General features: G+C 40.8%; 4 protein-coding genes across 8 annotated transcripts in view; 3 read left to right on the top strand and 1 right to left on the bottom strand.

Moving 5' to 3' along the window:
* LOC102787910 (serine/threonine-protein phosphatase 2A 55 kDa regulatory subunit B gamma isoform) overlaps nucleotides 1-12687 on the top strand; it is a 23896-nt gene extending 11209 nt beyond the window's left edge. For both annotated transcript variants that reach the window (XM_087850156.1, XM_087850145.1), the window contains 6 exons: nucleotides 566-678; nucleotides 1432-1609; nucleotides 2343-2507; nucleotides 5357-5526; nucleotides 10324-10415; nucleotides 10560-12687. In XM_087850156.1, coding sequence (XP_087706282.1) covers nucleotides 566-678; nucleotides 1432-1609; nucleotides 2343-2507; nucleotides 5357-5526; nucleotides 10324-10415; nucleotides 10560-10854 — 1013 coding nt within the window. In that variant the 3' untranslated portion in view covers nucleotides 10855-12687. The remainder of the gene's footprint in view (nucleotides 1-565; nucleotides 679-1431; nucleotides 1610-2342; nucleotides 2508-5356; nucleotides 5527-10323; nucleotides 10416-10559) is intronic.
* A 1264-nt stretch (nucleotides 12688-13951) lies between these two features.
* On the bottom strand, nucleotides 13952-23145 carry wfs1b (Wolfram syndrome 1b (wolframin)). The gene is made up of 10 exons (XM_087850139.1): nucleotides 22980-23145; nucleotides 21275-21670; nucleotides 18919-18995; nucleotides 18592-18736; nucleotides 18308-18481; nucleotides 18139-18219; nucleotides 17847-18004; nucleotides 16696-16932; nucleotides 16488-16606; nucleotides 13952-16342 (listed from the first exon to the last, which is right to left on the bottom strand). The coding sequence occupies exons 2-10, from the start codon at nucleotides 21666-21668 to the stop codon at nucleotides 14794-14796; spliced, it is 2934 nt and encodes a 977-aa protein (XP_087706265.1). The 5' UTR covers nucleotides 21669-21670; nucleotides 22980-23145; the 3' UTR covers nucleotides 13952-14793.
* Nucleotides 23146-30195: 7050 nt separating this feature from the next.
* On the top strand, nucleotides 30196-53816 carry jakmip1 (janus kinase and microtubule interacting protein 1). 4 transcript variants are annotated; one of them, XM_006781399.3, is made up of 23 exons: nucleotides 30196-30552; nucleotides 38211-38532; nucleotides 39048-39380; nucleotides 39816-39977; nucleotides 41668-41880; nucleotides 42569-42682; nucleotides 42918-43064; nucleotides 43309-43479; nucleotides 44654-44713; nucleotides 45985-46113; nucleotides 46322-46450; nucleotides 46615-46698; nucleotides 47604-47666; nucleotides 48538-48636; nucleotides 49465-49566; nucleotides 49681-49734; nucleotides 49846-49911; nucleotides 50709-50777; nucleotides 50975-51052; nucleotides 51988-52197; nucleotides 53277-53342; nucleotides 53519-53564; nucleotides 53660-53816. In XM_006781399.3, exons 2-23 carry the CDS (start codon nucleotides 38377-38379, stop codon nucleotides 53806-53808), a joined length of 2700 nt encoding a protein of 899 aa, XP_006781462.2. In that variant the 5' UTR covers nucleotides 30196-30552; nucleotides 38211-38376; the 3' UTR covers nucleotides 53809-53816. The 4 variants fall into 4 exon arrangements, with proteins under 4 accessions (XP_006781462.2, XP_006781463.2, XP_087706252.1 ...); XM_006781400.3 differs by having other exon boundaries at nucleotides 53488-53564; nucleotides 53660-53702; XM_087850126.1 differs by lacking the exon at nucleotides 51988-52197.
* A 287-nt stretch (nucleotides 53817-54103) lies between these two features.
* Nucleotides 54104-66510, top strand: LOC102776725 (uncharacterized). The gene is made up of 18 exons (XM_006781398.3): nucleotides 54104-54236; nucleotides 55360-55565; nucleotides 55848-55989; nucleotides 57102-57986; nucleotides 58387-58863; nucleotides 58956-60296; nucleotides 60420-60509; nucleotides 60654-60809; nucleotides 61771-61887; nucleotides 62121-62243; nucleotides 62330-62386; nucleotides 62478-63026; nucleotides 63393-63641; nucleotides 63879-64572; nucleotides 64736-64866; nucleotides 64943-64996; nucleotides 65100-65254; nucleotides 66171-66510. Exons 2-17 carry the CDS (start codon nucleotides 55393-55395, stop codon nucleotides 65226-65228), a joined length of 5367 nt encoding a protein of 1788 aa, XP_006781461.2. The 5' UTR covers nucleotides 54104-54236; nucleotides 55360-55392; the 3' UTR covers nucleotides 65229-65254; nucleotides 66171-66510.
* The last annotated feature ends 4264 nt before the right edge of the window (nucleotides 66511-70774 follow it).

Below are 70774 nucleotides of genomic sequence, written 5' to 3'. Positions count from 1 at the left end.
AGATGCTATGCTCTCTCAAGTTCAAAATTTTGACCACTTGAAGATAAATTTGAATTTGCCCCAATGTTCCTTACTCAATGAGGTTTTTGGGATTGTGGCGCTGTTACTGATTGAACTGAAAAAAAAGCCTTTGGCTTAAGGAGTTAACATGTTTGTGTGGGTGAGGAACGTCTCGTAATTAAGATCTTAAGTCAGAAGCAGATTTTCCCTTGCCTAATCGCAGACGAGTTTCTGTTTGTGTTGCAACTCTTCTCTGTAGTACATTAGGATGTGAGGTTACACTCTCATTTTATGGCTGGAATACTTATTTTAGTTTATATTTACCCTGAGAACCTGAGTATTGATTTTTTTAAAGTACTTTATTATTTATAATTGAAGGCATGAAATATGTAGGACCTGCCTCAGCAGCTGAGTAGCAAACATGCTGACATGTTTGCAGTTGCTATTTTCTCAGTATAATACAAAGAGTCCACGCTTCCTTACCTTCCTTCCTTGACTTAACATCAAAACATTTCAACAAGCACCTTCATCTGATTATTTAATGGCCCTGTTATCTGTTTTCCAGATAAGACCATTAAATTGTGGAAGGTGAGTGAAAGAGACAAACGGCCAGAAGGATACAACCTGAAGGATGAAGAGGGTCGAATCAAGGATATCTCCACCGTCACCTCTCTACAGGTATCTATCTATCTATCTATCTATCTATCTATCTATCTATCTATCTATCTATCTATCTATCTATCTATCTATCTATCTATCTATCTATCTATCTATCTATCTATCTATCTATCTAAGGTTAGGAAATAAAACTGGGTCAGTGAGTACAGATGTGTTTGCATGTGTAAAAATGGGTCACTGGCACAAGGAACATCCGAGTATGTGTGAGCCTGTGGGGGTGGTGAAATCCTCTTTTTGTATCCTTCACTACAGCGCCGGGAGAAAACGTCTACACTGGATCTTAATTAGTTAAAAGCTTCAGTGTTTCTATCAGCAGTAAACTCTTAATAAGAGTAACTCACCGTGCCTCCATATGTCTGGTTATAATGCACCTCTGTCCTTTTGGAGGAGAACCAACGTTAGTGATTCTAACACTGTGCAGTATGCAGAAAAAGAAGACATAAATTTAAAACTAATCATGCAATATTGTGCAGTCCCCCTTTGTGTGGGTGAATTTGTTAAATGTAAGCGTGTGTCGACAAACAGTTTTTTAAAATTAAGCCAAATGAGTGAAGGACCGAATGAGCACTTGGACTTGCTAAAGTTTCACTCCTGAGAGTTGCTCCTTTATTATTGATGTCAAAGGAAGTAATGTATTAAATATTAACTATGATACAATTAAATTATTTCACTTTATTCCACTCTGTATATCTTCTACTTCTTTCATTTCATTCAGAATAAATGTTAAACTGTTCTTTCTTTGGGGCTTTCCAGGTGCCGGTGTTGAAGCCCATGGACCTGATGGTGGAGGTAACTCCTCGGCGAGTCTTTGCCAATGCCCACACCTACCACATCAACTCCATCTCTGTCAACTCTGACTACGAGACCTACATGTCAGCGGATGACCTTAGAATCAACCTTTGGCATCTGGACATCACTGACCGTAGCTTCAGTATCCTTCATGGTTCGAAGCACTCGTGCACAAAGACTGGAGGAGATGAAGACAAACACTTATGTGTGTACGCACATAAAGCAGGCATATATTTGTCAAAGCCCAGGGACTGCGATAATGAATGCATACATTAATGCATGCATACTCAACAACCAATTCCTGCCCACACAAAGCAACAAGCTCTGCAAATCCCACTTTGTTGTATGAAGATATGCACAAAGACACACACAGTGCTGGGGGAGGGGAGTATTATTCTTGAGGAGTGAAAATGTATCTTAATGAATAATTCAGTGGCTGCATAAATATTTCAGCCCTTTTCTGAGTTCTAATCCAGCTCAATAGGACACAGTACAGTCGCATCCCTGACCCAGACAGGATTTATAATATTACAATTTATGTGAATATGGAATTAGTTTTCTCCCAACGATCGCCTCTAGATATATTTATATTGGTTTGCTTTATTCCTGCTGTGAATTATTGATATAGTGTTGGCTATGTATACATTTATATAAACTTTTGTTTATATTTTGTTTGTAGATTATTGGCCTGTGTGTGTTTCCATATTATTTTAATCAGTTGAATTATTTTCTCATTGAGTCAGTTAGGAAGTTAAATTAATAAAAGGATGAATGGATGCATAAATAAACAAATTAATTATGTGCAGTCTATAAAGCGCAGGCCTGAAGAAGCTGTCTCTTTGAGAGTTTTCCTCAGCTGTGGCGCTCTCTATCAGACATTGTGGACATCAAGCCAGCCAACATGGAGGATCTGACAGAGGTGATCACAGCGGCTGAGTTTCATCCCCACCACTGTAACTTGTTTGTCTATAGCAGCAGCAAAGGCACGCTGCGCCTCTGTGACATGAGAGAAGCAGCACTGTGTGACAAGCACTCTAAATGTGAGTAAAACGTGCTGAGAGAAATGATGGACACGCGCATGTTGCATGTTTATAGTTTTTACAGCAAGGATTAGAAAAGATCTAAGGTTTTAGACAAGTATGCTAACCCTTCAAGACAGCCTAAAATTCAACAACATCTGTATTTGTTTCTTAAATGGAATGAACTGGTACTCAGAGTTTGTCTACTCTATTTGAGCGCTTTCTTACAAGCCTCATTTATGGATTCACACACATTCAAGCACAAACACTTCTTTTTCTGTGCACTGATGGATCAGAGGCACCTTGGGATTCAGTATATTGCCCAAGGATGCTTCGACAAGCAGACTAGAGTAAACCACCATTTCGCTGCTCTAACTCCTGAGCAGCAGGTGCTCCAAACTGGCAGCAAGGAATGGCAGTGCTTTTTTCTGTAAGCTGGGTTTATCTCTATCCTCTGATTTTTCTTCTAAAGGGCGATCGTGGCTCAAGAGTTGGGTGTTTGTCTTGTAATCGGAAGGTTGCCGGTTCGAGCCCCGGCTCGGACAGTCTTGGTCGTTGTGTCCTTGGGCAAGACGCTTCACCTACTGGTGATGGCCAGAGGGGCCGATGGCGCGATATGGCAGCCTCGCTTCTGTCAGTTTGCTCCAGGGCAGCTGTGGCTACAACTGTAGCTTGCCTTCACCAGTGTGTGAGAGTGAATGAATAGTGGTATTGTAAAGCGCTTTGAGGGGTCCCGAAAAGCACTATTTAATATGCAATCCGTTATTATTATTATTACATTTTTAAAATTCAGGTTTGTATTTGTGGTATTGAGTGGAATTCCTTGATAAATCTTGTGTTCCCCTCTCAGGGCAATTTTTATTGCTTTGGTATTCCCAGACTTTTACTTTACCACAAATTGTTAAAGTTTTTAGGCATTTTGAGCATGTTAGTTCAAAGTGCTGCTGTGCCCAATTTTAAGCTTTACTCATCTACAGCCGGCAAAACTTAAGGTACAATAATACTAAACGAATGGCCTAAAAGATAAATTGTAAGAATTATGATTTCCCCACAGTGTAGAAGTATGATTTATCACTTCTGGACCTTTTCTACTCTGTGTAATAATTTTTAGTTCTACCTCAGAACAGGGCTAGTTGCTCCATAAATCTGTCATCCTTAAGGGGCAACAATTCAAGTCATGGCACTATATTTCTTGTGTTTACGTTTTTTCTCAATCTCTTTGGTTCATTTCTCAGAACATTGAGTCATTTGTGCATTATAAAAGCAATATCATTCTTTTAAATAATTCTTTGACGCGTCTTGATGCATTCTCAATCATCCAGGAAAATAAATCTCCAAAAGTTGATTCTGTTCATCTGGACGTAGCGTTTTCTGGGAGAAACGTTTCGTCACTCATCCAAGTGACTTCTTCAGTCTCAGCTAACTGCAGGTTTCCCCAATCTTATAAACAGTACATTTGCATAATGACTGAAACCAGCCCACTGAAGGAACAATGGGCTGTGAGGTCAGTTCCTTAATCATAATTATGCAAATTCTCATGACCATTGATCAACAACCACTGATCAAAGACCACTGATCAATGGCCATGAGTACCATTCACAGAGAGTTGGGGAATGGCTGCAATCACAGCATTGTATGATGGTGAAAGATGTACCCTTAGGCCCCCTCCTCGATTCAGAGATGGTCTTTCCCTTTTCACGTAAATGGCCTCCTTGACTCCACGCTCAAACCAGCGTTCTTCCCTGTCCAGGATGTGTACATCCTCATCCTTGAAAGAGTGTCCACTAGCCTGTAGGTGTAAATAGACCGCAGAGTCCTGGCCTGATGAGGTAGCTCTTCTGTGTTGTGCCATCCGCTTCGCCAGAGGTTGTTTGGTTTCCCCGATGACGCATTAATTGTGTAAAAGGTTACGTACTATTTCTTTCTGTCTCACTTCCCAAAACATCCCGGCGGTAGTTCACTGTGCAAGTCACCACATGGAAGACGGTTGCAGCATCTGTCACAATATGTGATGTGGATGAGAATTTTTCAGGCCACAAATTCTTCACATCACAGCAGATGTCATGCAAACGACTGTACACAGCCTCTGCAGGCGTCTGCTCTGATGTTTTATTGTATTTTTGGCTTTGAGCTATAAAACAATCTCATCTTTTTCTTTTCTGTTGGTAACGTCGACAAAACCATTTTAGTTCATACACCAAAAATGTAAATGTTAATCCCGACTAGTCTCATACATGCAGTATTGTGTCAGCTTGTTGTTTGGAAACTGATGTATGCCTTACAAAAATCCCTGTCACTGAATCTTAGCCACGCTTTCCTCGACTGCTTGCGGTACTTTAGTGGACTCATATATTGATGGCTGCAAAATTTGACTAAAAGAGTGAAATGTTCATTGACATTTTGGTCAGAAATAATACTTATGGGACTGTGAGCCAAGCTTTCCTGCCTGTCTTTTCTTTGTTTCCCACTTTTTGTTCCCGTTGTAATGCTTCATCCATTCAGTTTACAGCTTTGATCATGAGTCACTGCTGCAGTGTTCCTGCACAAGCTGTGCTCAGCAAGCAGCTAGATCTTTCATTTTATTTTTCATATTCAGTCTTTAGAGGAACTTTAATAGAGCTCTTTGACATTTGCTAATGTTTATACACTGATGTATTCAGACAGCAACACCTCTACAGAAAGATACAGAAGCCGTGTCTGTGGTCTCTGTCTCATAAATGACACTTAACATAATGAGTCATCTGAGAGATTTATCTCTGTACACGAGATAAAAGCACACATATCCAACTGTGTTTCTGCCTTTCATCTTGCTTAACGGCACTCGCTGACCTCTCCTTCTCTCGCCTTTTTGTCTCCCTCCCACTCGCCAGTGTTTGAGGAGCCCGAGGACCCCAGCGCCCGCTCTTTCTTCTCCGAGATTATCTCCTCTGTGTCGGACGTCAAGTTCAGCCACAGCGGTCGATACCTGCTCACCAGAGACTACCTGACCGCCAAAGTCTGGGATCTCAACATGGAGAGCAAGCCCCTAGAGACATACCAGGTGTGTGACTGGCGATGTGTGGAAAAACATGAGGCAGTGTCACAATAAATGACAAGAAACACCAGGATGAATATAATATACTGTATTCTGTCTTACTCAGCTACCATGATGAGAAATGGATAGATCAAGGTTAAGGAGCTCCCAGGGGTCAGGGATCCTTGCAGGTCACAAATAATACAATTGACAATTGGTGTTCTATAGCTTTAAGCTCTTTTATTTTATTTGTAGGAGATTTAAAGAACACACTGAACAAAGGAGAAACATTACATATGCACAGCGGGTTCCTTGATTAGCTTTAAGGCTATGAAAACGATCTGCTATGGACTTTGCACAGTTGCAAGAGAGAGGAGGGGGAAGACATGCAGCAAATGCTCTGGGATGAATTCAGCCTGGTGAGCTTTACTTAGTGTTGGGGAGTAATGGAATACATGTACCGCCGTTACGTATTTAAAATACAAAATATGAGTAACTGTATTCCGTTACAGTTACCGTTTAAAAAGGTGGTATTTAGAATACAGTTACTTTGTTGAAATAAATGGATTACACGGCGGTACTTCCCTGTTTCATATTGTGGCGGGTCAGGACTGTTTGAGTTTTGTTTGACAGCTACGTTCTGTTGTTCCAGGTGGCAGCGTTGCGGTTGCCATGGTTACAGGGTGACGCTCTCTCTCTCTGCGTGTTTCCTGGGTGAGAGAGCGCCTGTTGTTGTTGTGCTAAGCTAATAGGCAGAATGCTACAGGTATAGCTCTAAAGAATGTAGCATCATAGGCAGTGTAGTCCGTGCTGCAGGGAGAATGGACTGCCATACACGTTATGTGTCTGTGAGCGAGGGAGGGAGAAAAAGGAAAAGTACGAGGAAAAGGAAAAAGTAGGAGCTGTCATCGAGCAAAAACGGGAGCTGGAAGCATGTAAATATAATAATAACCACTGCAGCCAAGAAGAGTGCCTGACGAGCCCAGTTGTAAGTAAGCTATTAAGACTCGACTGTACACCGTGTTCCTGTTTTCCTCCAAAAACAATAAGTTCCGTTGGAGCAGCCTTTCAACGCCTCTCTCTGTCTCTCGCTAGCAAAGTTGACCCAGACAACAAAGTAAAGCTAGTTTTCGGCTACGAGCCCGACACAGAACCCACCGTATTAGCCAGAGGTCACTTTACTACGGTTCGGAGCCGCGAACCTTCAGTAACAGTAATAAATCACATTCACGTAGTTGTAAACAGCATGATAATATATTAAGTAATCCAAAGTATTCAGAATACGTTACTCTCATTGAGTAACGTAACGGAATACGTTACAGAATACATTTTGGGGCATGTATTCTGTAATCTGTAATGGAATACATTTTAAAAGTAACCTTCCCAACACTGGCTTTACTGGCATCCCATTTTTTTTGCACATCTTTACCTTACTCTGTACTGATATGTGCAAAACTCTCTAAACTCTCATCGAGGCATCAAATGGGGAAAATTCCTTTCTTTTTCTTCATTACTTAGGTAATATTTTAAAAAAAAGAAGGAAAAAAAAGGCCTGAACCTGTTACTGTAGTGCAGGGGTGTCAAACTCAAATACACAGTGGGCCAAAATTCAAAACTGGAACAAAGTCGCGGGCTAACATTAATATTTATTGAAAAAAAAACTTCCTCCAGATATAAGAATGAATCTTTTCTTATGGACTCAAATAAGTTTTGCTGGAAAACCGAATATGGAACAAGCAAAGCTTAATACTAAACAATATATATATTAGCTGTATAATACCAGTAGGCCAGCTCTAATAATAATCTGGTATGGCTTCGCGGGCCAAATGTAATGAGGCTGCGGGCCAAATTTGGCCCACGGGCCAGAGTTTGACACCTATGCTGTAGTGGGTGGTGTTACTAAGAAACCCAGCACCAAACTATCAACTGTCATCATTACCACTGACCAAAATCCCAGTTGTGTTGTCCAAATGGTGAGGTGACTAACGGTTTACTGAAAGAGGGCATTGTCGTTATGGAAGAAATACAAGATCGGAGAACAAAATGAGTCATGAGCGTAAGATTGTCTCTTACAATCACAGTACTTACAGATGATTCGATTTTTTCCCAAACCTTTTAAGGATAATTGAGTTGATTTTCAAGCCAGAAAATGCACTTCCCCTCACTGATGCAGAATCCTCACGACGTTTTTTAATGTAAGATCCTAATCTCTTCGTATGTCAAAGAAATGAATAAACCCAAATTAAAACCGTAAATTATCAGTATGTTGTGTATGTGGGAGTTAATTTACAGGGGCTTAAAAATGCTGTGTTGATATACACGTGAAATAATAAGCTTTTTAATATTTACGCGTGCTATTATTTACACATACATGCTCAATTTTTCTCCTGTGTCACTTCTAAGTGGCCACGCTAGCTTCTGGTTATGCATTTATAGGCACTAAAACTATTTATCAGCTCCTGTTTTTTTCCAGTATGTGTTTAGTATTCCTGCCTCAGGCCTGTGGGTGAACATGCGTGTTTGTGTATGTGTTCCTGCCTGACGTGTGAGGGCCTGTGAGGCGGCCAGGAGTGGGAGGCTGAGACGCACTGGAGCTATTTATAGGATCCCGAGCCTCCACTCATAAAGTAAAGCGCGAAGGAGGGATACCTTCCACAGTGGCTGACACCTAGATCTGCAATGCAGCAGAGAAAGGGGGGAAGGAGGGACAAAAGGGGTGAGGAATTGGGAGGGAGTATGAAGATGGTGTGATGTGAGGAGGAGAGATGAATAAAAGAGAGTAAATGGTAGGATTAGAGAGGAGGATTGCAGAAGATGCAGCGTACGGTGGCCTCTGAAAATATCTGCATTCAGGTATAAATATGTATAAAAACATGGTCAGGTCTTCATCTAAGTCACAGATATGGACTCTATTTTAACTAGAATAATAATCCTGCTCTTGTTTTTGTTCAATACTTTATTTAAACACTCGGTGTTGTTTGGAAAAAGTATTCCAGCTGCTATGCTAACAGCAGAGTTGATTGGAGTCAGGAGTTAACAGCAGCATCAGCTGATGGAAATCATGCCTTTCAGAAAAGACATGTTCGAATTTATTGAGGTTAATTTAGACCCATAGTAAGCTGGGCAGACCCAGACAGCTCAAGGCTGAAAGGAATCGGTGAAGCTGGTCTGTTTTATGATGCTATGGAGAACTGAGCCCACAGAAGGAAATCAAAGGAAAACCTCCAGAAAGACACCTCTTTCTTTGTATTTGAAATTTATTAAAGGGCAACTTGAAACTGTATGGCACTGCTGGGAAAGTGGCGTTTGGATTGATCACACCATTTGGGAAGAACACACAGCACAAAGGGGCATTGTATAACGATCACAAAAACATGAGCCCAAAGTGTGTAGAGCAGAAAAAGCATTGTGATTTGAACCTGCTTCGACATCTTCCAGTCGAAATCTGTCAGGGAAGACTATTGGCAGAGCGTGGTGTCTGTGCTTTGAGCCTATCACTCCACACAAATAATGATACACATGAAAAGTGAGTACATATTCCTCTGGAGCCTAAAGGTGGATGCAGGGATTGTGGAGTGGTTGAAATGGCAAGCACTGATGCAGGCCAATAGTGGGATGGGCCTGTCAAGGGAGAAATTTATAACTTAAATAGACCATCAAACCAGGAGGGTATCTTTGCTTTGTTATGTGAGGAGAGTGATGCATGTTAGGTGTGCGTGACGAGGCACGCCTGGAATTGTCTGCCTGAGCTTGCAGGCTTCACCTCATTTTATCTTTCAGTTTTCCTTTTGTTTGAGGTTCTATTATTTTATTGCTCCAGCACTAGCATTAGCAATTTTACGTTTGTGTATATTTTGTTATATAGAAAAAGATCAGATTGTATTTCATGACAAATTAATGCAAGAAACGGAGTAATTACAAATCCATTGTATGTGGGCAGAAAGTGGGTGCTGGGGTGGGTGGTGGTGGTGGTGGTGGTGGGGGGGGGGGGGTTTAAAGGCTAAGCTACCTTATTATTTATTTATCTATGGATCTATTTTGTAAATTTACACCGGTACCCCCCTGGATCATGAAAAATGTGCACAAATTCATGAGGAATGAGGCGCCATGCTCTAAATCAGAAATCCTGTGGACTTGGGGGGGTGGAAAGAGGACTGTATATTCAGCTCAAGCTGACACGGTATCATTTTCCCCGGTGCAGAAAGAGCCAAAGGGAAAAACAAAATTGTCACTGGTTTTGATGTACAACCGTGAGACAACTTCACTTTGGTTTGACTGTTTATTGATTGCAAGGTGGCTGCTGGCTGCTGACTTTATGCAAAAGGTTGGGGGGGTGGGGGCTCAATGGAGAGAACAGGACCTGGAGGAAGAGGAGGTGTAGATTTCATCTCCTTGCATCACTGGGCAGACACGGTGCTGACACAGGCAGGTCGAGTAAAAGCACAAGGAAAAGCAGTTATAAGTCAGTGTATGTGTGCGTGTAAGAATATATGTGTGTCTCTATTATCGCACCCATGGTAGGTGCGATCGTAGAGAGCTGGATATTAATGGATTTAGTGATATGGAAAGGAGGGTAGATTAAAATGTACTCCTGGCCCTTGTATTGCTGAAGGTTGGTGTTGTGTCTTATTAGCGTTTCCTTCAGGGAGGATTGTGTTACAGCGTGCCCATATTTAATGTGTTTTGATTGTGCTGAGCTTGGTATGTGTGTTCATGTGTCTTCTGCTTCTATTTATAGTTTACGCTGAGAGTCGATACCTGGGAGTAATGCAGCTGTGAGATGGGCTCGATTGTAATCATATCTGTTTGTGTGTGTTCCTACAGGTTCATGATTATCTCCGCAGCAAGTTGTGCTCTCTCTACGAGAACGACTGCATCTTTGACAAGTTTGAGTGTGCCTGGAACGGCTCCGACAGGTACCTGATGTTTGATGACGGATGTGCGTTTCCAGCTTACAGCCATCCGTTAGCCATATCTGCTTACCTTAGAAATGATGTGATGAAAGCATAAAAACTGCCTTTAGAGTAACTGGATCTCTCCTATCCTCGTGCTCTGTACAGCGTTATCATGACCGGAGCCTACAACAACTTCTTCCGCATGTTCGACCGCAACACCAAGCGCGACGTCACCCTGGAGGCGTCACGGGAGAGCAGCAAACCCAGGGCGGTGCTGAAGCCGCGGAGGGTCTGCGCCGCGGGAGGAAAACGCCGGAAGGATGATATCAGTGTGGACAGCCTGGACTTCACCAAGAAGATCCTCCATACGGCTTGGCACCCGAACGAGAACATCATTGCCATCGCTGCCACTAACAATCTCTACATCTTCCAGGACAAACTCAACTCCGAGATGCATTAGTGAATGGATGTCAGCGGCAAAAACAAATGAGTTTACACCCAATAACACACAACTATGCCAGAATGTACACACTATCAGACATGCACACACACTGTCACACAACCAAGAGATGCCTAAAACGCATACCTACACACACAATCAGAACTCATACACAGCGTTTCACGCCCCTCCTTCACCTCCTCCTCAGCCTTCCAGAACTGCAAGGCCCTCGGCAGGGCTAGGAAGGGAACAGGCTGGATTACACAACGGATTATGGATTGCAAAATTGTCCGAACAGTGGATTTCCTGATTGTTAGCCTCTGGATTGATGGTTTGTTCGTTGCTGCAGCTCGGCTTCCTGAGGGGAGGGATCACACCCTCGGCCCCAGAGTGGAGAGACGTTTACATGTTCGTCTTCTTCTTTTTTTTTTTAATTCTTCATGCTCTTTTACTTTTTTTCCACCTCCTCCTCCACCTCCTCTGCTCTCTGTATTTGTGTGCTCAAGCAAATCCTATTCTTATCCCTTGCCCACTGTTTTGTGTAACAAAAACCCTTTGTGGTTGTCTACCAGCGGCACTGATGAGAAATGGGGCATTTATATAACTGGCTGTTTGTTTTAAGATCAGATCATCATTTCAGATCAGCTTTCCCTCTTCTGTTTTATGTAACTTCTTTTTAAATGATGGTGATGGTAATTAAAGAGGATGAGGTAAAGTGATTTGCGTGATGTACGAGGATGAACTTGGGACCCCACCCCCCCTTCTCCCTAAGCCCACCAGACGCCTCTGAGCTCTCCCTGAATCAGGAGAGACGACCAAAACCTGGGCTGCGTTCAGCGACGTGAAACATTTACAGTCCTGCAGATAGAAGCAGAAGTTAACAGATGATACTATACCACCATGGCCTAACATGAGGACACGCGCTCATATATGGTCCACAGTGCGTTTCAGTAATTCTTGTTTTCCCTGCTCAAACGGACCCGAACGTCTCTGATTTCTGCTTCGGGTCTGAGGCTGCTTTGTGTGCTACTCTGACATTAAACATGTTAATCTCAGATCAAGCAAAAATATTACTAAAAAGAAAAAAAATCTATAAAAGAAATGATTTCAGCAATCAAATGATAAATGCTGCATGTCAAACAGATTAGCCTAGGTGTTTATAAATTGACTCACTGACTGGCTTGGCTGCCTTCGTAACCATTTTAGATCCAGCTTGTACAAAGGCTTCAGGGGCCCCCCCGGGGGGCCCCTTGCAGCACGAGTAACCATAGATGACCGAGCTCCCTTACATTTATTTGTGTCTTCGGACGCTGAAGCATGTTTACCGGTGTTCGGTTCATACACTTAACACGTACTTTTCGAATGAAGCCGTCCACAAAATCAGTTTCTGCTCAGTGAAACTGCAAACTGAGAAGAATGGGGAATGTTTGTGATTAACATTAAAAGAAAAAAGACAAAAAAATTCTAAGGGCCTAAATGGTGTCTGTATATATCAGCTCGGTTTTTGACATGTATGAGGTTTCGTTGTTTTTAAACAACCATAAACGGATTGCAGACTTGATCATCGGTACTGATGACTGCCTCCAAAGCTACAGCAAAGAGATGGTACTTTAATCTCTTCGGCCTTCCTCACTGATAACTTTGCTGATGTGTTTATTTTTTAGAAAACAGCAAATTCTTTTATCTGTCCTTTTTTGTTCCTTTTGCTTTTTTCTGTCAGTTGTAGCCTACTCCACGTCCTTACCACACTAAGCCACATATTTTTGTGTTAATGTATGTTGATGACAAAATTGTCAAACAAACAGTTATAAATAATGTTAATATGTTTTTTTCTGAATAAAGATTTCAACGAAATTGCATCCAATGGGCGTATCATTGTGATTTTCATTACCGTTTAGTTAGGAAGCTCTTAACATTGCTTAACTGTTAATATGCACCCTTTATATGGCTTTTCAAGTTATGTAGTGTAAGGCGCCACCTTGTGTTATTATGCACTTATTACATTAAAATTGCAAAAGGATTTAACAATGAATTAATTTAATTGAAATAATTACCAAGTTTCATGATTCTGCACAATTTTTCTGTCTGGTTATCTTTGTTCTTCTCTCTGCCTAAACTTGAGTTTAAAACCCCCACAATCATCTATTTTATGCTTTAATGACAGTTAATCTAAGCAAAATACATTTCTTCATAATTTAAAAATAACTCATGTTAACGCTTCATAAATATCAGAAGTTTTTCTTTCAGTCTCTGCTGAAAATCTAATCATTTTGCGTGTTGTTCACAGTCTTCATTGTTCCAGTGTGAATCAAACTCTTCTTAAATTGGACACATTAACTTGTAGCAGGAAAGGCGCTTGCGCTAAATAATTTTAAATGGTTCTGCTCCTATCACAACATTGTTTTACATAGAAAGCATAGGCTCACCAAAACTGGACACCAGCACTGGAAATCCTTAACTGACTTGTAGAGTCTTGATTTCATTCAGATGGTCGTGTCAGAATTTGGCGTAATTAAGATGAAAACATGGATCATGAATACTTTTGCCCCGCCATGGGAGTGTAATGATGTGGGGGATATTTTCTTGGAGTACTTTGGTCCCTTTACTACAAAATTAATAGCATTTTATTTACAGAGTATCGTTGCTGACCACGTCCATCCCTTTATGCTCACCGTGTACCCGTCTTCTGTTGGCTTCTTCCAGCAGGATATCACACCATGTTCACTTCCATGAACATGACAAAGTTCAAATCATCTCAAACTTAGCATTTTTGGGATGTGGCAGAACAGGAGATTCACATTATGGAGGTGCAGCCGGCAAATCTGCAGCATCTGTATGATGCTGTCACGTCAACATGAATCAAACTCTCCGAGGAATGTTCCCTGAATCTTGCTGAATATGTGCCATGAAAAATTAAAGCAGTGCTGAAGGCAAAAGGGAGGTCCAGGGTACTAGCAAGATATGATTAATAAAGTGGCCAGTGAGTGTTTAATGCAAGAAAAATCCAATAAATTACATAAGAAGGGCTAGGATCTTGTTGAAATTTTGTGTCTAAAGATCAGTAAAACATAAATGATTTTTTAATAAAACTGCAACACACACATACACTTGATTTCTTAAAATATTTATAGGACACAGTACAGAAAAAAGTAGTGACAACCTAATTGAAACCACATCATCACTCTGGGATAGCAAATGTTCAATATATTAAATCCCTGCACAGCAGAGATGACGACAAATACAGAGAAGAAAGACATGAAGGTAAAGAAAGCCAAACCTGGTTAACTGTTCTGTAATAAATAAAAGCTCTGATGAAGCAGAGCTCTTAGAGACTTAATTTAGTCTAATCGCTCCCAAATAATATGCTTCAGAAGGCACTTGAAATCTGTATGGACAAACTGTACGTTAAATAATTATAGGCAAAACATATCTATATGACAAGCTTGCCTTCAACAGCGGTAGCTACACAACGATGCAAGTGCAGCAGATCAACACTGATGGTTTTGGCCACAAAAAGTCACGACATACAGAAAGATTTGCAGATGTAGTGTTTGCATAGCATCCAGTAACGAATCAAAATTATGTCATTACTATACTTAAGAGGATTCGATTAAACCGGATGAAATGTTTATAACAAGCTGAACACAGCGAGGTTTACGTGACGTTTTTCCTTATGTGGCGTTTGGCAGTAAAGTACTTAAAAACCACATTGTTGTGTGCTTCTTGTTTTTTTAGCATTAACTGTTTCTTCGTTATATGTAATCACACATTTTGGCTCAAAAGCTATAAGAATGCAAACACACACACACTCACTCAGTAGATAGATCACATGTCTGAAGGTCCGTCTACTTTTCTACAGTAAGACACTCAAAAATATTGCTGTCCGATTCTTTTAAGATCAGTGGGTAAAAATCATTAGTGTTCTTCACTGATGACAGTGTTATCCCCCAACCATCTCGTCTATCCTCCCTGCTTTGTCACAACCTCTGCTTCGGTCTCCGTCTCTGAGTGTTGTCCGAGCTGTGCAGTCAGGAAGGGGTTGAAGAAGAAGTCAAAGCCGAACTGGAGGGCATTCTGAGCCGTACGCCTCCAGTCATGTTCAATCTTGTACTGCCTGCGGCTGGGAAGGCGGGCGTCGCCGCATGACATGCAGTGAATGGCTTTCAGTTCAAACACAGGCCATTTGGAGCCTAAATGCCCCTCCAGTATGGTACTGAACTCCACCAGGCTGCCAGCGTTTAAGTGTAAAAGCACAGACTTGAACTCGTTACTAGCCCGCAGTACTATGTCTTTAGTGGCGTCTTCATCCTCGACGATCGTCCCGTTCTTGGTCTTCCTCTCGAGCGGCATGCCCATTGTAACTTCAAACTTGTATCGGTCAAACCGTTTGATGTGGCATTCGTGCTTTGCCAGTTTTTTAAGTTTACACAGGGGATCTTCAGGAGGAGGAGCTGGGGCGGGCAGAGGCTGGGGCTCAGCGGTCGCATTCTTCAAGTCATCACACAGAGGATATGGCTCACCGTACAGGCACCGCATCCAGTTCCCTACAAATACAGGCAGCAGGTTGATAACCGACTGCGGCCCGTTCTCAATGTCGGTCACACGGACATATTTGAATCGTCCCGTCCAAGTGACACGATGTCCTTCCAGATGAGAGCAGAGAATCTGGGTTTGGGCCATGTTGGACTCCTTCCAGGCCAGAGGGCCGCAGAGGGTGCTGTACTCAGGCCACGTCAGGGTGGAGTTGTACACCTTCATGCCCTCAGACCTGTAGACGTACATCCAGCAGAAGAGCACCACAGCACTGAGCCAAACCAGGATGAGCTTGACAACACTGCTCCGCGACAAAGACCGAAACACCTTGATGGGGTTGAGGCTGAAGCGAGTCCAAAGCCTCAGCACCACCGGCACAAAGCAAACAGTCAGTGTGACCACCATCTTGGTGACCTCCAGGGTGAGAAACCACTGCACTAACTGGATGATGAGCATCGCAGCCATACCCAGTGAAAGTATAGGAAGGGCAAACAGGAAGAGGAAGTAGCCCACACATGTGCGGATGAGTCCTATTGCTGAGGCATTATTAAGGAACACCAAGCAAAGCTCGCACCAAGTGAAGCAAACCAAGTAGGGCACCAAGCACAGATAGGTGCCCTTAAAGCCTCTCAGCTGGGCCATACGGAAGAGGAGATAGACAAGGTGTCCATACAGCAGACAAGGCATCCCCAGGTTTAATGCCACGATATCTCCAAGAGGCACAGTGATGAAAGTCTTCCCGAACATTCGGAAGAACCACAGGGACTCCGGGAAGAATTGAGTGAGGGAGCATGCTCCAGAGAGGACCTCTGTGACGAGGGCTTTACGAGCGAAGAGCTGAGCTGAGGCATGAAGGCTGAGGAAGGCGGTAATGGTGAAGAAAAGAGCAACAGCAGCCAGTTCTGAGCAGGGGATCCAGGATTTATCAGCTACAGGGAAGGAGAAAACCACAAAGACCACCGAGAGCAGGAAGTACCTGATAAAGCAAAAAAAAAAAAGTAATTGTTCTGCTGCAGAAACAGTTCAATTCTTCTTTATGGTAATATTAAAGGAAGAAAAGATCAAATTGAAGCTAATCTTTACATTATTAAACTACTGGCAACTGAGTGATGTGGACTTACAGATAAGGCTCCAAGTGCGTCCATCCAAAGTTGGTCTCAGCCTGCTCCAGGTCGAGACCAGGTTCAAACTGAGCAAGCAGGTCTGTCAGAGCCTGGAAATGTTCCCACGCTTTAGAATTCTGTAGAAAAAAAATGTGTTTTGTTTTAATAAAACAAAGGTACTATATTATCAGAAATCACTAAATACATCTAGTACATCGTGACAAACCTGAAATACACGCAGTGTGCAGATGATCATGGAGAAGAATGAGAGGTAGAAAACCAGCAGGGGGATGATGAAGATGAAGAACTCGATTGTGAGGTTGGAGATGATAAAGAAGAATATAAGTGCGTTAACGTGGTGGGTGGGGATCAGGGCGCTGAGCCACTGCATGCCCGCTCGTGACGCCCAGTCGATAAGATGCTCTTTTATCTCGAGAAGGGCGTACAGAGGAAACTTCAGCAGCTGGAAAAACAACAAGGAAGAAAGAATCAGTACGTCGCAGAGATGGAATCAGACAAACAAAATTTTTTAAAAATTGAATGACTAAAAAACCTTTTCTGGTGATGTTAAAACGGCTGCCTTGATAAGACAAACCTATGAAACCCACTTCTCACAGGGACTTGAAAGTTATTTATGTGTTTTTTTGGGGAATTTTTTTTTTTTTTTTAAGAAATACGGTGGAAAAAGAGAAGGTGCAGATCTAGTTAATGAGATGATCCTGAGAAAATCCGTTTAGTTTAGACCTGAACACTTAAAACTAGCTATACAACTGATGCTTTTTCCCCCTTTTTTGATGAAGCTATTAATTATTATTCATAATCTGGTCCAAAAGAAGCCAGGAATACTCCCCGAAAAAAACAAACAAACAAACAAAAAAAAGAAGTTCACCGGAAGTCTGAAGTCCCAAAAAACATTATCATTTGTGACTGGTTAAAATTTTCAGTTCACTGCAACTTTTAATGTTTATTTAGTGAGTGTATTTGAATTATTTCTGGCTGTTAAATTAAGCATCATATCAACTGACGACAACACAGGTGAAGCTTTGGCTGCACACCTCGTCGTGCTTCAGGTGAATTTATGTCAGGTGAACATTCACGTCCTGACTGATGAAGCTTCGCTTGAGCTGCTATTATGTGTAATAAACCAGCTTCCAACTGAATATTAACACATAAAGGAATGGAAAATGATTTAGAAATATATTTAGATGGTTGATTTTCTTCCACAAAGGCTAATATAGTGAAAGAATGAAAACAAAGCAGGACCAAAACTGATTAAGTTATTCTAATTTCTTTCACTTTTTCACAGATTTGCTAAACTCAAGACAAGCAGAGCGTGAAAAGAAGATGACAAAGGCAGACCACTACCCCCCAAACCACCTTTTGATGCAGGGGGAGTTCATCTGGATTTTTCACTACTATTTCATCATCGTCATCATCATCCCCTCCTGCAGCAGCCATAACTGGTGAGGGTGCAATACCCTGTGCGTACTTCTTGGTCATCTCAACAAAGTCATCAAGACCCACATGGGAACTGGCTGCAAAGAAGTACAGAAGAAATATTACTACTTTTATTTTACTCTGACAGGTCTGTAGGAGACTTTGAGCTTGGGGAAATGACAAATTGTGCATGTTTAATCCCATTAGAAGACACATTTCAGACCACACATACCCTCACTGGTGACCATAGTCTCCAAGACTCTCCTTTGTTTCTTAGCAGACCTGTTTAGGGGACCAGGGGAAACTGGTGTGTCTGCAGATGGAGGGTAGAAAGTATAATTTAAAAAATGAATGCCTTCAAAATGTAAATGATTTGAAATACAGTACTATTCCTCTCGGACCCGGCTCTGTGTTAACATGTTCAACGTTCTCTAGCATCTCAGAAACGGGCACCGACTTCTTCCTCTCTGGGTTTAACTTCCAGTACATGAGCAGAGCTGCCTTCCTCACTCCTCTCTCAAAACGAGTCTCTGTACACAACTTCTTCACCTCCTCAAAGTTTTCCAGTGTGATGCCTGAAGAACAAATGAGGATGAATGCACAGACGAACATTAGCTTAATCATGCTCCAGTTTCACACTGGTTCCATTCTTCTAAAAGCTGTGCACTAAGAGTAGCAGTCATACCTTTCCTGGAGGCCAAACACTGCTGCAGCAGTCTGACCGCATCCTTGCGGCCCCGTTTAGCAGCCTGGACGAGCCAAGTGACCGCTGTGCAGTTGTTCAGTTCTTCATCGCTTTCTTCTGCCAATGCCAGGAAGTAGCGGCCCATCTGTGCAGACACACACAGACTTTTAGACTTGCAACACAAGCATTACTGTGACTTAGTGACCTGTCCGTCCTATCAGCATGTCACTCTAAAATAAAATGTATAATTACTTAGCTCATATGCTCTGTCATCACCATATGGCGACTAAAGTCCACAGTGTCTGCAGTATAATCATTGCCACTAACCTTAGTCTGTGCTTTGGTATCACCTGACTTTGCTCTCTCCTCCAAATCCTCAAAACTGACCTCCTCCTCTGGCTCCTCTGAAACAGAAAATACATTTTCAAAATCCATCCAGTAGATTTTAGGGCTCTTTCAAATCTTTCCACCTTGGACACCTACTAAGGTAACCATTGTTTTTCTTTTTTTTTTTGAAATCATTGTTTTCTGTGGTATTTCAGGCCCGCTTCCAGAGCACTGGGTGTGCATTAGAGGCCAGTTAGGGTGATATCTGCTTATACAGCTTACTGGGGCTAGCTTTGGAAAAACTAAGAACCTATTTAGTTTTAAATATCTTTATTAGTAAGCATATATAATACAAGTTATAACTGTTAGGCTGAAATTAATGCTTCAGTTTTTAACCAGTTAGTTTTGTAATTCCTAATAGAAAGCTCTGGAAGCTGGCATGATAATGACAGAAACTAAGGGTTACCCCTAGTAGGTGTCCAAGGGGCAAAGAGTTCATTGAGACCTGCTGGATTTGGAAGAGACCTTTGGTTCCATTGTTTCAGAGTGAATGGGTGATTTGAATAGGGTTTTGGTTAGATCCTTTAAATAAGATGTGTATTTAACACGAGCTTTAGACATTTTCAAATGTGTTGTTTTACCGTATAATATACATACAAATATCACATTTGTAAATTTTGAAGGTTTTACATGTCAGATTGAATGACATTTCAATGGAGCCTATCTCAGCTGTAATAGAGTGCCAGTCCATTTACAGTGCTAACACAGAGAGACAGAAAGATAAGAAATCATGCTCACTCCACGCCAACACTAGCCCTTTACTTTTGCCAGCAGCAGTTATGATTGAACCACCGCTGAAGTTCTGTTAGTTGTGTTAATAAGGCTGAGCAAAACATGCCAGTGACTTTAACACGACTTCAGTGGTTTTATTTTCCTAAAGTTTTTTTGTTTTTTTTTTTCCCCCCCAACTCAAAATCATATAGAAAAATGCCATTTGTCCAGGGAACCGAAGTCACACCAACTTCCAGTTTGTCTTACAAAAAACCTCCGTGCTGTACTCTATGTGATCATTTCAGGGACACTTTGAAAGTGAGCACAGCTGCCCCACACAGGGTGCTGTTTAAACCTTCTGTTAGAGAGCAACAGCCAATCAGAGGATGGTGGCTTTAAAGGTAAGAGAGATAAAATAATTTGGTTCAGGCAGTGGATGAACGACGTTGTATAAGAAAAATATGAATTACTTTGAACTCTAATTCACGCAGAGCTAACCAAGAAAAGTCCAAGAATAAACATATGGAGCTTGATATTATGATATTATTTAAAAAAAACAAAAAACAGCTATTTAATATATTAGGTTTTCTTCGGGTTTTTCAAAGGAGCAACTACTCCTTATTACTCTACATTTTTAAATACTCTGAAGATGTTCCCAACAAACAAAAATAGAAACAAGAGACCAGCTCAGTGTGGCAATCTGTGACATCAGTGATCCCAGAGCATGAGCATGAGTCACATCCTTCCAGAAACAGCTTTGGCCTTGACAAGACCTGATAATACCACAGAGCCCTCTTGATTTAATTATCATCTTCCTTTGGCTAACGATTTCTGCTACTCTTAAATCCCAGTTCTCCAAAGGAACAGGATCTCACACGAAAATGTGTCTGCTTCCCGTAAAGTAAGCGGTCATATTTGTTCTGTTTAAAACAAACAGCAGGAAAAACAGATGTGGAAACACTTTTCCGAGATTCACAATGGTCATGCGGGCTGTAAGTGATACTGGTGAGTGAAGGTGTGGTCTGCCTGTGCCTGCGGATCTCAAGAAGCAGAAGAAAATGTGAAGCATCCAGTAACTTACACTGGTAAAGCCACGTACACTTTAACCATCTGCCTGAGCCCTAAAATAACTGTTTATTTAGCACAGCAAACAGCTGCTGCTCATTCTCCTGGTGTGCAAACACTCTCCCTGTTTTACTTTCAGTACATTCAGAACTTTAAGACACTTAATTATATTATTTTAGACAGCTAAAGAAACTGGAAAGTGTTCACTTATGAAATGACTGAGCAGGTAAGCTAAATATATAAATCACTGCAAAGGCCTTAAAAAGATAAAAAAGTGCTATTCCCCTTCAACCAAAAGACATCTTACTTGCACACCGTATTTGTTTAGTTTAAAAAACACATGTGAAACCATCTTTTCTCTTCAGGTCAGCAAAAAGGGAGAGGCTGCTTTACATGCTGAGGTAAATGTCTGTGGTCATGGAAACACTGCACTGCACACACACAGTAACCTGGGAGTGTTGGCTGCACTGATTCCTGAAGAAGTGCAAAGTGAAGGTCGAAGGTCAGTTTTGATTCTCACCTTGCTCTGGTGTGGGAGGAGTCTGTGGAACTGTTGCAGGACCTCCAGCAGCTGATGATCCAGTCATGGGATTCCCCGTAGACGCGGCATTTAGCTGAGATCTGCCCCCCTGGGAGAGGCTCCTGATTGGTTGCCGAAGAGACGAGGTTGTCGGTGTGGAAAGGGAGGAAGAGCAGTAAAGAGGATTTGGAGAAGTCCGAGGGGAAGCAGTAGAGGGAGAAGATGAGGGTGTTGCTGGAGGTGTTGGCATTGTGAGTTTAGGATTTGGCCAGTTTGAATTTGTCGTAGTTGAGTTAACAGATGAGCTGAAAGAGGAAGGTCCGGGTCTCAGGGTGGTAGGAGACGAAGGGTCCAGTTTGGAGGCGGATGAACTGGCAGTTAGCGAAGGATCCATGGCTGAAATTACACCAAATTTTTAAATCAATTAGGAATGTTTTGGGGAACAAACACAATCCCAGTGATTTATGAAAAATTATGAACAAAACATTACTGTGGTAATACTAGTAATGTGTGGAAGTGTGTGTGTGTGTGTGTAGTAGTGTGTGGAAAAACAGCAATGCATATACAGTATGAAGCACATGTTCAAGGACAAGCAGCTAACAGAGTGCACCTGTTGCAAAGTAACAGGTGTTTTGAAAGGTTGTGTTCCCTCATCATCACATGAGTTTTCTCCAAAGTGAGATTTTACTGGGGGGGAAAAAAACAATCAAACAACCAGTCACAGCCGATGGCTGTCTTCCTTGAGCCTGGTTTTTGCCACTGTCACCAAGTGCTGACTCATAGGGGGCCATGTGATTGTTGTGGTTTCTTCCTATTTTCAATATTCTAGTGTCTTTACAATATAATATAAAGTATCTTGGTATTACTGTTGTTGTGAATTAGTGCTATATAAATAAAAATGAATTGAATGCAGAATGTACCAAATATTCATGAGGAATTTTTAAATTAGATTTTTAGTGTGTTTGGGGTTTTTTTTAAGTGTGGAGGGGTGTGCTTGATCTCCCAAAGTTTTTAGCAAGGTGGTCAACCACATGAATACCACTACCAAAACTTCTCAGAATTTATAACAAGACTTTCAATTGTCTTCAGTAAACCTCTCATAGGTTTTAATATTGTGCATAACTGATGTAAAATGTGTCATTTGATTACTATAAAAGAAAAGCTGCTTTCATACTACAGACGAAACCAACGGATCTCAGCCACGTAGCTCAGACTCAGGCAGATTTCCAAAACAAATGTAATATTTACCTCTGTTATCCTAGAAAGCTCCTTTCCTTTTACTAATTAAGGCCAAATAATCCCACACACAATTTTGTTCAGATGTGTGCTACGAGGTCTATAGTCTATTTTAGATATTATTAACCGAGCCCTGGGTAGCTATATTGAGAAGGTGACATCCTATAAGTGCAATGACTGCAAATCAAGTGTCCTGGTGCCCCTCTTGGATAAGCAGGACAGGGCTCCGATGACAATAACTTTGCCGATAAAGGGGACTTCCAAACTAAATTTAGCACTCTTAATAAAAGTTAGCGGCAAAAAGAACGCTATATACACACAGTGCCATTTCTATATATAGGGCTACTGCATTTGATATTAAAAAGACAGCAGCAATTGGATGTGGCAGGAGGCGTTAGCTGAAATAACCGGTGCTTTAGGAGCTAACGCTAACGACCGCTGACATTCAACACTTCTAATGTCGGCTTACCTTTCCAGTGACAACACCAGTTTAATTAAACCCTCCAGATTAAATTGCTTCTGGGAATATCTCGATTTGTTCACTATTTAGAGTCCCAACTCATTCTTCCATCCCCCCCTGAAATCAGCACGTCCTCTGTTTTTTGTGGTCAAACTCCAAACACACATGACGCGCCGGAAAGTCTGTCAGCTGCTCCACTCCACGTCCACGCCCACTTTTCATTCTGCGCAATTTGATTGGAAAGCGCCGAAAGCTCGTTTTTATTGATTAGGATTTGATTGGCTGCAGTGGCAGGAAGTTCAAATAACCCTAAAGTCAAGAGAAATCAACTGTCGAACGACTAATATATCGAGAACATTTGTTAGAATTCATTTAGCATGAGGACAGAAAAAAATGAGTTCAACGGACTACGTCTAACAACGAGTTACTATTTTGGAGCTCGAGGTTCCTTTAAATTCTCCTATTTGTTTTTATGAGTCGTTTATCGATGTATATTTTTTATGCTCGCAAAAACGCAATATTGATTTTGTACCAACAGATGGCAGCACAAAACTAAATTAAACTTAGCTATAGTCATAATTAAATGTATAGGTTTTGATAATTGAAGTGGATTTGTTTTGTCGAAAAATTATTAGAAAAAAAATGTGCTTTTCTTTAGTATTTATTTAAATACTTTTACTCTAAGTAGAAACATAATCCTTCCCCTGCTCTTTCTCCATATAGCAAAGATTAAATCCTTTGTTTATTATGTATCACTATTATGATATGATAAAGAATGATGCTGTAATGAGGGAAAGATGCAAAACTAGGACTGTCAAATTGATTGTGGAAATTTACAAAAATAGTGTAATTTACTGTAAGTCAAATTTAAGAAATACCAGTGTAAGGTCTTACGCCAAACAATTAAGCAATCAGGTTTACTTTAGAGTCTTTCTCCCACAAGCATGTGTAATCATTTTATCCAGACTCCACAGATTAAAATCCACACACAGAGTGCAGACAAGTTGAAGCTATTTACAAGGTAACACAATAGATTTTTTTAAAAAGTGTGACAACATACCACTAAATATATGAATGGAATGGAATAAACATCTTGCAGGTTTCATTCTGTGAAAATAATGTGTTGATTGAGATCAGACTATAAGATCTGCAAGAGTCTCAGTAACAGACAAGAAAAGGAAAACATTCAGTTCAGACTATGCTCGGAGGAAGGGCACTTAGTAAAAAAAAAGGAAGGAAGGAAGGAGTGCAGACAATTAAAGGAGTTTAAAGACATTGGGACTCGGGGGGGGGGAGAGTGAGATTAAAGTTCAAGTGTAGAAAGTTCAAGAGTAGATAGCACACTGTGGGAAAAGATGGAAATGAGGGCAGTAATTGCTTAACTGCAGTTGCACTAAAGCAGTTATGTAAATGGTTCTCGATTAGTAGATTAACACAATCCAGTTGAGAGGATAATCAGGACCCTTACAGTGCTTTTGGTCTCCCACATGCACACCTGCAATCTGCATACATCAGGAAATCTGTCTTTTAAATGGGCTTAGACACACATGCACTCAGAGATGTGTCTCTCCTAAACTAAGCAAATCAGCTCTGGATAGTTATTTGTATTATTTAGCTTGTTATGAGTCCAGATCTTTTGATTATGCAAATCCCCTTTGCAGATTTGTCAGGACTGCACTGCCCGTGCCTGAGACGGTCACAGTCAACAGTTGTGGGTTTTTAAAATGTGGTAATTACTGAGGTAATTGAACACTGAAACAGGCTGTTCTTAATAACTCCAGTCTGCTTGCTTTCTCTCTCACTTTCAGTGTATACCCTCCAGGAAGTAATGACTCAAGACTCAAGCAATGGAGACTCCCCATCATGTTTTCTGTCTGGTACACTTTCTCATGCAGCTGCAGTGATTGGAAACGGTTACATGACACAACATGGCACTGAGAGATTTTGTCCAGGATGCACTTGAATCGCCTCCTCTGTCTCTAGGTAACAGGTCTCTGTATGTAAAATAGAAGCTTCGCCTACAGAGTCCCCCTGTAAACCCAATATCTCTCACAGGAAGAGAGATCTGAGGAGAAGGAGGAGGAGGAGTAGGAGATGAGGTATGGTCTGTAACCATAGCAACCAGAAGGGTTATGAGAACGGACACTGACTGGAGTGAAGGTGAGTATTTCTAACTCAAATGCAGCCCAGTCACTGTTTTGACCTTTGAAGTTGCTCTCTGTAGAGAAATGGGCTGCTGTACTGGGTGCACTGCATCCAGCTGATACTTTGGTCAAATACAAGACCCAAGGAACATTTTTGTAAAGCACATAGTCTTTACGTAGCATTTGTTGATAAGAAATATATAAACGACATCACAGGCAAGCAACATGTTGTCCTGCAATCCGCTTTACATTGAGGATTAAAAGGAAGTAATCCAACTCTCATACAGGGCCACTGTCTAAATATCTTGAAACACGAACCACTTGGATTAATATAACTCCAAAAAGTCTCAACGTGCTTAAATCACTGGAAATTCCAAAAGGCTTTTTAAATGTGGAAAACTCAACTCCCTCCCATGGATTAATTCTCAGCTTCAGGCAGAACTCACATATTGATCTGGCAGTTTTGAGCCTTGAGAGAAACAAGGGTGGAGGAAAACACAGCACTTACACAATGACAGCAGAAATAATTGCATGGAAACAAGCTTTAGTTGTAACTGTTTAGCTCTTGGTCGTTGATCTTGATATTACGTGCTTTGTCTCAATAGATGAAAACGCCACAATACTCGTACAGAATTTAATGTGATTTTAGATGCAGTAATTCACAGTGCATAGCATAAATACAAGCTCTAAAGTAAGATTTCTATCTTAATATCAGAGGTTCAATTACAAACTGAAAAGTTATGCAACACATTGTTTAAACTTTTTTCCACCCCAAAAACAATGCTAATACAACACAATAACTGCTGTGGCTGACTCACACTCCCCGTAATGTGGCTATAATGGCACACTGTATTTCTTGAGCTTTTAAATAGAGCTTTCTAGTGGAACATCTGAGTGCTTTTGAAAGCAGTTTTTCCATTAAACATATCGTATTTTGGCTAAATGGTCAACGTAGAGAAAAATCTCCTTTACTTTCTTCGAAAGTGCTTTAACAGGTGAAAACGCCTTAAAGACCGATGAAGTCATTCATTCATAATCTGAATGAAGGTTTTGGAAATAGACATGGAACATCAGGCTCTGATTTTTAGTGACTAACAGCAGTGAGTCATGCCTGGGAATCCTAATTACCTTCATATGAAAGTGTTACGTCAGCATGAGCACTGGAGGCTCGAGTTTACATTGTGTTAAATAGGTCAGTTTAGTGGATGGCTGCAGACATGGACTAAAAGGTGAATGTTTCACCAGTCATGTGACTGCCTGTGTGTTTCCATAAAATCCTGCATAAACAACTAAGTAGTTTGATATATTCCTCATCTGATTCTCAGGGCTCCCCTGAATACTAAGAGCCATCTCTAAAAGTTTAATCTGCACACAGTCATGAATATGTTAAGCTTATTATGGACAGCTCTCAGGGATATGCCGAGAACCTAAGATGATTATGTTAAGTTAATAAAAGCGGTGACTCCCCACTTTACCATGTTTCTCATAACCAGACAAAAGAAATGTAAATAAGCTGATTTAACATTTAGTTAGTTTACAAACTAACTAGAGAAAACCTTTACATCTGTGGCAGTGCAGTTTGTCTTCTAGTCAAGGCACAAGACCAGCTTACAGTGTGTTTTTAACCTTAATCTACCATCACTTTGACACTTTAATTATCACCAATTATATCACCCGAATATAATAACACCTCAAATTGGTCCTTTATCTGAGGATGAGAACTCACAAGACCCAGTCACAAGGTTAGATTGACGTCAAAAGGAAAAGTTTCCTTTATCCTGTTTCTGTGAACTCTACTCCTGTTGTTTTTTCAGAGTGGGCACTGTACAAAAACAGACTAAAAAAATATAGTGCTGGCTAAAAAAAAAAAAAAAGTACCTCAGGCAAATCAATTCACAGAAACAATCGTTACAGTTCTCTCACATGCATTTGCACCGTGAGACAATGCTTCACCAAAATAAAACCAAACACACAATTATTTCAATATTTTTTGTTGCTGTTTCTTTTGATTTTAATCACTCCATCTGTGTGTCTGCTTGCCTGAGCAGGAGCATGACAGCAGTGCAGCCTTATACCCCAAACTCACCCTATCTGCTTTGCATGCATTATCTCACCCTAAAATGTCCTGTACATGCAAATATTATCCGTGACAGTTCGGAATAGGTCACGACACAGGCAAAGACTAATGTACACAATTAAAACTCCTTACAGACTGTGTGTTTTGCCTCTTCCACTTCCTGTGCCTTGAAATAATGGGCCTCATATGTTGCTGCCACAGAAAACTGTGAGCATGCATGTATGTGGCCCTGCTGGTGAATGGCCGACAGGCAGGCACAGTGTGGAGAGGCAGAGACAGGCAGCTGTGCGTAAGTAATGCAGTCTCTAGAAACTGGGTCACACTCACGCCACTGTCATAATATCAGAGTATTTCACCTACGTTTGTGATCTGACAAGTCATATTGTCCTAGAATAAAAGAAATATACCCATACACATATGTATTTACTTCATTTAGAGCATCACACTAACACCATTGAACACACTGAGGTTGTATGATAAGGTTATTTAGTTCATACAATGAAGCACGGTAAGAAGCACAGTAGGTTTTAAATGAAATATACTGAAAATGATCAACACCATCAAATTTATAATTAATAGTTAACACATAATACAAAACAAGCACAAAGGACGATTCAGAGGCATCAATAAAACACTTAAACTGATTGCAAAAGGATTTTGGCGGTCATAAGGTGAAATGATGAAAGGATATTAATCAGAAAAGGTGTGTTAAAAAGTAAGAAAATAAACTTGGAAACACATAAGACGACAGTAATACTCAACTTTGGCCTTATAAAGATGTAAAGGATAATGAATCTGAAAATATTATTCATTTTTCTATTTTTTAAGTGTATTCCTTATTATCTGGCGTAGACTAATGTCCCAATAAGCAAATATTTGAAATGAATTCATTCTGATAACTAATGAAGGGAAAATATCACACACACTCCCGTTGAAAGCTCTTGATAATCCTGTCGTTCACAATACAAAACACAAACACAGGCTCCAAGTAAAAACTTTGATATTTATCTTGGCAGAATTTCAATTTACAAATTAAAAAGTATAAATTAAATTGAGCCTCTGGCTCAACCATTAATGCGATACTATAACTTTGCTAACATGATGAAACGTTAAAGAAATGCACGTTGAGTCTGTGTGTGGTATTAAGCTCAGATGTTTGGGCTGTGCAATGGAAACTTTGAATAGAGTCACGTCAGTAAGTCAAGATGTGATTGAAGAGTGGACTGTTTTCTTTTTATAAATCCACAACTCATGAGGTTGTCATCAACTTTAGTTGGATTTTTGGGGTTTTGTTGAGCTTAACAAAGCATTCTTTCTTTTTTAAAAAAAATCAAAAACGTCAAATAGATCTTTTTTCCCCTCCCACTGCATTCACACATGCATCTACACCTCTTTGGTCCATGAAAGTCCCCATTTACCAGCAACCACTTTAATATTTAACACTTGGAACCAACTCTTGAGCTCTTATCACCCTAATTTGTCATGAAATACCAAAGAAACAGGCAACCCATTGTTGTAAAAATGTCTGTTGGTCAATGGTTCTCATCAATTGTGCTTTTGAGCCGGTGAAATGGAAAAAAAATGTCAGTACTGGCAGCTAAAGTATTTTTTTTTTGTTAAGGCTCTGATTAAAGGTTAAAAAACATCTTGATTACTTGATTTCAAACACTAGTGGTATGAAAATTATAAAAAATATGAACATTGTATCACTGTCCATGTTTGTATTTTCATTAAACACCTGGTCAAATAATAAGAAATAGTGAAAAAATCATCTTTATCTGAAAAGCTTTAATAACTCAATCGAGTACAAATTTTATTTATATATATTTATATATATCAGTAAAATAACAGGGGACTTTAAAAAGAGGTCAGATAAAGACTAAATTCAAGTTGTAATGACAACACAGCGTAATTATGTAACAGACTAGCTGCTCAAACTGACCAAAATCTTACCAAACAGAGCAAAGGGGAACTTTGGTGCAGGCTGATCAGACCAACTTTGAAACAGAGGAGAAACAAACACCAATAATCTATCGATCTTATTTTCAGTATTTCAATAGTCACCTTAACTGAACAGTAGTTTAATAAAGGAAATAAATTCGCTAACTCAACAATCAAATATAAATAACAATATTTTTTAAATAATTAATTAAGGTCACCCCCCCCAAGATGCATCACTTAGCACATTCCAATTAACCCTTCCTCTATTTAGAAGTGCTGGTTGCACATGTGGCTGGATCTCACGTGCTACGTGGACCGGCCCGCAAGTAATTTAGCAGAATGAGATGTTTTAAACGTGGCTAACGTGCTTTCAGCAAATGTGAAAGGAACATGAGTACATAAAATCAAAGGTTAGGCGTTGCCATTAATGTGTTGAGTGTGGTAATTGCGGTTGATATAAGATCACAGATCTTATAGCTGAACCACATCCTGTTCAAAAAGTGCAGGAGTCATGTTATTATTATTTCTTGGAGCATACAGGCACATAAATGATCGTGATCTCGGGGGGAGTAGCATTAAAAAAAATCACAGAATAATATTTGGAAGTGATGGGGAACAGATATCTTTCTTGAGAAGGACCTTTTCAAAACCAGTTATGCAAAGATAGGGGCTTGTTTCAGCACGACACATTGCTATGGTAAATAGAGAATATGTTTGTTAAATACTTGTGTTTGTAAATCAGTTCCCAGGATTAAAGCGCACGAGTCACATCCGCCTTATAAAGACAAAGTAGAGGCAGTTTGTACAGGACACTGCACGTTCCCGACACCACCCTGCGTCTGGCTCCTGAACACCGGCTGCGCATGGACGTACAAGTCCACGCAATTACCGCGCGCGGTGTCATTCTTGAACACGCAGTCAGGTGTCGCGCTACTATCACGCTACCGGCGACGCCGCCCTCCTCCCAAACACACACACACACATGCATATGTTCACGGCACTGGAATCGTTTCATTTATTTATTTAATAATTCAGTCATGTGGATGAAATGCACAGGAGCGGATGACGTAGCGCGCGCGTTTTAACGTGTGTGTATGTGTGTGTGGGCGTGGAGGAAAATGTCAACGTGCAGCGCAAGAGGAGGAGAAGGCTGGAGCTGATGAGGGTCATGTTATTACGAAGCTTCAGCCTTTGCGTTAGCTGCTCTAAAATATCTGATATCCGGGGAGGAAAGTTTCTAAAGGGGTCGGCTGTCGGCAGTTAGCGGAGCCCGGGGTGTTGAGGAGGCGGGAGAGGTGAGTTCATTGAGCCCTCCACAGCGAAGCGAAGCCCAGCCTCCCTTCCTGCATGTGAAGCAGATTGGGCAGAGACGTTCACAAGCCTCGGGCCACTTGTGACCGCCGTTGACCTCCTATTTCAGGTGAGTTTGTTCGCTTTGCAAAGCCGGGGAACTTCTAGCGTGTGGTTTGTTGACTGACAGGCGGCTAGCTCCTGTGACACATCCGCTAACGGTGCAGCAGTAACGGACAGACAGGCACCGTCTGGACCTCATCATTTCTGGCTTTCGATGTGAGTTCAGCCTGCCGACAGTAACTGCCAAGCTTCTTGTGGAGATGTGAATATTGTGTTTGTGGTTGAATGCTGAACCGATATGACACCGCTGTCCCACTCTGCCAGCTAGCCAAAGAGGAAGCGTGAACCTCGATGATAACGGGCGATTAACATTCAACTGTTTTTGCTGCCCCCCCTTCATATCATCAGAGCTGTTACATTATCTTCCCGGAACAAGAGAGGCCTCTGGTGAAATATTTAGACCAGATTAGTTTGTGCTCACACCAGCACAAGAGCACCGTGGCCGTGTTTGCTGAAAAAACATCAACACATAACACCGTGCAGCTCTGAGTGCAAGGACAGCCGTCCTGGCCGGAGGAGGAGGATGATGATGCTGCAGCAGCAGCAGCAGCAGGCTCTCGCCGTGGGGTGTGGTTGGCTAGCCGGACAAACAGGTTTTCAGCAGTGTAAAAACCCTCCCACCCGGCGGTAGTCTACCCTTTAATCTCCTATTTGACAGCTCATTAGAGGGCCGGTGACATCGCATTAGACCATGATCTCCGGCATATTCCTCTGCCCAGGCAGCCCACTACCATGCATGTTGTGTTTCTCAGGCTCTGTCTGTCATAACAGTTTTGCTGCTGCTGCTGTAGCAGGCGGCCCCAGAGGCTCGTAAATTTGCCCGAGTGGACACCCAGCATGTGTTGCACACTCACTTGTGTTTGATCAAAAGCAGGGATCTACATTGTGATGCCTCCCTTATGAGCTGGTTAACTCAGCCCAGAAAAGTGGAATTAAAGTATCATCATATTGCAAAATACAGATCTGTCTACTGATATTTTGGTCTGCTCTGTTAGATTTAGCAATTACATTTCCTGGGACCCCAGTGTACGTCACTGTTTCCCCCTCTCTTTCCTTCCCTTTCTATAACTTAATTTGTACACTAATACTTCATTCATAATCCTATTGCTTTCTCCATATCTCTGCCTTCCTCAGTGTAATGTGCTGAGTGACAGCCTGCTACCAGAATAATCCCAGTGCTCTGTTATTCTCATGTGTATAACGCTCTCTTTCCTTATCTGCTGCACTTTCCTCATTCTTATTGTGTTGCAATGCCGGTCTGGAGCGGGATGAGGGTATCACTGCTAAAGCGCAACCATGCATGCAAAAGCATACATACTCATATAGGTACACAGAGAGGCTGAAAGCTGTCAGCAATGATAATTACACTATGTTAACACATTAATAGACACCAAAGACCAGAGCCTGTGCAATAAACCAGCAGTACAAGGTATGTGTATGTGACACAGTGAGAGAGAGACTATTGTTTGTGTGTTTGGGTTGACTAGTCATTGGGGTCAGTAACTTGTAGTCATTCTCCTGTCATAGTAGCTTTTAGGTCATATGCTCAACTAGTGTTGCTCTTGGCTGGGTTACTCGGCCTCTCGATGGGATCTTTACAGTGTATCTTAAGTGAATCTCTAGACAGCAGAGTGTGTGTGTGTGTGTGCAGACTGTGGAGGGGTGTCTGGATCATGGCCAGCCTTGTTCTGACAGTCTACACTCTGCTGATGACTGCAGTGAGGAGGCTTGTTTCTGTGTATAGGCCTAGGTGTTGTAACCAATATGCAGTGTAAATAAGATACAGCATATTAGCCTGTCCACACCCTCAGTGTTGATTTTTTTTTTAAACTTGGAAAGAGGAACAAGGAGTCAGTGTTTGAGCTCCTATTTGCTTATGTATTTATTGGGCCTTTATGTTGCTGTAAAGTGTACTTAATGTTTAACCCTCGGTAAGCATGGGTGATCTGTCAGGCTTTGAGTAGATTCATCTGTTAGTGTGTAATAAGCTTGTGTTCACTCAGAATGTCTGCTCAAGTAAAAAAGTTAACTATTAAAGTGCATTACTGTTACACATTCATGCATACAGCACTTCACTATAAGTGCTTTTTATCTGTCAGATGCACACTGACACTAGAAAGGATGAATTGGGGTTTCGTATCTCGGCAAAGGACACTTTGACACCTGGGATTGAGATTGAACCACTGATATTATGATTGGCTCCCGAGCTGTAATTGCAACAAATTCAAAGATTAATACAAAAGCGACAGTTGTGAAGTCATTAGTATGTTAAAACAATTGTATATGTCTGCAACCTTAGTTTTTCATATGGCAGTTGAGAACAGCTTTATTGCAAGTCCTTTCCGCTCCTCTCTTATTTCCCCTGGGGTCACTACAGTGGATGGAGCCACATTGATTTGGCACAGATTTTACACCAGACATAACCTGACTAAGTTTATGTCTTGCCCAGATCTCAGACCAAAGCAATCGTACATGTGTAAGGCAAATATGCACCAAGGAATCCAAACACTTCTTTTAAACCTGTGGTTCTCAAACTTTTTCTGGCATGCCTGACCTCAGAAGTTGAAAAGAGTTAAGGCCATGGATGGTATAAAACACGGGCGTAGCTTTCGGCTGAAAAAAAAAAAAAAAGACGCTATTGCGGAAGTGCTTCAAACCTGCATTCTATCTGAAGGCCACCAGATGGCGTTATCTGGGGTTGCAAAAAGAACTTCGTGTTGTATGCAAGTCTATGGGAAAACTAAAGAATCAGTTGCTCATTTGGGGTCATGTTTAACTAAAAATTGTGTCTGTTTGTAAATCTTGCTCATACTGTTTGAAAAAAGAGCATTATCCATGGTTCATTGGCTGACGACTTGCTGACCAGTCAACGAGTGAGCAGTGTTCAGTCAGAACTGCTCCCTCTCATCCATTTTTAAAAAAAAGCCATTATGGCAACAATGAAAACTCTGCCACTCTCAATTCAACAGTTAATTCCATATTTTTTTTCCCGTAATCATCCTCACCTTACCCGGAGTGGCTCCACATCCCACCAGGGGGGCCCACCCCACAGTTTGAGAACCACTGCTTTAAATGGACGGGTTAATTCAAATGTAACTCTTAACAAAGTCCCTAGGAGCTATAAAGCAGGTAATTAGAGAGAAGAAGATAATTAGTGACACAACAACACATATAACAATTAATAAGGGTAATCCCTTCCCCCAAAAGATGATGCTGCAAAGTTTTGGCATGTCACACAGTTTTAATTTTATTTACTTGTTATTTTAATAATAATGATAATGGATTGCATTTATATTTTTCGGGACCCTCAAAGCGCTTTACAATACCACTATTCATTCACTCTCACATTCATACACTGGTGAAGGCAAGCTACAGTTGTAGCCACAGCTGCCCTGGGGCAGACTGACAGAAGCCAGGCTGCCATATCGCGCCATCGGCCCCTGTGGCCATCACCAGTAGGCGGTAGGTGAAGTGTCTTGCCCAAGGACACAACGACCGAGACTGTCCGAGCCAGGGATTGAACCGGCAACCTTCCGATTACAAGACGAACACCCAACTCTTGAGCCACGATAGTTATTATCTTACAGTCTAAAACATTTCCTCATTTGGAATTTTTTTCTTTTTGTAGTTATAGTATAGTGATTTAGCTCAAGATGATGATCTCAGAGCTACATTCACTGCACTTAAAAAGGCCTTGAAGGTAGTTTTTTGTTGATTTATTGTTCAGTTCATATAACGTGTTGCAAAATATGACTTATGATTGAAGTCATGAGTCATAGTGACATTTTTATTCAGAATGAATGTGGGTTTATATTAGCTAAATATAGATATTGAAGACAAATCTGTTAATTTTGTCTGGTGAATTCTCTTGTTGAAGGGTTTTGCTTCCTTTTCCATCACAGTGTAAGCTACACAAACAGTTTACACTTAGAGTGGACGAGGTAATTTAAGGTCTACGATCTTTGCTGGTTTTTGTTTGCTCCTGGGAACATTAAAGGTGGTTCTTAGCTTCTCGGTGCCCCTATAAAATTTTCCAGTTTCACATATAACATTCCTGGCTTTCAATGATCTATAAAACTTTGAGATTTAGCGCCTGGCTGCCAGCTTGGGAACATGATGTGGCTCCAGAAGGCTTTGTGGCAACTGTGGGTGGCAGATGTCTTGTAGTTGCTGCACAAATATTTTAGACTCAGGTGAAATCTTGGCTTAGTATTTGTAAGATACACACTCAACTTATTAGGTACACTTTATGGTTTATTATTACATCAACCATGTTCATCAGACCTTTGGAAATTCTGAGCAGAGATGCCTGTTTTTTTTCCTGCATTTCCTGAGTTGTGTGAGTCACAAAAACAATATAAAATACCATATCTGTGGTCACAAACTTTTAATTATTCTACGTGTGGGTAATTCAGTATTTCAGAAACTGCTAATCTACTGGGATTTTCCCAGACAGCATTTACAAAGAATGGCTCAGAAAATATCCAGTGAGCAGCAGTCCTCTGGGCAAAAATGGCTTGTTATTGTCAAACGTCAGAGGAGAATAGTCAGACTGCTTTAAAGCTGATAGCTGATAGAAGTCAAATAACTCCTTGTTACAAGCAAGGTGTGATGAAGAGCATCTCTGAATGCAGAACACATTTAATTTTGAAGCATATGTACTACAGAAGAAGAAGACCAAACCATGTAGTCTTTACATAATTTCCTCTGGGATTGGCTGGTGCTCCTTAAGATCAAGAGGTTACAGTTTTTACTGGCTCACCAAAGGTGGACATTAGAAGGTTAGAAAAACATTGCCTGTTCTCATGAATCTTGATTTCCGCTGCAACATTCAGGTTACCATAAACAACATGAAAGCATGGCTCTATCGTCCCTTGTATGAAAGATTCAACGATGGTTGTATAATGGTGTGAGGGATATTTTCTTGGCACACTTTGGGCCCCTTACTACCAGCTGAGTACTGTTTTAATCCAACAGGCTATCTGAATATTGTTGCTGACCATGTCAATCCCTTTATGACCACAGTGCTTCCTCCAGCATAACAACAGGATGGCACACTAAAAACACGCCATGTCACATAGCACTAATCAAACATTATCGTGTTTCTTGAACAGTTAGTTCACTGTATTCATATGGCCTCCGCAGTCACCAGATTTCAATCTAATACGGCACCTTCGGGATGTCCTGGAACATGAGATTCACATCATGGATGTTTAGCTACCAAATCTACAGCAACTGTGTGATCTATCATGCCAATATGGACCAAATTCCATAGGAATGTTTCTGGCAGCTTGTTGAATCTATACCACAAAAAATGTATGCATTTCTGAAGCCAGAAGGGGTACAGTGCAGTACTAGCAAAATGTACCTAATAAAGCGGCAGATAAGTAGATCTGTGTTTTCTGCTGCTATGACGTTACGCAATCTCATCTCATCATTGATCGAGGCAAAGAAATCTCTGATCTCGCTTTATGTCGTGTGCTTCTTCCTCTGTAGTATTTTTGACAAGCAACGAACCCTCGGCTTCCTGTTTACACTAACTCAGTGTACACGAACAGTCAAGCGTGATATGTGCTTATGGGTCTATCTGTGCTTCCTTAAAATAAGAAGAAAAAAACAGGGAAACCATATGTCATGCCTCTCAGCCATTTCAGCTGTGGCACACCTGGTTTTTGATAACAACACTGACATGCATAAACATGCTGAAAACAGTAGAAAGTGTGCTGAAGCCATTTATTGTTGTTTGCACAGAAACTGCACATAAATTATACGTGCACGTTTCCACCTCACTTGCCTGTGTGTCAGTTGTCTGTTGCGCTACTGCAAATAAATACACGTTTGTTACTATTGTGAATGGGGTAGAGGACTTTTGGTGGCTGTGTGAATATGTGTCAGCTGTATCTGTCCCTAATTGTTCAGTTTAAGACTGTCTGTGAATGACCTCCCTCTATTGCTTTCTCTGTCTGTGTGAATAAGTGTGAGATCAGTAACATCGCCATGCCCTTATGTAAGGCTGGATAGATGAAGAGGGGGTGGGGAGTTTAAGGGGACAGAGGGGAGTTGAGTAAGAGCTAGTTTTCTTTTGTAGAAGTATGCAATTTCCTTCCTGTTTTACTGCTTTACCTCTACTGTAGGTTTAATCTTCCACCTTTTCTCTGTTATTCCGTTTCCCTTCCCTCCCTGCCCCCACTGGTTCCCAGCATTCATCTGTGCACACTGTGTAAAAATTCATGTGGAAGAAAGCTTCCTCGCCCTCCAGCATCGACGCATTTCTGTCTCTCAGTCAACCTCGTCTCAAAGATGCAACCAGATAACAAAACCATGTATGCACTTACGTATTCTTTTTTTTAAATCTGAAGCTTCTATACAAATAATGAACTGTATGCTTTTCACATCCACCGTGAGGCTCCTTCTTCCCATCATCCTTTGCTATGAGAGGCGTTTTTGAGAGCAAGTGTTGCCTTGGTAACTATTTCTGCCATCTGTGTACGTTGTATGAATGCGGGGCAATGTGTACGTAGAGAAAGATGGAGGCACCTGCGGTCTTAATGCTCCAGCTTCCTCATTGTTGCATTATTTATTTAATAGTTAGCAGAATGACTGGAAGGTTACTGGGTTACAATCCACTCTGAGAAGAGATTAGAGGAGTCCGCTTTCAGCTCAGAGGATGTGTGCCACTGTAACACATCTGTAACAAAATATGCAAATAAAATAGCTGCTATCGTAACCTGGCCTTGGTTAGTGAGTAGGAGTATAAGAGATATTCAGTCGTTAATTAAAATTCGCTGATGTTTATTTCTGTATGCCTCGCTTTTTTTTTGCAGTTTAGCCAAAGGTGATATTTGATTTGAAAAGCTAATTTGATTATTTAATAATCACATTTTCAATCAAGATGTGACATTGTGGCTCCTGTAATCCGAAAATAATGTTAGTGACTGTCCTATTCTAATATATCCTGTATGTTTAGGGAGTGAAAGGAGACTTTGAGGCTCTTATATTGTGCTGTGAATATAGCGGAGGAATCAAATGACAGTAATGCAAGCAGCTTCTGCCTATATTTGGCAAGACAACATGAAGATATCTGCTTAAAACAATAATCTATTCAATAATGGGAAGACAAGAAGAAAGCAATAGAAAGGCAGGCAGACATGGACGAGGTGAAATTAGTGAATTGTAACGCCATTAGAGCACTGTGTGAGTGTTTTGGTAATAGTCAAATTAGTGATGAAAAAGTAGTGATATGTCATTAGTTTAGAACAGGTAGGAAAGATTTATGGGAGCTGCAGCCTGAAGACTCGTGAAAGCAAAGAAGAGATTTCTTAATCTACAGAAAGGAAGAAGGCTACTGTGAGATGCTGAAACTTTGATAGCCAGACACTTTTTCATGCACTGTGGAGCTGCTAAGTACAACCCAGGGACTGCAGCCCAGGATGGTGATAAATGGCCCATGTGTATATGTTGGAGAGAAAAGGGTGGCAGACGAGAGTGCAAATGTTATTCCCCAAAATAGTCTGTGTTCCCCAGGCTATATTACGTCATTATTTGGTTGCTTAGCCCCGGAGTATTGTACTGAGTAGTTCTGTGTAACCCAGATTTTAACCCTGACTCAACCTTTTTTTTCCACTTTTTCTTTTTTTCCTCTCTGCTTGTCTGTCTCTCTCTCAGGTAGAAACTGTGTGCAACCTTTAGCAACAATGTAGACTTTTCAACGTCCTGATGATGATGATGATGATGCAGGGCCTTGTAGGGAGGAGGAGCAGCGACTGATTTTCTCCTCAATTTTATCACACCCTGCACTCTATGTCCGTCCCGACTGGGCGGCTCGAGTGCTATGTCATCAACCACACCCCCATCGGCTCAACCGTCTAAGAAGGGACGGAAGCCGGAGAAATCGGAGGTGATGGCTGATTCGGTGCCGGCCACCAATGAGGAACTGAGGAGCAAGATCATGGACCTTCAGATAGAGCTACAGCAGGAGCGCGGGAAGGTGAGGGTGAGGAAGAAGAGGAGGTGGAAGAAGCTGAGAACATGCGTTTAAAGTTAATAAATGTGGTTGAGAAGTCGTCCCCTATTTCACCATCTCAGCAGAAACAGAGGATAGAAATGGTTGCCAGTTTTATTTATAAATTATTTGCAACCAATGTTTAAAAGCATGTAAGCACACTTATAAAGAAGCAATATCTCTAATAGGACAGTAGGGTTACCTGGCGTGCAGTTTGGCTATTCTGTTGCTGTGAGGCAACAGAATACATATACTTCTTTTTTTTCTTTTTCTTAAAAAAGGTCTCCAGGCAGTTTATTACTCCAGTCTGCTCACTGACACACAAACCTCCTCTGTGCTTATCTCTCCATCCCTCGTGGCTAGTTTGTTTTAGTCTGCCAGGACTTAGAGTAAAAATATGGAAATATGCACAATAGAGTCAGGACAAACTTTATTTAAATACTGATGGCTACTTGTCAGGGGTACTCTAATCTATATTCTGCATTATGTCCTTCTGTCAGGTATGCAAACTCCGCGAGCGGCTCCAGGAGCAGCGGCAGGCTCGCGAACTTGAGCAACACAAGCATGCGGTAGCGCTCACTGACCTGCGTGCCAAACTCCATGAAGAAAAGCTACGTGAAATCGCTGCCATACGGGAGACTCTGGCACGGCAGCATGAAGCCGAGCTGGCTAGAACAATCAAGATCCGGGATACTGAGGTTCAGAGGCTGCAGGGTCTTGTGAATGCACTGAGAGATGGAGCTGCTGACAAGCTCAAAAATGCCCTTCTTGCAGAGGCTAGGGAGGAAGCCAGGAGAGCCTTTGATGGGGAGAGAATTAAGCTCCAGCAGGAGGTAGGTTTTAGTAGGTACAGGGGTGACAAGTATAACTTTTTCACATGTCAGATTGTGGAAAGTAGAACATGTATAGGGTATATGATGATCTAACAAAGTTGTAAAATGAGTATTGCAGACTTGATTTTCGAGTGCACTTTGTGTTTAAACACCCTTTTTATGTATGTGTGTGTGTGTGTGTGTGTGTGTGTGTGTGTGTGTGTCTGTGTTTTTGTGGGACTATGCACACTTTTGTAATTTGGTCCTGAAAAACAGGAAGCAGGGTGGAAAAGCCTGTTGCCAACCTATTGTTTCACTGTAGCCTACCTAGATGCCTAGATCTGTCATTAAACTTATTAATAGGACAAGGGCAAGTATTTACAAATACACAGCTGATGTTCTTTTTGTTGTTTTTGTGTATATAAATCTTAAAATGTGTGCATGGGGCCATTTCAGATTCAGGAGCAGAAAATGGCTCGGAAGCAAGCCGACGAGGCTCATGCAAACGCTCTTCAGGCTGATAAAGCCAAAGCAGCTGATCTCCGCACAGCCTACCAACAGCACCAGGACGAGGTGCACCGCATTAAACGCGACTGTGAGAAAGACATCCGCCGGCTGGTGAGAACACATAAATAATAAGCCTGGTGAAGGTATATTTGCTGGTGACAAAAAGTATTTTCTAAAAGTAATTTATCAGAATCCACTTAACTGTCAAGCCAAGATGAATTAAGTTTAACTTTAAATTGAATTTCAATTGGCAACATCATAATCACAAAGCCCAGTATTAATCAAATAACTCCATTATTCATGATTAATTAAGCAATAAATAATCACCCTTAAGTATTAAATACTAAAAAACCAGAGCAGATCGGCCTCACAACTTTCCTCATTGTTTTTAAATCCTGTTGGTTTAAAGACACAGGCACAAAAATCTACCTTTACATAAGCTTTAACTTTTTTTCAGGTAAATAGAGGTTTATGTTGTGCTCTGTTGCTAAGAAGCTGATTAAGAAAGTGTTATTGGGGTATTAAAAGTGTAATAGTCCTCCCTGTTATCACTGATTTTATAGTTGGAGATTAAACGTGCCTCTTTATGTGCATCACAAGGAGCTAATTATTAGTGAAGTGCAAAAACAGGGAGGTGTACTGTGTGCAATAAGCAGACACATCTTACACTGCATCATAAACTAAGCATGTTATGCCTGTGATAGATTAGCTTCACGAACCCAGCAGCTGTTAACTCTGTAGTCCCCGTCTGTCCAGATCATTGAATAACACACACATTCACACACCCACCCACCCACACACACACAGACACAGATTACACAGATTGGTTTCCTTCTACTAAAGTTCACTTCCAGCTCGGGGCTTATCTCACTGATGTAGCATGCAGGTTAGGAGCTAATTGCCGCAATGTCTGTCTTGACCATGTGGTGCTATCTGCAAGTATAAATGTCTGTGTACCTGCTGCAGTTACTGATTTACCCTATTACATACAGGAGGGCTACAGTAACAGGCGTTGTTGTTAGTAAAGGAATGCTTGAGTGAGGAAACTCAAAGAGTAAAGCACGGCTTATTGATGGGGAGCAGGCGGTGCAGGAAATACCGGCATTAAAGAACAAAATACGGAGGGAAGTAGAGGTGGTAACAACTGTCAGGAGGGGTTGCATGAATGCAGAGCAAGAACAGAGGCTTATAAATTAATCAAACCTAAAGCAGAGTGTTACAAAAGCAAAAACACTGTTAGTCTCCTGTTCAGCTTTCAGCAAACGCCATCTTACACTGAAGCAGTGCACAATGTACATACATAAATTATAAAGAAGAACATTGTACATATGAACTAATATTCACATATTGGAGGTGAAACGAGTGAAATGATTAGATTTAATCGAAGCTGAGTTTTCTGCTGCTTCTCAGAAATCTCTGCACTTTTGTAGACAATAAGAACAATATTTTCAGTGCTTTATTTTGAAAAATAAGACCAGACAGAATAAGACAAGAGATGGACTCCAGCTGCTTAGATAAAGATGATAAATGAGAGTTGAGAGGTGGTTTACATGTGAGTTTGTGATGTGTGGTGAGTGAGAGGGTTCCCCTTTTGATTCATTCTGGTATAACCGCAGTGGAGGGACAATAAAGTGTAAACAGAAAAAAAACATTAATAAACTAGTAAAATAAAAATAAATAACATGAGTAATAGAAAAAGAAAAGACTGGAAAAGGTCTTAAAAAGTTAAGTCAGTTAGACGTAAAACCTATTTACTAACTCCTTATAACGACTATAATCTAGTTCTGTTTCACTCCTTTAGATGGATGAGTTGAAGGCAAAGGACCGGGTGGTGTGCGCTCTGGAGAGGGAGCTGGGGTTACAGGCTGGTTATGCCCAGAAGCTTCAGCTCCAAAAGGAAGCCCTGGATGAGCAGCTGGGTCAGGTACGAGAAGCCGAGAGACACAACCATGGTAGCCCGAAGAGAGAAGTGGTGCCTGGACTAGGAGAAAACCCAGACTTGCTCAACAACCAGGTATACAAGTGTCAGTATTTTATGCTTAAGATATTTTTATATGTTCTGAAAATTTCCCATATTTACAAATATTTTATATTATATTTTATATTACAAATTTTATACAAAGTAAGCACAATGTGAGGTATTTCTGGTGAGGAGCTTTTAAAGAAAAATAAGTGATAAAAAAAATCACAGTGGAATTGTGATTTTGTAGTGCAATTGATAATATTGATATTAATAACAGATGCCATAGAGTTAAAAAGTGAAATTGGCACATCTGTGAATCTGTGAGCCGTACATGGAGAATTTAATATACGTTGTTGTTTCTGCAGCTTTTTCCTGATTCCAGCCAACGCCACAAAATCAATTTTGAAGGAATACTTAAGTTGCCTTTACAGACAAACATTATATATAAATAGCGCTGTATAAATGTGTGACTGGGTGCATGAGAGATGTAGTAGATAGTGCTTTGAGTGCTCATCTGACTAGAAAGGCGTTACTTAAGTACCAGTCAATTTACCAGTTCATAAATCACATGGTTACTGTACTTAACATACACATTCACTCTGTGAACAGCCAAATCATCTTTCTTGCCATCACCTCCTTTTTACTGTCCGTCTCCATTACCTGCATGCCTGCCCGCATGTACTCCCTTTTTCAGTTGTTGTCTTCCTCCTCCTCTTCTCCTCTCCCCACGGCTTCACAGGAGTTGGAGGAGCGTGACATGAGGAGGTTCCAGTTGAAGATTGCAGAGCTCCACTCAGTCATCAGGAAACTGGAGGACAGAAATGCACTACTGGCCGATGAGAGGAATGAACTAGTGAGAAACACACGTGTGCAGTCATTATAAACATACAATTATACATGCAGACATTTTTTAAATTATAATTCGCATAAGTTTAGACACCATGAAGAGTATGGATGTCGAAGAAACTTGAATCCGAATATTTCCTAACTTCCTCACTGTTGATGTTGACTGTCCTAGTCAAGCTGGAAATTCTGTGGCGACACTTAAGATTACAACGTCCCCCTCCCTGTTTCCTTCCTCTGTTCAGTTGAAACGGGTGCGAGAGGCAGAGAGCCAAATGAAGCCCATGTTTGAGAAGAATAAGCGGCTGTCCAAGAAAAATGATGACCTCCTGCAAACACTGCAGCGCATGGAGGAGAAACTCAAGAACCTGAGCCGTGAGAATGCTGAGATGGTAAGTGCAACCAACATGTCTTCCTAAACATCTTCTGGTGACTCTTAACTCCCTCTTTTTTTAATACCCGAAGATAAAATCAAAAAGTAGTAATAGGATGTAGTAGATATTATAGTTTTATCTAGTCTAGTCAAGACGTTTTATGGTTTTTAGGGCTCTCTGAAGGAAAGAGGACCTCTGCTGGTCATTTGATGAATAGCATGAAAAATAATTAGTCTTGTCTCCGTCTGTTTTCCTCCTACAGAAGGAGAAAGCTTCCTCCTCTCGGCCACCATCACAGCAGCAGTCCGTTCAGGCCCAGATGAAGCGACCAAGCTCCCTGACCGACCTGACCCACGCCCATGAGGAACAGGAAGTAGAGTTCCTCAAGCTGCAAGTTGCTGAGCAACGCGGCATCATTGATGAGCTCACGCAGGTCAGGACAGGGTTACATGCCTGTTAACACATAAGGTCATACAACAGTATATACTCAGATAACATTACTCTGTCAGCTCGTCTGTTAGATGTTTTTAGATAGCTCTCACTATAATATCTCTTAATGTATTGGCAATACATTATGGCACAAGATTATTATTGTAGGTATAATATTACACCCCGACAAATGCAGGAGTATTAAGAGAAGTAACGATATTGATATTCAGTGATTTAAAATCGTATATTCATTCCATTATATCAGCTGAAAATCTTTTTTTTTCTTTTTCTTTCAGACACATGAAACATGAACAGATTTACATAATATTTCTTATCTGTAGTTATTTATTTACTCATTTAAGCTCTGCTTGTTCTGTTTGGATCAGCTGGTTGCTATGTTAAACCTGTTCCAAGCATTTTTATTTCCCACAGTCAACTTGCCCTCTGGTGTACAAACTGTGCAACATCAGCACTCCACATTGCTCTTCTGTCCCGTCTTTACTTTTTAAATTAATCGGCCTATATTGAGTGCCGATGCCGACAAATCAGCAAACAGTTCTGGCTCTGCAAATGATAATATCATTTTTCATGTGTGGAAGCGTATAAAGGTTTTTGTCTTTATATTTTATCCATAATATGTCAGTGGATTTTTTAAAAAGTGTGCCAATAACAATATACAAATACATAATAAAATCATCTGCATTGCCATGGCTAGAAGGGGGACGTTTATTGTGACAGTACTAACCCTGAAACATTATGCTTCTCTCTGTGTTTTTGACCCCTCTGGATCAGGGGAGCAACTTATACATGTCAGAAGGATCAATGGTTATATGCTTTTTAAAAAAAACAAACAAAAAACCTTGAGAAGAATGGCCTAGTCTTTAGTTTTTGCCTATGTTTCCCCTCTTATCTTCTTTACATTCACTGACACTGTCAGTCTGACAGCTTGAGTTATTAGAAGCTGCTAAATTCTCGAATTTACAGTTTAATGCTGTGACTTTATTTAATTTGAAATATAGAAAAGAAATGTAACTAAATTAGACTCTGCTGAACAAAACATTTTTTATGATGGCAGGTAACGTTTTGATTGAGCAATGTGAATCCCGTGCCGCCACAGATGCCTCCGATTGCTCTCTTAAGGGTCAGAATTTTAAAATGTTCATCTGTTGTGTCTTTAGGAACGTGATCGATTGGTGATGAGCAAAAAGAACAGGAAGAAACCTTTCAAGCTGCCGAAAGTGAGTTTTCATCAGTGTTTTTACACATCTGTTAATCCAGTGGTGTGTAACTAAGCACCTTCCCTATCTGTGGTTGACTGATCCTTGAGCATTGTTTTCACTTGTGTGCTTGTGTTTAATTGGGCTCAGGGGACAATTATGACACCATCCCTCACTGCTGGGACCATCACAGTGAGCATACACGCAGCTAGTTGAGAATTATTTGTTTTGGGTTTTTTTTATTATAGATTTTTTTATGTGAGTATATTTTTGGCCTTTATTAGATAGTGTTACTAGAAACTGCAAGCTGTGTGCAGCATTTCATGCTTTTATCTGTGCAAAAGGGCTTAAAGGGATGACGATATCTAATTGGCTGACGTGACAGAGTTTGAAAGAAATAATTGCTAAGTACTTGTGTGTGCATGTTTGGGCTAATACATCAGGGGACATTTTAGAGTCTGCGATGTTGCTAGGAGGAGGAGTTTGTAGATGCATGACATTTATTTTCTTCCTCCTCTCTTCCTGGAACCAGTTTGTTAGCTTGGCAGGTTCAGCACTGAATTGGGGCACAGCAGCTTGGCTTTTGGACTTGCACCTGGAAATTTGGCTTTCCTTTTTAGGACAAACCCAGACGCTGACCGTTTTTTTTCGTAGGAGTTTGATTGTAACCAGAGTCTTTGTTGTCGGCTTTTTAGATTTTGTTTAGGAGTGACAAAAAAAGCTGTTGTACTTTATGGGCTGCACTTCAGTTTTTCGATCTACTGGTGTTTTTGAAGATATGATAGATGTATATTTAAGATATTATTTGTAGTTTACTGTTTGGTCTGGCAGCAACATGACAGAGTACATCCTCTTTATCCTCTATTTCTCTTCTTTCATTTGCCTGTGTGCCCTGGTCTGCCTTTATTTCTCTGGTTGCCAGGAAATGACTTATAAACATGATGGTAAGCACTTTGGAGTCTGGAAAAGTTAAAAGCAAAAAAAAAAAGTAAACAGTCAGTGCAGTCATTCAGTCTAAGTTGTTTAAAATGAGATTACTGACTGAATGACAGGGTCTAGATTTTGAAAGTTTGAACTTTTAGTCATTTTTCCTCTTACTTTGCAAACGTAATTGGATTTCTTTTGGGTTTGATGACATCAATATATGGTTTAAAAGTTTTCTAAGCTGAAATCAGATGCAGTATAGTTCTGGATAATAATTGTTTTTGTTTCCAACTGCTGATACGCAGAATAAGATATGTGTAGAGCTGAGGTTGATTTAACCCTTTTCCCCCCTCCACTGCTCTCTGCAGAGGCATGTTGTGGAGACATATTTTGGATTTGATGAGGAGTCGATAGACTCTGAAACCTCCTCACTGACCTCTTATAACACTGACCTCACTGACCGCACGCCTGCAACTCCAGAGGAGGACTTGGAAGAGGTGGGAAAGTCCTTTTGTGTCCACTGAAAGAAATATCTTAACATCTTAAACAGCTGCAAGATGTGGAAAATAATTCCTGAGTTAATAAATCAGAAGAAAGTGAGATGGAAAGTTAACAGTAATTTACAGATTAATATATGTGATTATGAAAAAGTAAAGGGCGAAGCTTTATGTGTTAATTTGACACATTCGCTCTTTGATATCGCAGAGCGTTTCCCGTGAGGAGTCAGAGCTTCGTTTTCGTCAGCTCACTAGAGAGTACCAGGCTCTTCAGCGGGCCTACGCTCTCCTGCAGGAGCAGACTGGGGGGTCTCTGGATGCAGAAAGGGAGGCCAGGGTTCGTATCTGCTGCCACCTTCCAAATGTGCTACGTACAAGTCTAACTTCCAATTCAAGAAAATATTTAGAGCATAGATCCTCATTACGGTTTTCTCAGTCTGTTCTGTTCATTCCTTTTGTACTTGGATTTAAGTCGCTGATGGCTCATTTCCCCGCCCACAGACCCGTGAGCAGCTGCAGGTGGAGCTCAGCAGCTGCCAGGCAAAGATCGTGGATCTGGAGAAGGCCCTGGCTGAGCGGGGGCAGGTAATAAAGACAGTGGATGGGGACAGAAGCTCACTGGTCCTGCTCTCACTGGGCCTCCTGCATGTCTGTCTGGCTGCTGTGCTCCTTGGCTGGCGCTTTGCTGACCAGGTCTGCCGCAGATTCCTGTGATGTCACTTCCTGCATGTGTGATGTCAGTGCTGTGCCTGCATTCTCTCCTTCACCCTCTGCCTACCCTTACCGATGATGGTGTTTTATTTTAAATACTTGTGTCTGAGTTACTCATCACAGATAAAACACTTCAACCATCTTGATTCATTTTAGCTTTGTATAGATTAACACATAAGATCTTCATGTGGTAGTATATAACTTTCTGTTAAAACATGAAAATACTCACTTAATACAACTTGATTTTGGTTATTTGATGTGTACGAAAGGCATCTTGGTCTGAGAAGTAAGCCAAACCACTGGATGTGATGTGATTTTTTGCTTAAAGAAAGTAGTGAGAGGATCACTGAATTTATCATGATGAGTTCATATCAGGACACATTGTTTACTTTTTTGTGAAGCATTTCATTGAGTTACTGCACGTTGCCTGTTCCACTGTAGCTTGATCCAGCTGGTATTCTGACTCGCTTTGCTGCTGTTTTTCATCTCAGATTGCCATTTGGTCCTCATCTTGCTGTGAACTCTTGTTGCCTGTGATTGCAGCTCTTTTGCTTTGGTTATCTGATTGGGCTTCATTTGTCTGCATCAATAAACTTGTGCTCCTGCCACCCTGTGCTATCTTTTTTGTGTCTGTGTTGCATTTGCTTGTGTCTTTTAAGCTGCTAGTTTGAGGGATGGGAGTTTTGTTCATCACACTATGTCATTGCAGATCCTTTAAATCCTCTTCTGTTCCTGCCAGTGTCATTTCTCGCTCATGTTGTGTTTGGTTGTTATGGCAGGATTCAAAGTGGGTAGAGGAGAAGCAGTACTTGCTCAGGACCAACCAGGAACTGCGTGAGAAGGTACATTAGATTAGCCTTCTATATCAAGGTATTCAGTACTAGTTGTAATACCTGATTTTCATGATCAGATGTGTTCTTTATTAACCACCTCTGAAAACGTTATATTTTGTATAAACATAAGCAGAATAAAAACTTTTACTGATAAAATAGTGACAGAGTTAGTTAATGTACCTGTTTAAAAGATAATTATCTATGTAACTCTCAGTTGATTCAAAAATTGATAACATTTATAAGATAACTAAAAGTAAATACACAATTTAAAATGTATGCATGAGAGTAACAGCTGTAAAGATGTGCTGTAAAGTTTGTAGTTATAGACACAGAAAGCAAAGTCAATGCAGTTCCTTAAGTCTGCATTCTGTCTAATGGCCAGGAGGGGGCAGATCCTTTGGCTCAAAAAATAAGTCAGGCTTTATAGAAGTCGATTGGAAATAACCCTCAGCTCACTTGATCAGTGATCTAAGTTAACAATTTCCAGATGATGTTATGGACTTAATCACTAGGTAATTATTTTAATATAAAATTATGTTCTTTTGCAAAACTTTGGCCCACATTAAAATAAGAAAATAAGCCTCAAACATATTATTTGTAAGAGTGGGCCTATTTGATTGATGCCAGTACAAGTGTGCAGTGCCTCTCAGTTTCACAGTCAGATTCACTCACAATTTTTATATATGGTTTCAAAATTGCAAGAAACTGACAAAGCATTGCAGCTAGAGTGGCTTTGTCCATCTTCTTTATACAGTCTATTACATATTGTGCACAGTGAACAGACTTTTGGCATCCTGGACACTGTCCTCAATATTTACTTACAAGACTTTGAAACATTTCATAGTGTTTAGTACGTGTAACGAATCTGTTGTGTTTGCAGATGAGTGCGCTGCAGCAGGCGGAGTCCCGGCTGCAAGCTGAGGTTCAGGATGCTCGGGACCAAAATGAGCTGCTGGAATTCAGAGTCCTTGAACTGGAAGTAAGAGACTGTGCCAACATCATACTGTCACCAGGAGGTGACAACAACAATCTCAGCTCCAGACGCAAGACCTATATACAGTGACTCATCAGACAGACAGACATAGCCTTAAACACACTGCTCAGTTCGTCACTGTATGCATCTGTGTTTCCTTGTTTTGCATGGCAGCTGTGTACCTTACCCTTTACTGAAATTGAATATTTTTGTCAATGAAGAAATGTTTTGTCAAGAATATAATTTTTAAGTAAATAAAAATATATTTAAATTCACCATCCACTCCCATTTTTCCTCATTTTGTCTCATTTTTGCATGCATATCCCAATTTTCTGTTGTTGTATTTTTCACAATTTGAAAGTTGATGTATATGAACAAAATGAGGACGGATCCCATGGAATTATGCTTTTGTTTCCTTTTTTAAAAAAAAAAAGAAAAAAGAATTTGCATACCATACTATTAAGATGATATTTTTTATTTCTAAAGTCCCATCACCCTGATGGAGTCCACTCTCCATCAGTTTAAATAGCAGTTGTATCTCAATGTTGGAAAATGACACGTCACTGGCTTAATTTAGAGTTTCAGCATGTTATTCTGTTGGCTTGGTTTCTTTGATCCCTTTTCCATCGGTTTTCACCACCCTCATTTGGCAGATCCTGATCATGTTGTCATTGTCATGTAAGTAAATCCCTCATTCCCTGCCATTTTGCATAGTGTCATTGACTTACACCACCATTTATTTTTCCTTTTGTTGATCAGAACTGCCCGTGGTACAATGAATAATTGCATAGCTGACATTATGTGTGAATATTAACACATTGTTTGCATACATAGGAAAGGGAGCGCAGATCACCTGCCCTCAATCTCCACATGTCTGCGTTCCCTGAGAACAGTAGCAGTGCCCTGCAAGGCTACTGCCACCAGGAGGGAGTCAAGGTGAATGCACTAGTAAAAAACAAACAAACTAGAACCTTTTTTCTATATGCTTTCTTGAATACCTGCACAGTTAATATAACAGCCTTGATGATTTGGTTTTGGGGGTTTGTGCAGGATGTAATCATTCCTGAACTGATGAAGAAGTTGGATATTCTGGGAGATAATGGGGTGAGTTCGAACCCACTGTTAGTTTAACTTTAGCTCCAAAAGCCTCTGTAAAAAAATCACTTTAGTCTTATAATTTCTAATGAGTCTTTGTCGATGTTGTATTTTCTAAAGAATCTCAGAAATGAAGAGCAGGTGGCTGTGATCCAAGCGGGGACTGTGATCTCACTCTGTGAAAAGGTGAGTGGAAAGTTTCTCTTTACTGACACACAGTGGACAAACATTGCTATAACACCCTGTTACCACAGCAAATCCATTTCATTCAAGCCTGCATATTTAATATAGCAAGGATTTTATGCTGGATGCCCTCACTGATGCAGCCCTCCCCATTTATCCAGGCATGGGGCTGGTACTAAGAGTACATTGGTTTGTGCCACACCCCTTGGTTGGGTTAAACATCCCGAGCAATGGACAGTGCACAAGGTGAAGGTGAGAGTGCAGATAGAGTGTTGTGGGTGGAGTTGAGTGTCAGGGGGGATTTGTGAGAGAAGAATAGCAGCAAGAGTAAAACAGATTGTTGTTAGCTCTGCTATGATTGGAAGACACCGTAAGAGTGGCAAACTTGAGATGATTTGGACATGTGCAGATTGATATATTGGACAAAAGGATGATAAAGATCGAGCTGCCAGGCACGAAATAAATGAGAATGACCACATAGAAGAGTCATGGAGGTGGTGAAGGAGGATATGCAGAAGGTCAGTGCAACAGAAGAAGATGCTAGAGAAGGGGTGAGATAGAAAAGAAGAAGATAAAGACGGACATTTCATTTAACTCATTTTTGTTTAATTTATAATAATAATAATATTAATGGATTGGATTTATATAGCGCTTTTCAAGGTACCCAAAGCGCTTTACAATGCCACTATTCATTCACTCTCGCATTCACACACTGGTGGAGGCAAGCTACGGTTACGATTTAGATGAATCTTATAGAAGCAAAATGTGAATCCCACACCTTTCTGTGTCTTCATCTGCAGTGGTTGAAGCAGATAGACAGCACTGAGGCTGCCCTCACGCAGAAGATGATCGACTTGGAAAATGACAAGGTGAGAAACTTATTTACAAATGCATAAAATTCAGCTTTCTACAATATATTCAAAGCAGTGTGTTAATATTATAGTCTCCTGTTGTTATTATGTCAAAGAACTTATCAAGACTAATACGTAATTATAACTATACTACTATGTACAACATGCTACCTTCTACCAAGCCCTGCATTATAGATTCTAACATCTTATTGCAGGAGCTGTTTAGTAAGCAGAAAGGATTCCTTGAGGAGGAGTTGGACTACAGGAAGCAGGCCTTGGACCAAGCCTACATGGTACGAAGCTTGGAGCAATAATACGCAGCGTGCTTTTACCTGCATATAAACACAGACATATCTACTGCTTACCATTGTGTATATTTTTTACTTATAATGGCTGATGATAAAGTAATTCAGGAATGCAGGGGTGCAGCATTATCATTTCAGCATGAGATAAACATCTAGGACCCTGTTAACCATCACAAATGCAACATGCTCCATCAAGGTAAAATTTGCTACATTGCGTTGGGATACTGCATCTTTTACCACTGAAGTCTAAATTATTTTGATAATCTTAGCCACTCAGTTGGCCGGGATACACGGCCACTTGTTTATGACCTAAACCTTGATCAGATTTACTCTCTCTTGATTTGAGAAAGTATGATATGATTCATTTATGAATATCCTATTTAGAGTTGCTCAGGAGAAAGTTAAAAGAGTGAGTTTAATAATAAGGTTTTAATTATATATTTTAAAAGCATGAATCTTAAAGCATTCTCCACTTCCACTGATTTAACTAGACTGAAGCCAGATAACAGAAGTTAACACTTAGATCATTCGCCATATAATTCTAACCATTTTACTTGGTCAGTTTTGGTGTTGGTTTGTGTTTATAGTCCCACTTGATATTGTGTTGGGCTGATCTTGGTTCTTACTTGGAATTTGTTGTTTGAACAATGTGTAAAGAAAAGCACAGTTTGTGTTGTTAACCAAATCAAGTGACCATGTAAAAACCAAGGTTGAATAGCCCTCAATGTAAAGTGGAAAAGTGTTCCCCATATCTGCCATGGTCACAGTGTTGTGTGTATGTGTCTGTGTGTTTGTGTGCATATGTGTATTCCCTTGTTTGTGCTTGTGCATGCCTGTGTGCGTTCCTGCATGTGCATGTGCACGTCCGTGTGTGTATGTGTGGGTGTATACATGTATGTGTGTATATGTGGCTGGCTGTGCAGAGGATCGAGGAGTTGGAGGCCACGCTGTATAGCGCTCTGCAGCAGGAGCAGCCGGCATGCCAGGCGGTGGCTGAGTCGCTGACAGACAGGCAGAGGGAGGAGCTGAGGCTAGCCGTGGACAAGCTGCGGCGTCAGATTCTCCGGCAGAGCCGGCAGTATGACAGTCAAATCTTACAGGAGCGCATGGAGCTCCTACAGCAGGCCCAGCAGGTAAGGCTCAAAACAAACCCAGTCAGGTTGTTGAGTCCTGCCCTCCCTGAATCTGACCCCTGGTACCTGTCTGGAACTTCTAACCCCACCAGATCTCTGGTGCTTTGAAAAAGATGCAGTATCCCTGTACGTGCTACCTGTAACTCTATCTGTAAGTGCATATGTAAAAGTGGGTGAGTGGAAAGATGAGACAGAATGACCTTGGATTTGTGTGAGTGTTTGTGTGTTTCATTGTGATCTGAATCCCCTGACTCCTTCAGTATCCCTCCACTCAGCAGCCCTTTCGATACTTTACCCATGGCTTTTGGCATTGTGTTATCCATTGACTACATGACACTACATGTACTCTAACTCACTAACAAAATATCCTCTAACCGTACTTACTGCACATTTTTAATGTATTTACTAATTAATATGCTCAAACTAATGAACCGATTAGAAATCAACATGTTTGCAGGTCTGAGAAATGCATCTGATTTAATTTATGATATATTTTATAATAATAACTCCCCACAGTTATTATTATAAATAAGTCCCCACAGTGAGGCTTTTATTAACACTCGTTCCAATTTCTCTGTAGTTAAGAAGTGATATTTAACTGGAGCATTCACCTCCACCTCAGATTGATTTGCTGCGCAGGATATTAACTTCAAAATGTCATGTATTTGTTTTAAAATATGCCTGCCTGCCTCAGTTGTATTTATGTACTGTATAGTGAGCACTCACAGTGGAAAGCTATTTAAACTAATATGTTAGGAACAAAGAACCGAGTCACTGATGAAACCACTCAGCTTTTAAGTCTCAAACAGTGTCACTGTTAAATCTGCTCGTCAGTTGCCATGGCAGCTCATTCCAACAGCTGCCATGGAGACAGTATGGCGTGATGGGAAAGTCAGAAGACTATTTGGAGTGTCTGCAGGAATAGATTGATAGCAGTCTAACTTACCTGTTGAACCATGTGTGAAACAAATAAAGAAATGAAATGAAATGTTGTTGCACCTGAGGAAATGATTGTGTCAGAATCAATCAGATGTGTTTCGCGTGGCCACGAGCTAACCACTTGTGTCTTTTTGTTGCAGAGAATAAGAGAGCTGGAGGACAGGATTGACTTGCAAAAGAGACAAATAAAGGAAATAGAGGAAAAGGTACACACTCAAATTTGACTTGTTTTTTTTATTAGTGCAAGGTATCAATGACATCTTCTGTGCGGTGGTGTTTTCTAAACTCTTTGTCACTTTTTTCTTCTCTCTCTTTCCTCACCTGTTGATTAAACCTCTTGTGTTCCTTTAGTTTTTGTTCCTCTTTTTATTTTTCTCTTTAGCATTTATTCTTTGGCCTTAATGAAAATGCCCATGGACCCACATCAGGTAGAAGTAACTGTATATTACTAGAATTCGGCACAGTTTTGATGCCTGCCAATAATTCTTAGGAAAGAGTTCAAATTTTCTTTTCTTTTTCTTAGGTGTTAAGGTGCTGTGGTGGCAAGCGAAGATGAGACAAAACCTAATTGTTTTTTATGCATTTGTAGACAGTTCAACTAAACCTTATGGCCTTTTTGATAAATGTGCACTTTTGCAGAAGACTGGAATGCAAACATATTTGAAAATGTAATAAATAACCAGATATACATGAGAAGAAAGTGAGATTTATTTATAAGTAACATCTGTTATAGTGATCCTTGGACCTGGAACATAAAACCCCAACTCCTCTGTAAAGCAAACACTTTGATTTAACGAGGGAAAAATCTGAATCAGACGATTTACAAAAGCAAGAATAGCCACAGCCTCAGCTGAAGGAATGCCAAGCAGGACAATGGAAGGGGACAAATGGAGAGAGGAGAAGAAGAATGAAAGCACAAGGCTGACTGACAGGGTGAACAAGCTGAGCGCCAACTGGATATGGAGGATTTTGGCAAAGTCCAACGTCTGTGCCGTTTCTAAGGAAACAGCAGTGCGTCTAAGTTCGCCGAGCAGAAGCTGAACTATTTGGAGGTTTCTTGACGCACTGAAAAGGAACGAACGGTGAAAACGCAAAAACAGGTTTGTTGTTTCACTTCACCTTTCAGAAATACTCCTTTGCAAATTTGTCACCAAGGATGGCTTCGATTAAGGTTTTGTGACTTTGTCTATTTTTAGATCACAAGAAGTCTGTAAATGATTGAATTTCTAATAACACTACCACTGATTTAAGTAATTGCACTGTTACACATTTGCCACACTTGATTGCCAGAAATCTCAAAAACCTTTTCGTGAATAGTTTCAAGTAGGAACTCTTTTTTGAGCTAAACTAATACACTGCCAGGTGGAAGGGGCATGCAAATAGCTACCATAACGGTTCAGCTGAGTGGGACACCGTTAATGTTTACATCCTGTCACGGTGCTATAAGCAGAAACCTCGTGTCACGGGTAGTTGCATGCCACTTTCTGCACCTCATTTTTGGTATTAAGGACTTTCAATATGAATCTGGTTTGTGGATGTCTTTTTAGCATTGCAATCATGATTTCTGCAAAAGAGATATTTAGCAAATGTACTTTTTTACCACGAAACCTCTGTTTCCATCATATTTAAGAGGTGCCACGAATATCCATAGCTGATACTTCAAGGCCAGGATAACTCAGAGCAAAACAATAGATAAATAAAAAACACTACAGGCAAAAGAGAAAAATTGGTGCTTGTTTAATTTTTGGAGTGGACCGTCCCTCGAAATGTTTAGGTTCACGTTTTTTCATATATATCTTCAAACAATATTCAATCAACGATATTACCCAACGCACACTATATCCAGGAGCAATCATCAGTGCAGACACAAACTGTTGAACTGAAGTGATTGCATGACATAAAACTTTTGTATGTTTGTCCAGTGTGGTACAGTAGGAGGTGCAGGATGGGAGTGGATGATTAGAAGGAGGCGTAACCTGATAGATTATTGTGTGTCCAACAACTTGCTTCCAGGCTGTTGACAGTGTGAATAATACATGACTGTATTTTAAGTGCATGTATCTTTATTGTGTGTGTCTGTGTTTGTCTTAGTTATAGTCTGTACAAATGTGACAGAGTTGTTAACTGGAAACATACAAGCTGCCCAAATGAATGTGTGAAAACGTGTATGAGTTTTAGTTTTTTTAAGAATTGAGTTTGACACCGGCAGTTCTTGTGCTGCAGGTGAAATTAACTTAGTGGGAATAAGCTGACCCAATGGAGGATCACATGACCTCGTCAGACTCAGCAGGTACCGGATGCACTTCAGTTGCCATGGTAAAGGACTCTGTAGGAGCTGATGTGGACCTGCGTGTGCTGCGTGATCGAGTGGAGGACCTGGAGCAGAGAGCGGTTTCAGCCGTCCAGCCTGAGAGCTACCTGAGGAACAGGTGAGAGACTGGGTGAGAGGGGATCCAGTGACACACACATCTGCTACCGTACGCTCACTTTTGGCCAACATAATATCACGTATCACACACACCTGACTGCACTGCATGCAAGCTTGAGAGTGCACCTCTGAAAACTACTCACTGCATCTACTGCCATGTTAGGAGATAAAACTGAATGAATTTATTTTTAATCAGAGACAGTTTAACGTTTAAAAGCTCATTTATATGATATTATACGGTGTTAAGATGACGTAATGCGATCTTGTTTTGCTATTTGATAAGGATCAGAGAGTTGGAGACGTCAGAGAGGAGCCTCCTGCTGCAGCTATATCAGCTAGCGTCTGCCTCTCAGTTCCCCAACATGCATCACTCCCAGAGGCTGGACCAGAGACTCCACATGCTCAGGGGAGAGGTCAGGACCATGGTGAGTGCTGTCTGAGAGATTCAGTGGGTCACTGATGTAGAAAATATAAAATACATTTACAGCTTTGAATATGCAAGTTTTAGAAGATGGGAGTAATATGTACTTCAGATATGAATGAGAGGCTTGTGCAGTTTACTGGGGATAGACAAAATAATATCCGATTTTACCTATGAAAACAATGAACTCCCATTAAATGCAAAGTTTTAAAGGCTGGGTTGTTAATAGTTTAACACTTTTACTGCTATAATATATTTTGCAAGTAGCACACTTTATATACTTTATACATGCCTTGAGTAGTCACATAAATTCACTTACAGGCCATTTTTATGCTAAACCTAAAAATATTTTTAGGTTTTAGCTTCTGTGAAGCACTTTGTGATTTTTATCTTGAAAGGTGCTATATAAATAAAGTTTTACTTACTTACTTATGCATTTATTTGGTCAAAACAGATACATACTACATGACTCAGCCACTGTTATATACTGTTTTTTTTACCTACAGATTCAAAAAAGTCAAAAAAGTCTAGAGGTTATTGTCTTAGGTCCCAAGAGTCATTCCTTTTGTCTATACCAAACATTTGCACTGAATTTGGAAAAAGAGCATTCAAATTTGCAGCTCCTATTAGACGGTTACTATCACTAAGGTATTCATTTTTATTGACACTGAAGTTTATCATTTTTGGTTGCTTTATTTTTATTGCCTGTCTGGTGTATGAAGTGTATGATTGTACTGCTCTCTTTTGTGGCCAGGACACTCTTGTAAACAAGATTTTTATTCTTAGTCTTATTTTTCCTGGTCAAATAAAGGTTAAATTAAAAAAACAACAACAACAACATGCTAGTGTGATAGTGAGCATAGAGTTTTTTTTATCATCTTTGTTGAGATTACATCACTTTATCTTTTAGGTATCTTTAAGAAGTTTGAATGATGGAAACTTATTTAAAGTAGTTAGTTTGCCACTGTACAGTAAAACAAATACAGCTGCTGATATATGTCTTATAGATATCATATACAGCTAAGACTGTTACTACTACAAATACTAGCACACAAACTAGTTCAGCTCAGGCATGTAGATGTTATCAAGCAAGATTCTGTTCTCTGTCTCTCTCAGACTCAGGAGAAGGAGCGAGAGGAGCGAGTGTGGAGGGAGCGACTGCAGCGCTGTCAGAGGCAACTGAAGGCCAAAGAGGAAGAGATGAGTCGACAGGCCCAGTATTTTGAAAACTTTAAAACCCAACTCCAACACAAGCTCAGCCTGGCCTGGGAGAGAGAGGAGAGCCTGCAGAATCGCATCTACACTTTAGAAAAGCAGCTACTTGACATGACTGTGAGTGCCGCCACTGGTATGTCAACTATCAGAGCAGTCCGAATCACTGGTGGTACTGTGCAGTGCTTGGAAGAACAAGACAGGCTATCTTCCATGAGGGGAGAGGGCGAAGGAGAAGAGGAGACCAAGGAAGAGAGGCGAAAGAAATGGCAGCCAAATGTTGGAACTGAGAGAGAAGAAAGGCAAAAGGGCGATGAGGGAAAAGCAGAGAACAGCATAGGAGGAGGAAGAAACAGTGACACAAAACAGTCCTCAAATGAGGCAAGGTTACAAGGATTCATTGTCAGCCTGCAGGAGGATCTCAGAGTACTCCTGGAGAGAGAGGAGGAAAGGATGACTGAGAGGAAGAGACTAATGGAGCAGCTCCAGGAGGCCCAGGAGAGCAACCACTTCGTCAGCTGCAGCGTGGATGAGATGAAGTCAGAGATCCATCAGCTGAAACTATCTGAGAACTCGCTATTGGAGGAGCTTGAACACCTGAGAGAGGAGAACCTAAGACTGCAGCAGGTCCTCAGGGATTCGGCTAACCACATACCAAGCCAATCGTCCGCATGCCTGAGTCCTGAGACCAGCACACCCAACTCCAGTCTGGCTGTTAATTCTGGGACTGCCAACATTTTCTCATATTCCACTGCCACGGGACAGCCATCAGTGGCTTGCTCAGGAGAGGTTTGTAGAATCCAAGTAATATTAATATTTAATATTATTAATATTATATTAACGGTCTATCTGTCTGTCTGTCTGTTTATCTATAATATACTACTATAATACTATAACTTAATTAGGTAGTCTGACTGTGCTAAATATCAAAACATATACGACTTACTGATGCCGGTTTGGAGACAAACTGCTGTTTTTAATGTATTCACTTATTATCACCTATTTGTGAACTTAGACAGGCTACCAGTGTTAATTGTTAATTAATTAAAATGTTTTGCAGTGTGAAAATTATCAGTATTTCCCATAGTTGAAGGAAGCATAGGAACTTTACAGTTCTTTGTTATAAGAATTGTTGTTATTCTATCGACTTTGTCTCGTCAAATATCTTAAAATTGTGGTTTTTGTGCAGGTGCAGCCTTATTCATCAGAGGTTCCACTTGTTCACCACCAGGCGACAGCAGAGAGCACACAGAGCAGCACAGAGCATTATTCCTCAGCAGTTAAATCAAAAATGCGAACTAAAAGTCATCCTGTAAACCTGTGTCACTACGGGTCTGAATCCAGTGCCAACTTCAAGTCACTTTCCTTGACTACAGAATCAATAGATGAGTTTAAACTTGGAAGCTGGTGCTCTGACGGGATCTTAAACTTAGAAGAGAGCCCCAGTGAGGAATCTGATGCCCTGAGGGAAGCTTACAGGAGCTTGGGGTTAGATAGAGATCTTAAAGCTCTTCAGGAGCAACGTGACAACCTGAAGGTTGCTCTGCAGCACACACAGAGTCAGCTAAAGGAGATAGCTGAGGAAAATGCTCAGCTGAAGTTACAACTCAGGAAGCAAGCAGAGGAACTAGAGGCAGAGACTGAGCAGAGGTCTTCAGCAGAAAAGGTATTTTACACGTGGTTTAGTATTCTTATCATTTTTATTTTCCACCAAAGACATCCAGTATATCACTGATCAAACTCTGTATCTCTGTACAGATTAACACACCCTCTACTTATGGTGGGAATGATCAACCCAGGTCATCTCCTACTCAAGATGGCAACATTCTTGCTCTTGCCCAGGATGATCTTATCCAAAGCCTGAATCAGGAAAACAGGGCATTGGCAGAGAGGATCCAGGAGCTTTTGGCTCACATTGAGCGCAAAGAGGATGACATCACAAAGCAGCAAACCCAACTGATGGAGCGTATCTCCCAGCTAGAAGAGGATCAGGTCAGGCTGGAGCAGGAGAACCGGGAACAGGGGTGTTTGATCTCAGAACTCACCAAGAAGACTGAGGATGATCTGAACACCATCATGGATCTGCAGCAGAAGTTAGTCCAAGGAGAAGAAGCTTCACATTTGATGTTCAATCAAGAAACTGACTCTATGAAAACAGGATCAGTATCTGGTAGTCAGCATAATAATCTGTGTGACTTACTAAAAAGCAGCTCACAAAAAAATCATCTTCATCTTGATTCACAAAAAGATGAAGCAGCCCAGCTGACCAATTCAGTCCAGAACCTCAAAACAGAAGAAGAAGAATTGACTAAATCCATAAATTCACTCAGAGAACAGCAAAGAGAAGTAGCTCTGTCAGTCCAAGTACAGACAGAAGAGAAACAGCAATTAACTCGGACAGTATGGGGACTGAAAGAGGAAAAAGACCACATCTCTAAAGCTCTGGCTGACCTTAAACAAGAGAAAGAGCAGCTGAGCAGGGCAGTCTGTGGGCTGAGAGATGAAAGAGAACACTTTAAAAGGTCCATAAGCGGCCAAAAAGAGGAGAAAGAGCAGCTAACCAAGTCTTTATCTGCACTTGAAAGAGATAAAGGGGCAATATTAGAATCTCTCTCAAGTGGAAAAGAAGAGCGAGATGAAATAATGAAGTCACTGCAGAGTTTACAGACAGAAAGCAACCAGTTAAGCCAGACAGTGCTGTATCTGAAACAAGAGAGAGACAAACTAACCGATTCTCTTAAGTGTCTGAAGGAAAAGAGAGACCAGGAGCAAATATCTCCCAGTTTAAAGGAAGAACACGACAGGTTGATGAAGTCAGTAAGCAGCTTGGAGGAAGAAAAAAGAAGAACTGAACATTCAGTCAGTTGTTTGAAACAAGCAGAAGAGCAGATAATGCAGGTAATTCAAGACCTTAGGGAAGAAAGAGACAACCTACAAAGTCTCAGCATCCAAAAACAAACAGAGGAGAGGAATCAAAAGCAGCAGATGCTGAACTCAAGCAGTGCTGGTTTGACGAAGAAGAGTGAGATTCCTGCTGAAACTGCAGATTATGCTACACAAAGATGCCAGACTAATAACCATGGTGGAAACTTAATACAGGTATTGAGAATGGAGTGCATTTGTGCATGATGTCAGGACCTGTTGTGTCAGTTTACAGAATATCCTTTCAGCATCATGGTTTTTCAGCGTGATTTTTGAGGCATCAATTTTTTTTATTTATAGCAGGAAGAAAATGATCTGATGAGAGAGATTGAAACTTTGGGAGCAGAGCTAAAGAGGTCACGGGAGGAAATGGACAAGAGCCGTGCAGAGGTGGGTTAAAGCGAGTTTGTTATTAGTTTAGAAAAATTGTATTATGCAGATTTTTTTCATCCTTCTTGTCATCATATTATTTTCTTAGAGAGCCATAATATATGTTTCAAAACCACACTTTCCTCATTTTGTATATATCTTCAGATCAAGAGGCTTCAGGGTGAACTGCGTCATTCAGAAACGAGGAGGGAGGAGGCGGAGAGAAAGGCGAGCCAAGCAGCTGAAAACGCAGTGAAGCTCACAGATGTTGAAAATCAGATGGAAGAAATCAAGAAGGAAAATTACAACCTCACAACCCAGGTATTCATTTACAGATACAGTCAAAATGATACCAGACCCTAAATCTGCAACATGTTCTACATGTTAAAAAAGTGCAAAACTTATATAATTAGTGTAAGAAGATTTGATTTTCGAACAAAACTGGTTGAGTCTCCAAGGACATTTCAAGATTGGTTGACTGGATTATTGGAAAACGCATTGATCACAGGGCTTTAATTTTACGCGCTTCAATAGAAAAACAAAATGCCAGTAACAGTGAAGTTTAGTTCCTGCAGCCACAAAGCATCTCCACAACAGGAGCGGCTTACTTTATACTTCTTAAAACAGACACACTGGACTTAATTTTTAAGAAATAGAGTTTAATCACACCATAAAGAAAAACCACCAGAGCTTTAAAGTCCTATTTACATTTTGTCTTGCACATTCGAGTCGACTTTTATGTTCTTTTTGGTTTAGATTGGAGTGTGCTGAAGTTTCCAAAGTTTACACCTTTGCCTTTCAAGTCTACTCATTTATAGTCTTTGATGATACTTTTATTCTCGCCTCCTTCTAGCCCTTCAAGTCCTTCACAGAAATAGTCGTTTTTCTCACCTGCTGTTTTCAAACATCCCTTCAAAGAAAAGCCGTTCTTTCTTTTGCACCTTTTTCCAAGTGTGTGTCTTTGCCTCGAACTCTGTCCCTCCTCTTTGTTACTCATCTTAAACCCGCACATGCAACAATTACATTTGCTTCACAGTTGAATCAAATATAGTTGTATTAGAGTTCCCAGAAGCTTAATTGGGTTTCACCACCAATTGGTGAAATGATTAAAAAGCAGAAGTCAGGTACTGCAGGTGTTGAATAATTTAGACGTGGCTGTACTACATGAAAATCCATCAAGAATTTTAGTCATTCAGTGTGTTTTTTGTCTCTGAGGCCTTTCAGCTAATTTTGTACACAAAGTTTAAGCGTTAGACCTAAAGAGCAGCTGTCTCTGCTGCAGGTGAAGGAGCTGCAGAACAAACTGACAGGCCTGCTCTGGGAGAAGACTGACACGCTGTCACTCAAGACTCAAACAGAGGAGCGATATAACATCCTCACAGCTCAGCTCAAAGCCAAGGTAAGAATGCCAAAATGCCTTTGTTATTTAGATTCTTATATACATCATAAAATACTTCTAAGTGGCCGTATGTGTTGAACAAATTAGCGTTAAACTTAAATCATTATCACGATGCTGATATGTTGTACTAGACTGTAATACACTGACACATTCTAATTCTTGGCTGGAGACAGTTTTACTCATAAGTCGTCTGTGTGTGTGTTGATGTGATGTGTGTGTGTAAAACCCCACAGACTGTTGCTCTAGAGGAGCTGAACTCGGAGTATATAGCTCTGAAAAGAGGACAAGGCAGCAGGGATGACGTTAATACTGTTCTTGTCTCACTCAGGGTACGTTACAATGACATCAGAGCTAAGGTGGGTCAGCTAAGTTTAAGTAATAAACTATTCTCTCTTTATACTTAATGAACAATTGCCATGTTTATAATTTTACTTGTTTGTAGTATGATGCGCTGCTGAAAAGGAAAAGCCAGACAGACTTGGATATACCGCCTTTAAAGGTGAGGAAATAAAGACTAGATTTATGTTCAGGTTCTGCTCAACAGATTTTAGTGGTTCGTTCTGACTGTCAGGTATTTTGTCCAATAACAGGCCAAGCTGTCTTGCCTAGTGGTGAAGTGTCAGGAGAGGAACAGCCTATTAGATCAGATGATGAAGATCTTGCAGAGACAAGGCTGTATGAACCCCTACCTCACACAGCAGGTCGAGCATCTGCTCAGCGATGGCGCTCTGCAGGAGTACACTGCAGCATTCACATTGGAAAATAACACAAAGACCTGGGATTACGCTAGTGGGTTTACTCCTGAATTTAGTTCAAAATATAAAAGCTGCACCAGTAAATTCATAACTGATCGGACCTGCCCGGTTGTATCCACCTGTGTAAAAAAGCATCAACAAACTGGAGTCACACCTGAAGCTGGAGTAGAGGGCAGAGGGAAAGAAATTTCCATAGTTTCCACTGAATCTTCAGGAAATCATCAAGACTGCGGTAGTGAATTCACACCTGTACTCACAGGATCGCTAAAGAAAGACGCCAACTCATCTGTGCCATCCTCACCAGTGCAAGAGCAAGCCACCGTCCAGGCGTCAGCGTCACCTGCTCTTCCACCAAATGAGCGAGAAATCACTGATACAGTGCCGGTGAGGCAATGCAAATAAATATAATTAATCAAAGCTTATTTTAAAACCTTAATTTGTAATATTTTTTATAAAAAAATAACATAACCTCAGTTCCAGATTTCTGTGTTATGTTATTTATTGTATGTTTTCTGCCAGGCCTGCATTTATTCTCACTGTCTTTCACTCCTTTACAGAAAAGTGTGTCTGTCTTATGTTTTTACAGTGAAAGATAATTTTTATAGAGCAAAAACTCTCTGAAATATTCTTTGTTAGGGAACGCTAACATGACCTCAGTGTGCCAGTGCTTAAATTATCAAACAAAGACTGTACTTTATATTAGAAATTTTAGACTCAGTGAAAGTCTAAGACAGTCTATTCTCGATCCAGCCACAGCTGTCTCCTTCTGCTGGTGGACCGCCACAAGCAGCCAGTCAACCAGAGAAATTAGTGTTTCATCATCCGGAGATAAAGAAAGAGAAGTCCTCCCTCTGTGCCTCCAGTGTGACTGGATACTTGTTGAGTCCTACCATTCCCTCCTCTGTCTCCTTTGCCAGTCCAAAGAGGAGGTTGAGTAGTCCTGAGAAGATCCTTAACCTCCACGAACAGCTACAGAAGACCCTGAGGAGCAGCTTTGAGGTACACTTAGGAGTTTTCTAACATAGAGTAACAAAAATATAGGTTAGTGCTGAATTATACAGAAAGGTTGATATAGATTTTTGCTTTTTTCTGATATGAAATAAAAGCCACTCTAATCTACAATTTGTCCTTTGAAGTTTCACTGATTTAGAAGTTATTTCCACATAAAGTAAGGTAGGTCAAATCCAATCAGATCTTATATATCTAATGAATTCTAATATCTGTCTCCATCCCAAGGCTCCACAGAGCAGAGGAAGAGGGCAGGACCCCAGGAGGAGTCCATCACTGTCAGCTCCTGCAGACCTGAACAAAGCCTCTCAGACTAAGAAGCTGAGCTTGAGTTTCAATAATGCACAGATCAACTCTCTCACAGTCACCACAGCTATGAGCCAAGCTCCACACACTCCAGTAGTAACAACTAAACCAGTTGCCCCTAACAAGTCACTAACACTTTTTGAAGCAGTTGCATCTAGATCAGTTTATGCAACCTTCAGTCCCAGCATCTTTACTAACCATCACCTTAAAGGGGACACATCTGCTCTTTCTAGCTCTTCTAACTTTACTCTTTTCACCCCGGCTGCAAACAATGTCAAATCCATTTTAAGTAATGGCACTAATGAAACATTATCCTCAGAAATTACAAAGAAAATCACCGCAATCCCTGATGTATCCTATGCCGCACAAAAAGCTTCTCTACAGAGGGTTGCTACTTTTGACTCTGCTGTTACTAATCCAAAAGCCACTTCCTCAGATGCAACTGCCCCTCAAATATCAACTGCCCCTGAAGTTACAACTTTCAACATGACTTCTAAAATGGATGGTGCTATCCCTGAAGTTTCTCAGTCCAGTCAGCTGTCTCACTGCTCTCCTGAGAGATCGAACAAGTTTGCCACAACATTCACCGCTCGTTTAGGAAAAAGACCAAAGCCAGGTACTGTTCACACCACTTGGTTTAGTAAACTAATAGTAAATTCTGGATATATTAAGTCCTGCTATCTGTGTTTGTTTTGGTGTGGTTTAGTAATAACTAGTGAATAATAAAAGCAGCAGAGAGCATAACTGTACTTGACATTTCTGTGTCCAATCCCCTCCAGAAGCTCCAGCCGAGGTTCGTTCCGTTGAGGTCATCAAAACAGTGGGTCAGAGCAACCTTATGATTGGCTGGGAGAGACCACCGCTCGATGAGCTGGGATGCAGTAATGGCACGTTTGTGTATGGCTACAGGGTAGGTAAACAATACATAGGATTATCTTCGTTTGTATGTGTTTTTCTTGTACTCATTATGTCTCGTTATCTCTCAGGTGTATGTTGATGGGGACTTTCACAAATCTGTCATGAGCTCAGCGTGCACCAAGGTATCCACAGCTGTACAAAATCCATCCTGTCATGATAAATAAGTAAATCAAAGTATGAATGAAAGCAGGGCACAAAAAGTAAGTCTTGTTTCTGTCTGTGCAGTGTATTCTTGAAAATATCGACCTGAGTGTCCCTGTTCACATCAGTGTGCAGACACTGGGATCTAATGGACTTAGTTCAGATAGTGTACACGCCGTGTTTCGGACCTCAGTTAGAACGGAGCCACAGTGAAGCCACCGAGACGCTCAGATCAGCAGGTTGGTCCAAAGATTATTATAGCAGTTTTCACCAGGTTTACATATTAATATGTTTAGTGGTTTTTTTTTATTATTTTTTTGAATCTCTGTAGAAATACTGCAGATTCTCAGTGAGTTTGTGCCATTAATGATTGTTTTATGCACTATAGCTGCATTTGTAACATAATTATGTACACTGCTAAAAAAAATGAAAGCAAATCACTTTGAAAACACATTAGATCCTAATGATCCGGACCACGTCCGGTGTTCTACTGGATGTTGGTCAGGTGAGCATGGGAAAGTCAGTGGTATCAGTTCCTTCATCCTCTAGGAACTGCTCGTATACTTCCACCACATGAGACATGATTGTGCACCAGGGGAACCCAGGACCGACTGCACAAGCGTAGGATATGACAATAGGTCCAAAGATTTCATCCTGATATGGACTCACAGTCAGGATGCTGTTGCTTAGCCTTTAGATGTGTGTGCGTCCCTCCCCGGATATGGCTCCCCAGACCATCACTGACCACAGCTTAATGCAATGCTCAAAAACAGTCAGAAAAGATGAGGAGGGAAAAACGTCAGTGACCTCAACCTATAAAACCATTCCTGTTTTGGACTCTGTCTCATTGTTGTGCCTCTAGTGCACCAGCTGAAACTGATTAACAGCCCCCTGACTAGAAGTTTAATTTGACTTGATGATACACTCTAATAAAAAAGTGTTCCTTTCATTTTTTTTGAGCAGTATATACATATTTTCATTTTAATGTGTTTTAATGTGTGTTTAATGTGTTCACATTTGAAAAACAACAAAATTCAATTAAAGTATTTTCTCCTGTGTCCTGCGTGTTTCCGCAATATACCACTAAAAAGGCTGTACTTTGATAATCTAATTTCTTTCTGTCCTGCGTGTCCTGTGTGTGTGTCCGTCCTTCAGCACAGAAACATCTATATCTGCAGGCCTCTGAGGGAGCGCCCTCACCTCCGCCTCGACTGAGACACAGTCACACTGCTGGATAACCGCTCCACGTCAGGCTCAGGTCAACCAATCAGAAAAAACTCCTCTCACACGGTTATTGCCAGCCTATGATCATGCGGTGACCTGTGGTCGGCCACTAAACCTCGAAATGATGAACTAAAGATGTCATACAAAATACTGTGTAAGATCCTTGCCTCGGCTCTGTTAATGTGCATGTAAAAGCAGGTCGATCCTCGTTGGAGGACCTTTCTGTTTTACAGTCTCATCTGCTGGACTTCTTAAACGAGCGAGACGTTGTGCTTGCGATTGCCAGTTTTCTCATGAAAAACTGCTAAGTGCAAATGTTTATGAAGCCAAGCTGAATCATACTGTAAAATGCTGCCTGTGACACCAACATTTACTAACACTGGTCAAACAAGACATAAAAATGACAAAGGGATGTCTGCTTCTGCTGCACTTTTACACTGTGTTAAACACAGGGAGATAATGTGTCACACTGCTTGTCATATTACCGTCTCTGTGGACTGTGGACCTGAGCAGCTGCCTAAAGGGACATGAAGTATTTGAAAAGCCTTTTTGACAGCAACACACGCTGTAAAATGTGCTGACACAACCTTGTACACAAAGTTCACAGTACTTGATTTTTACACACGAAGCCAAATATTTGAAAAGATGTTTCACTCCAAAGACTTCTCTGTTTCCTTCTCCTCATAGGTCTACAGGACTTCTTTAATCACAGATGGCAGATGTTGTTTAAGTTTGAAAAATTTGCACACAATCAGTATTGAAATCTAGAAGAAGAAATTTTAAAGAAGAGATTATCACTGATATTTTTTTGTAGAGATTATAAAAAAAATATGCCAATATACCACACACTGTATGTCTTTTTGTATGAGTGACACTTTCATACCTAATAGATGTCATGTTTGCACGCTTGCATTATTTTATTTTTTTTAAATTATAACACACATACTATGTTCTTTTTACTATTAACTGTATGTACGGGTGCAGAGTGATCATGGTGCAGCAAAGGTATTTTTCTATCAGTAATTGATAATATTGTTTTCCCATTGATTCCTTACAGCTGTGCAGAGAATAAATGTTTATATGCAGTCTATCTTTACTGTCTCTCTGTCTGTGCATGTGCAGTTTTGGTTTTAGAATTCGAAAGGTATGACACATCTCTGAATTAAGCGATTTCCAGTTTCTCTGTGGTAAATTGAAGTCTTTAACGCTCCCTTAATGGCTGGCAGTTAAATTAAATAAGCCATTAAAAAACCTACTGGATTATTACAAGAGATATTTTGGAGCTATGTGATTATTCCAGAACAGCAAGCTTCACTGATCGGGTGTGTAGTAATCTTTCCCCGCAGTCAACACTAGATGGCAGGCACTGAAACCATCATTGTGTTGGCTAAGGTGCTCCTACTCTGATTGTGTGTATAAATCTGACAGTTTTCAGCAGAGGTTTAATGGAGTGGATGATGCTGATGTGCACACAGAGAAAGGCTGAAGTTGCCTACCACATCTCACCGCTTTCCTTGTTCATTACAATCCAGGCACAACACCAAAAAGCGAAGAAGCATTTAGGGGCAGCAAGGTTCACCTGCTGTAGTCGGCAGATTTGGAAGCTCCTCTGAGAATGTCATCGCTCATGCTCAGCAGAAATAGTGCTAGGTGAAGGGAGGTGGGGGGGACTGTGTCTTTGTTTGCACTGAGTGAATAGAGCAGTGGCTTAATAAACATTTCTACCTAGGGTAAGTTTAAAACTTGTGTTTTTATATTTATTTCACCTTTTAGGTCATACTATTTTTTATTAATTTCACACGCTCATTTTTAATTTCCCTGTTGTCAGGGGTTTGGAAAATGGGTCTATCCTTACTTTGAGGTAAATCACATAATTTGAGGCCCAGTAGAGTTTTTTGGGGCAGACTATGATCAGCTGGATTTCATTGTTGATTAAGCCAACTGCATTTTATATCATCCTCATCCTAGAAACCAAAGAGCATATTTAACCAGTGTTGGGGAGTAACGGAATACATGTACCGCCGTTACGTATTTAAAATACAAAATATGAGTAACTGTATTCCGTTACAGTTACCGTTTAAAAGGGTGGTATTTAGAATACAGTTACTTTGTTGAAATAAATGGATTACACAACGGTACTTCCCTGTTTCATGTTGTGGCGGGTCAGGACTGTTTGGGTTTTGTTTGACAGCTATGTTGTTGTTCCAGGCGGCAGCGTTACGGTTGCCATGGTTACAGGGTGACGCTCTCTCTCTGCGTGTTTCCTGGGTGAGAGAGGCCTTTTTGTTGTTGTTGTGCTAAGCTAATAGGCAGAATGCTACAGGTATAGCTCTAAAGAATGTAGCATCATGGGCAGTGTAGTCCGTGCTGCAGGGAGAATGGACTGTCATACACGTTATGTGTCTGTGAGCGAGGGAGGGAGAAAAAGGAAAAGTACGAGCTGTCATCGAGCAAAAACGGGAGCTGGAAGCATTTAAATATAATAATAACCACTGCAGCCAAGAAGAGTCCCTGACGAGCCCAGTTGTAAGTAAGCTATTAAGACTCGACTGTACACCGTGTTCGTGTTTTCCTCCAAAAACAATAAGTTCTGTTGGAGCAGCCTTTCAACGCCTCTCTCTGTCTCTCGCTAGCAAAGTTGACCCAGACAACAAAGTAAAGCTAGTTTTCAGCTACTAGCCGACACAGAACCCGACGTATTAGCCAGAGGTCCCTTTACTACGGTTCGGAGCCGCGGACCTTCAGTAACAGTAATAAATCACAGCAATAGTACATTCATGTAGTTGTAAACAGCATGATAATATATTAAGTAATCCAAAGTATTCGGAATACGTTACAGAATACATTTTGGGACATGTATTCTGTATTCTGTAACGGAATACATTTTAAAAGTAACCTTCCCAACACTTTATTTAACTTACAGTCTTTAAGTTACAGTCTTTAACCTAACATTACAGCAAGCATGGACAACACAGTCTGCTCCGTGCCAGTCTAAATTAGTACAACACTGAAATACTTTACCATAATACTGCAAGCTATTCCTGCACTAATAAAGCCTTTGAATAACTCGATATCATTCACTGAAGAAGGCATTTCTAGACATCGTTGAATGTTCTTCTCCATGTACTCCAGCTTCCTCCCAAAGACGTGCTTTTTAGATTAACTGGTGCTTTTGAATTGGCTGTAGGTGTGAATGGTTGTCTGTTTCTTGCCGTTAGCCCTGTAATTGAATGTTGACCTGTCCAGAGAGTCCTTCCACCCACCCTGAGTTAAATAAGCAGTTAGGAAGATGAATGGAAAGCACATTTTAGGAATTTCTTGAAATTTGATAGCCTTGTTGAGGCAGTTTTCAGTTTTCTTTAAGAAGTAGGAATGTTAGTTACAGACCTAAATGTTTTAGATATTGATATGTTTTGTATGAAACCTAATTATTTTTAACTGCTTATCAAACTTGGGAGGGTGTGGATGGTTTTGGGGAGTGGTTGCTTCCTGCCCAAGCTGCACAGAGTGCAGGGCCAGGTACAGAGGTGTGGTGTATGAACAATATAACAATAATGAGTAATTATAGCACAATAAAACTTAGATAATTTGAAAGTGGTGAGTGGAAATGCATTTGGGGCTTGTGTACAGTTTAAGTTTGCAGAACCCAAGAAGGTTTTGTTTCCATGCATAAAAACAGAATTCATATCATTCAGCTGATATCATTTTTCTTCAGAGAATACTAGGGGGCATATTTTCTGTATTGCATGTTAGTCCCATTGCAGTTGCCTCCTAGATGGCTGGTTTTGACTCAACTCCTAGACAAATGTGGTCTCCTGAAGTCCTGCAGTGCACCAACTAAAGGAGCTTAAATGGAAACTGCATTGCAGATACTTTTACACAACTTGCCTTTAAATTAAAGAGCTGGGCTGGACCCACAGGGCTGCCCATACCCTCTCCAGGGAGACTCACCTTCATTATTAATACACTCTCCAACATGCATGATGCAAAGGCTCAGAGTAGTGGCGTGGGCCTATGGTCGTATTTACGTGAGATCTCTGTTGATCCATTCTTAACTAAGCCCACCTCAGCACCGACTCTTCCCATGGAGGCCAACATGGGGTTTACAGAGATGCAATGGTGGAGAGAGATGGATGAAGAAAGAGGAACTGCAGATTAAAAAGTGTGAATGCACAACTTGTCTCAGGGGTGTCAATATAAGAGACAGCTGGGCTCAGGAATATTCTGTAGTGATGCTTAAAGACATATCTGGAGCTTTCTCTGTGTATTTGTGTGTGTGTGTGTGTCAGAGTGTGAGAGAGAGAGAGCTCTGCAGGGGATATTTCCTTTTTGCAGGACTGTGTGTGTACATAAGTGTGTCCTAAGCTGTGCATGTGTATGTGCTGTGATCCTGACAAGCAGTTGTCATCAGCAGAATGTCTTGAGGGGGGTTTCTTGGAAATGGAGCCAAAGAAAAGAAAGAGGAGAGGAGGGATGGTGTGTTGAGGTTGTAATTTCACCCAGAGGGGACGTTGTCACTCCATAACTGCCACTGA

Source organism: Neolamprologus brichardi, chromosome 2 (assembly GCF_056152115.1).
Source record: "Neolamprologus brichardi isolate AB-2024 chromosome 2, ASM5615211v1, whole genome shotgun sequence".
NCBI classification, from domain to species: Eukaryota; Metazoa; Chordata; class Actinopteri; order Cichliformes; family Cichlidae; genus Neolamprologus; species Neolamprologus brichardi.
Note: the sequence above shows the minus strand (reverse complement) of the source record. Positions and strands in the feature narration are given on the sequence as shown.

Bases quoted from the DNA above. Each gene is read 5' to 3' on its own strand.
- wfs1b (XM_087850139.1), bottom strand. From the start codon at position 21,668: ATGGATCCTTCGCTAACTGCCAGTTCATCCGCCTCCAAACTGGACCCT. The intron at 16,933-17,846 runs GTGGTTTGGGGG...TTGTTTTTCCAG, and splicing joins AACTCCCCCTGCATCAAAAG to CTGCTGAAGTTTCCTCTGTA. The intron at 16,343-16,487 runs GTAAGTCCACAT...TTGCTTTATCAG, and splicing joins ACGCACTTGGAGCCTTATCT to GTACTTCCTGCTCTCGGTGG.
- jakmip1 (XM_006781399.3), top strand. From the start codon at position 38,377: ATGTCATCAACCACACCCCCATCGGCTCAACCGTCTAAGAAGGGACGG. The intron at 49,567-49,680 runs GTGAATGCACTA...GGGTTTGTGCAG, and splicing joins GCCACCAGGAGGGAGTCAAG to GATGTAATCATTCCTGAACT. The intron at 53,343-53,518 runs GTACACACTCAA...TTTTCTCTTTAG, and splicing joins TAAAGGAAATAGAGGAAAAG to CATTTATTCTTTGGCCTTAA.
- LOC102776725 (XM_006781398.3), top strand. From the start codon at position 55,393: ATGGAGGATCACATGACCTCGTCAGACTCAGCAGGTACCGGATGCACT. The intron at 55,566-55,847 runs GTGAGAGACTGG...CTATTTGATAAG, and splicing joins GAGAGCTACCTGAGGAACAG to GATCAGAGAGTTGGAGACGT. The intron at 62,244-62,329 runs GTGGGTCAGCTA...ACTTGTTTGTAG, and splicing joins ACAATGACATCAGAGCTAAG to TATGATGCGCTGCTGAAAAG.